The sequence below is a fragment of the Diadema setosum genome, chromosome 6, assembly GCF_964275005.1.
Source record: "Diadema setosum chromosome 6, eeDiaSeto1, whole genome shotgun sequence".
NCBI lineage: Eukaryota > Metazoa > Echinodermata > Echinoidea > Diadematoida > Diadematidae > Diadema > Diadema setosum.
Genome location: NC_092690.1, coordinates 19,483,931 through 19,535,807, shown reverse-complemented (window position 1 = coordinate 19,535,807; position 51,877 = coordinate 19,483,931). Strand labels below are relative to the sequence as shown.

The 51,877-nt window shown below is 39.9% G+C and overlaps 1 protein-coding gene across 1 annotated transcript; it reads right to left on the bottom strand.

The window, feature by feature from the left end:
* Nucleotides 1-5,511: 5,511 nt before the first annotated feature.
* LOC140229461 (sodium/potassium-transporting ATPase subunit alpha-3-like) lies at nucleotides 5,512-42,796 on the bottom strand. The gene is made up of 20 exons (XM_072309714.1): nucleotides 42,714-42,796; nucleotides 28,304-28,438; nucleotides 25,798-25,857; nucleotides 25,150-25,353; nucleotides 24,186-24,299; nucleotides 23,220-23,354; nucleotides 22,390-22,507; nucleotides 18,245-18,513; nucleotides 17,719-17,917; nucleotides 17,019-17,130; nucleotides 16,299-16,431; nucleotides 15,631-15,817; nucleotides 14,241-14,416; nucleotides 13,413-13,549; nucleotides 11,918-12,237; nucleotides 11,284-11,438; nucleotides 9,936-10,059; nucleotides 9,068-9,213; nucleotides 8,292-8,422; nucleotides 5,512-7,844 (listed from the first exon to the last, which is right to left on the bottom strand). The coding sequence occupies exons 1-20, from the start codon at nucleotides 42,741-42,743 to the stop codon at nucleotides 7,622-7,624; spliced, it is 3,108 nt and encodes a 1,035-aa protein (XP_072165815.1). The 5' UTR covers nucleotides 42,744-42,796; the 3' UTR covers nucleotides 5,512-7,621.
* Between the last annotated feature and the right edge of the window lie 9,081 nt (nucleotides 42,797-51,877).

Sequence of the window (51,877 nt, the reverse complement as noted above, 5' to 3'; positions counted from 1 at the left end):
TGAGCTCTGTACACAAGTGTAGGGGCTATGATGGTGGCATGGTGGCTTCAAAGCGATTGGCCAATGAGATATCCAGATACTTCCCATAGAGATCAGTGGGGGAAAGCTGGTACACCTCATGAAGAGAACCCACCTCCCAGGAATGAAGGCAGCAATATTTTTACCATGGCGGAGAAATGAAAAGAAGAAGAAGAAGAAGAAGAAGAAGAAGAAAAAAAAAGAGAAATATCCCAAATTGCTTTCAACAAATACAGTCATAATGATGTAAATATGCAATTGATTTTATATTGGAGATGTGTCTTGTCCGTGTAATTTTTCCAAAGAGTCCATGAGTGTGAAATGTTAGAAGGCATGAAAAATGTGGTCAAATGCGGTCAGAAATATAATTCTGTGAAGATATTTGGCTGCAACCAAAGGTAAATCATGTAAACAGGCTTTTGAATAACATTACCTCTTGTGCTTATACTTCAAATTTATGCAAGTACCAGGTACTTGCATAAATTTGAAGTATAAGCACACTGTCTCAATTAATTGCCTTTATTCATTTGCAAGTGATTCCATTCAGTATGTTGAACAAATTGTAAGTAGAATATCATATTATCATTTGTATGAGCTTGGCATAAAATGTGCCCTTCTGCTATATCCCCCCCCCCCCTAGTTCCGCTGGCCATGACTACTACCACTACTTTGCGACAATGATGATGACGATGACAACTACTACCACCATTACTACCACTTGGCTGTCATTTCTTCTCTGTAGATTTTCGTCAGCAATATTTCATTTCCCCTCCCCCCCCCCCCCCCCAAAAAAAGTCTTGTTGCCATCATTGTTTGTGTGTGAAAATATGGATGTTTCTGTGCCTTCTTTTATATTTACACGTGAGTTGAACTACTCACCATTGAGAACTGAGAGGTGTATTAGATTGTAAATTGCACAGGTACTTAGACAATGAATTTACAAGAAGATTGAAGTTTATCTAAATTTGTTCATCCAAAAGGGGGAAAATACTTGCCATTTTATGTTGACTTCACATGCATTTTCTATTCGATATGGCATGAAAGACAACCAGGGAACACATAACCTTCTTGCAGACAAGTTGTATATAAAGCAACTTTTTATTAGAAAAGTTAAATGCTGTCAAATAATGTTCTCATATTTTACAAGCTGCAACATGTAATGAATACTGGTATTGAAATAGACTGCAGCAAATGTATTCGTGTTGATTTATGATGTATCATATTTTCAAATTGCATTTTATATTGATGAACCACTGACTTACTTCACAGACAATTTTGTTTTAATGAATTTGATGTAAAGCAGTTTGGTATCTTTCAGATTGCAAAATTGTGTGTACAATGTGAATGGTCAAAGGTCAATGACCAAATGTGACTGGGCATCACAAAACGAACAAAAAGTCGCATGCACCAATTTTAAGGGTTGACCAAATCAATCTTTAGTTTTTTTTTGGATATTTTCTGGTAGAGCAATTCTTCTACACACACCTAGAATTTGAAATCATAAAACAAATGGGAAAGTGTTTTTTTTTTGTTTTGTTTTTTTAGTTTTTCTAGAACAAAGTTTTATGGAATTGTGTGATTAGGTATAACTTACAGGTCACTTTTCATTTTAGAAACCCTTTACACACGCTTCACTTTCAACTTTACTAAGTTTGGAAAGGATGCTTAAATGTTGGTATTAGTCATGATTAAAATGTGCTTCTGGTATTGAGTGTGCGCCAAATTTCAGCTTAAACTGATGATCTCTTCATTGTGGTTGCTGTAGGGTTTTACATCCTGTTCTTTGTTCCATTGGTTGCACAGTGCACAGCTTGGTAAGATTAAGTACTTGAATAGACCATGAACTTCATAGCCTCTTTTCTCAGTAAACCTTTGCCAAAGTGTGTACTCTCTGTCCACTATTTAGATAGAGTCAAAAGGAGCCTGAGCTTTTGATCCTAGCAGAATCTTCATCAGAGGCAAAATGATTACCATGTAGGGAAAACAATCATATGGACTACACACAGCCATCACAGTCTGAGGAGGGCTAGGGACACAGAACAATGAAAACAAAAGGGGTAGGTTAGATCAAAAGCTCAGGCCCCTTCCGAGTTCATTTTAGTGTATTGACTCCTCATTGGATCTTAAAAGCAGTTTTCAGTAGCCCCCCCCCCCCCCCACTACTACTTGGGTGCGTTAGGAAAGTCCGAGTTATACATCATTTTAAAGTTTAGAGTCTGCTCTTTCAGAATCTGCCTTACCTAAAAATCAATGTCTGGTGACTTTTTGGTGGTTTTGTGATGCAGGGTCGAATCACAAATACTGAAGTCGCAGTTAGACAGAATGTCTACAGGACTGTTTGCTATCTTTTCCAGTGATGACTTGTCCCATAAAGAAACCAGGGGTCTATTTTGTGGAAGTCTTATGTGAGACTTTTTGCTCATAAGACACACTTATGGGGGACTTCATGAAATGGATTTGAAAATCTCTCATAGCTACCACATACAGGTGTATGGGCAACTTGCCATTCTGAGACCTATGTAAAGACTTTTATGAGACGACTTCATGAAACGAACCCCAGGAAATGATGCTGAAGGAAGTGCCTTGCCTAGGGGCACTACGACTACACCAAGGGACTTGAACCCGGAACATTGTGATTAAATACTGGTATAGAAATGACGCACAGGTCTGAGTGCGTCAGTTGGAATTGTGTGCATAAGGTAACTATGGAATGCTTAACCCACGAGGCGAAGCCAAGTGGGTTTAGGCTAAATTCCATAGTTACCGCATGCACACTATATTCCGACTGACGCACGAAAAGACATGTGCGTCATCTGTTTTATAGAATGGGTAATTTTCTTGCCAAAACCCCATTTTTCTATCATGTTACCCGATGACAAATTTACTGGATGTATTTCCTTTTGGCTTGCCATAGACGAGAGCCCGAAAACCATGCATCAGTTTTTACTGGACGCATGGTTAACCGTGCATCAGTAAAAACTGATGCATGGTTGTTTTAGCTAATAGGCGTCTCGTACTGAGTGCGGGGAACGCTTGCTTAATGCGTGAAAAACTGATGCATGGTTGTTTTAGCCAATAGGCGTCTCGTACTGAGTGCGCGAACGCTTGCTTAATGCGCGAATCTTTGTTACAAGTGCGCATACTCTTGCTACAAATGCGCGATAACATGTTTACCACTGTGACTCAGCGTGCGGCCAGTATAAATAAACTCATAGCTCTCGACCAATGAGATCACAGGATTCTCGCTACCCATTCTATAATAGTGTATAGTGTTTTCGACTGAGCCACAATAGCTCCTCAACCCGTTGAGGACGAGTCCTGAGAATACTCGGGCAAGTGTCTATGGGAAATGCGTTGTAGCAAAATCAAACCGTCTTCAATGGGGTAAGTACCGGTAGTAATAGTAGACTAATCATGATGCTCTATAGAGCGTTGAGCTATTGCCATGTAGTAAAAAAAGATGGATGCCACGTGAAATTCAAATATTAATTGTCAGTATTAGGAATGTGATTTACTGTATAAGCTGTTATTTTCATTGGGCCAGCTACGTATGAGGAGGTCACAGACATTTTTCGCGAGATGTCGTTTTTGCAAATTTAAACCGAGGCAATCGCAAGTGCACTATATACCTTAAGTGCATGGTGGCATTTTTGTGTGTTATCCAACAGTACCCCGCAAAATTCACGACAATCAAATCCTTGCAAAATTAACAGCTCATACAGTAATCTGTCTCTCAGGAAAAATGAAAATTAGGCATGATTGACTCTTTGTGATACTTAGGGCTTGTAAAAATGCCATTATGGAGAGTAGGTAATTAAAAGGGCATTCCTTACGTTTTGTGCTGCATTTTTCTTTATCAATCTGTCCACTCAATTACTATTGTGATGTTCCCGCCGAGCAATGGACATGAAGTGTACAAATTTTGCCTTTGTAGGCAATTAATGACTCGTGGATAGCTTGTGTATCACATTGCTCCCAAGGGTGAACTACATGCTCAACATGTAATTTTTACCAGTGAAGGTTTGAGTTCTCCAGGGATTCAGTTTCTATCTCGCCACATTTCATACTACTGAAGGGTTTTGAATGCAATGTACTTGAAAGTGATAAAGTGATTGTGATACATTCATGTATATATTTGCCAGTGATCATAACAAGTGCCAAGATGGATAGAAAAATAGGCAGGGCCTTCTATTTTCTATTGTGTATCATCCCCAAGTGAACATATCTGCTTATTACATTACAGATGTGTCTGGGGCAGCGCAATGAAATTTGCAAAATATGAAGAGTTTGTTTGCAAAAACCGATAAGTCCATATTTGTCAAATGGAGATACTTGCGATTAAAGGTCAAGAAAAATAAAGGGAATAATAGAAAATTTTTGCTTCTTTTGACCATAACTTCAAAAATAATATACCTTTGTAGTGACCAATATATCATTTAAAAGGTATTATTTTGTACTTTATGACAGAGACCGTATTTCAAAATCTTCAAAAATGGACTTATCGGTTTTTGCAAACATACTCCTCATATTTTGCAAATTTCATTGCCATGAACTGCACACCTGAACTAAGACTGATGGTTGGTAGATATCCACGCTGTGCAAATTAGTTATTGTCTTTGTGTGTGTGCACTTGAAATACATGTATGTGTACATTATCATTGACCGTCATGTTTTGATAGCAGATAATCACAGTTGAACTGTGGCATGTGTGTGTATTAAATTGAATAAACGAGTCACAGATATTTAATATCACTTACTGCACTTTTAAATGAAGCACATTTGTGTCAAGTAGCTTTTTATGATGGGCCTACTGACCTTTACAATTATGTGTTTGTACATGATATGTGTGTCTGTAAGAATGCATGCATACTACAGTGTGTGTACATTGTATGCATTTCTGAGAGAATATGCCTGTGTGTGTGTGTATATGAATCTACTTCTACTGTGTGTGTACAAAATGTGTACCAATAAAGATAAAGATGTACACATACATGTACATAATGTAGGTATGTGTTTGTGTGTGCATGTTGTGCATACTACCAGTATGCTGGTCAGTGATATGTCGCAACCTGGGGGAACTCTCAATATGACTTGTCTGCCTTTTGACTTTCTAGACAGGAAGTGAAAAATTATGAACACTTTGAAGCACAGGACATGCTCTGGAGTGACCTCTGCTTACCTCATATTCACCACAAGTCCAAATATTGTAAAACCAGAAACATTCGCGGTATAAAACTTTTGCGAATCAGAGCTTTTTAAGCATTGTGAATCTTTCGCAAATCACCACTGGCATTCAATACATTGTGTAGGCAAACACGTGTGTGTGTGCATTTTGAATACTTTTGCAAATCTTGGCTCCTCACGAAAGTCGCAAAAGTTTCATGCACGCAAACATTTCTGGTTTCACAGTAATCTCTGTTTACATCATATTCACTGCAAATCCCAGTGAAGAAATCCACAGAACAAGCAAGTGAGCAAGGACAAGAAAAGATATTCAGGGGAATGATTAAAACAATTTATTTGCATAGAGAGGACAACCAAAACACAAGTATACATCATTACTTTTTTTTTCTTTTCAAATACGTGAATGAACATTTAAGTTAAGACTGATGGAGAAAGCATCCACTAAGCCATAGGACCAACGTGCAGTACTTGTCTCCACAGCGCAAACCAAAGTGCTCACAAATTAAAAATCTCATGGGGTCCGTTTCACACGCAACATCGATTTGTACTCTAAATTTAGATTTGTACGAATTGTTAATGATACTTTGAGCCTGCCATCTAATTGATATTAATGTGAAGTTTACATCTGGGTGTGTCTACAGCCTCGACTATGCATACAGTAAGCTGCAACATACTACACAACCAGTAAGATATGTGATTCTAGTTTACTTTTGTCTACTGTCAAATTTACAGGAATAACTAGTGTAAAAGAAAGGTAGAATCCTGTCACACAAGTTGTCTTATTCAGTACTAAGATCAATGAGATCTAGTGCATAGCACACTCAAGTTCGTTTGTTGTTTGTTTTTAGTTGTTGAGGAGTACAACTGTATCAGATAAAGTCTTGCATTTTCACAATTTCACACAGTTCATAAAGAACCTAATTAAGACTACACATTACTGGCAGTGTGGCTCATACAGATTAAAACTCGCCTTGTAAGATTGAATGATTGATTGATATATGCGTAACGACACTATCAACACGTTTAGTGTTATTGAAGTGTCGAACAGTTCAGCTTAATCTAAGTTCATACACAGTTCCATTGCATGACACTTTGTTTTGTAATCATTGGAATTTCGCAGGATAATGACTACATAGATACCCAATGCCTCTGCCACATTAGACCGCTCGGTGTGCGGCTTTTGTGCACTTGTTTCACACAAAGAAATGATGCAATGTGAAACAAGTGAACACATGCACACACACAAAAAAAAGAAAAAAAAAAAGAATATAGGCGTGAAAAAAAAAAGGAGCCTGTGGTACAAGTTTTGATAAAATCCTTCATGAGACACAAAAACCATACATTTTGTTTATTCTTTTCCTGTACTTCAATTTACTTATTTATTCATTTTTTCACTGCACAAGAATGATTCTTGTTGAAGGAAGGATTACATATTTTGGCAGAAATTCCAACGTTGAATACCATATTTGCCAAAGAAAAGTTATAAAACTTTCAAATGCTCAAAAGTGTACTCACTAAGCAGCATTATGGCAAGAAGTCCAAAAAACGATTTTTATTCTTTTCCTCACGTCGGCATGTGGACCTAACTGAAGCACAAATTACGAAAAATCATTTTTCTATTCCTGCATGCATACGATGAATTTCTTCCAAGGTAAACCCTGTATTTGAGTAACATACCTCCCAAACATCCCCCCTCCAGAAGCAGCATTCCAAGCACATTTAAGGTCTAGTCATGCAGCACTAGAGAGGAGACTGCATGCAGGCTTCATTGTCGCTGATGCTCATAAGCTGAAACCAGGACATTTCCTTTTAATTGCGGCACTCATTCCTATTTCATTAGAGATAAATACGAGGACTGTTCTAATATCATATTAAGGTGGTGTTGATAAAAATTTTCTTTCCTAAATAGTAGCAATAAAAAGTGTAAGTAGTACAGCTCTGAAATATATGGGTAAATTGAAGATACATCTCATATCCTGACAAAAGATGGATAACGTAAAAAGAGCAGAGTTCCATGAAGGATTCTAGCAAACGTCTTCCTCGGGCAATGCTTGGTCTGCCTGCATTGCTTCTCAAGGAATCGAAGCACCAGTGCCTCCGCTGCAGGCATCTGGTACCGCTCCTCCTTTGTGGGACCGGGAGGAGCGTCTGGCTTGGGGAGCAGCAGCTCCGGTGGTGGGAGAGAGCTGAGAACAGCGGTGCTGATGGCGTCAGGGGGAGCCTGGCGCTGGCTGGTTCGCATGAACAGCCGCTGTCTCGAGGTGTAGGGGCGGAAGGTCTGCCCGCTGTGAGCCTGTCCCAGCGCGCTGGGTCTGGCTCCACTGCTTGCCGTCGGTGGGCGGGAGGCCGCAGAGTTGAGCGGACAGGTAGGATGGGCTTTATGGTCATTCTGAGGGCAGGGGCATTGGGCTCGAGGAAGTCAGTAGTAGGTCTCGCGTTCCACCCAGCCGCCCGGGTTGTGGCGGAGAATGAAGCGGCGACATTCGTCGTACACGAAGATGAGCAGGGAGAAGGGGAAGGCGGTGAACCACCAGCCGATGCGGATGGGGTACATGCGCAGACCGTTCTCAAGACCGGGGCAGTAGGACAGGAAGGCAGCCAGGGCTGTCTCAAAGAAGAGCCCAAAGTTGAGCACCCAGTTGCTGTAAGATAAAAAGAACAGAGTATGGCAAAGATAAATACTACCCTGCTACACAGCTTTGCACATCTTGATAATCTTTCACTATAGGAACACAGTAAAAAGAACAATCAGTATACCTTCAGCCAGTAGACACTCAACACAAAGTTTAACCTTCAGCATGGAATTCAATATATAATCCTATTTTGTTGCTTTGGAGACTCTTGTACCACATTTGTTGAATATCTGACATCTTCACCTTAAATGCCTTAGTGAGACAGATAACACTGATACGTTCAGCTGGTGTGGTTGTCTGAGCTTTTCCCCCCAAGAACATTCACAGTTCAATCCCCGCCATGGCATTTCTGCTCTTACATTGATAATCATGTCACTCGCTCGCTCGCTCGCTCGCGAACGAACGAACAAATTCACATTTGATTTCTTCTGCACAGTATCACAGATTTTCACTCACGTCATTCCCTGGTGGATGATGGAGTTACGTCGAGTCTTGCAGATGATCAGATCAGCCCACTGCACGATGACAATGGAGACGAAGAAAGCTGTGTGGCAGGTGTACTCCAGCTGCTTGCGCTGGTTGTATCCCTATGGGGCGGGACAGGACAGAGAGAAGGGAGTCAGTTGTGTTGAGGAGAGGCAAGTCATCGGTATAGCGGCCAGATGCTAGGCCTGTCAAACATTCAGGTATCAAACTCGAGGGGAAGGAGTGCAACAGAGCACACGGGCAAGATACCTCCATTTCAACAGATTAACACAATTCCCCCATCACCAATCAGAGAGGCTTTTTATCTGATCTCGCACAAGCAGCAAGACCTGGCAGCTCTGTGCGATGGTTAGGAATAAAATGGTTCGACTTCAGAATATCAGTTTTCTTCATTTTCTCTCCTTTTTATCGTGATTTCTTTGGCAGTTTGTACTCGGATGAAGTATAAACACAATGACAGTCTCATTTATAAAATCCATTACTCGAATTCAATCATATACTTTTAAAGCTTCGGTTGCCTAAATGTAAAACCACACACACTGCAGTTCTATTGGTTTGATTTTCTCCTAAAGCCAGGCTGACACATACGGGATGGAGATGATAAAATTACACAAGAAAGAACCCAAAGGAGGGGAGAAGGGGTGTTGCCGAATTGGCCATATTGGCAAATGGGAGATATAGCCCTCTTGTGGTACTGCCCTGGAAGCAAGGACTGGATCAAGGAATGAGTTCATCTGACCACTCACCCACTGCTGACCATAGGAGTCTTCCACGTTCAAAACGGCCTTGTCATCCCACTTGCTGCGAAGCATGATAAGGTCGTTAGGAAGGAAACCATTCTCTCCCATGATCACGAAGTAGGTGAAGAATCCAGCCGAAGCCTGCATCATACCTGCAAGAGAAAAACGAATCAACATTCATTATTACTGTATACGGCACATATTTAGCCAATCTAATTTTTCCCACAACGGGACTTTCTGGCAATCTTCAAGTGGTGAAATTTGCGATCTTGTGGGAGTATGGTTGAAATGAGAAATGTATGCGTGCATGTCACATTCATGTCAGGATCAGAGTCAAAATTATTTGCACGTTGTTCCAATTCACAAATATCAAAATTTGTGAGTATAAAAACAGCATTGTACAAATTATTCCTAACACTGGATGGTCTTACTTTCTTTGATCAGAATTACGTCCATAGTCAGGGCAGCGCATTTCACTTGTCCCATGTCTTCTGGAAAATGTAATCGGACAGTGTGCAGTATTTTCTGATATCCTTTTCACTGCCCATCCCATTACGTTGCAATTTGTGCTACTCCCAAGGTGAATGAAAGGCTTCAACATCGAGAAAAGTCTTTGAGAATAATTAGTTTCAGATCTTGAGAATTTAAGAAAAAGTTAAAGTTTGAGGGAGCTTCTTCCATGTGATAACAGCATAATGCTTTAGAGGAATTTAACAATTTTTTTAATACATAATTTATTACACGATTTTGATTGACTTGATTTAGGTGACGGATGGAAAAGTGGTCACTTCTTTCAAACTAATAAATTCTGGAGTCGAGTTGTTTTCATTGCAACTGATTGACAAGAGTGGTCAGTTCTTGCTCAGACACTCACCGATCTGACCGTAGGACACACTGATCAGGCGCTCGTTGACAAGCTTGTCGTTCTGTGGGTCACGAGGACGACGCTTCATGATGTCAGACTCGGACTCCTCGTAGGCCAGGGAGATAGCGGGCACCTGGGACAAAATTTACAGAAACATCATGAGCTGCCCGGTCTCTCCTAGCACTGCAGCTAAAAACGTCTTTCATCAACAGTCGAATGCATAATTAAACATGTTGGATTATTACAGAAATTAATTTGAAGGAAGCCGAGCCTTAAAGGTAGGGGATACCATTTACAGACCTCCCAAAATGCAGCAAAACATTAAATATGAACCTCAGGGGACTTGTTTAGGCCACTGCTGAGAAATTTGGAAGTCAACAGTTATCTACAATTTGAATAATGCACAAAACTCAACTACTCAGTAGTTCTGTGTGTCAGCCACACTTAAGCCTTTTTGTTGCAGTCTGCTGTATCTTTTTTTTTTTAATCTATAAACACAAATCTAAAAGTATAAGAGCTGATGTAATAACATATAGAGTGTGTGGCAAGAATGTATATAGAAATGTTTGTAAGTTTTGATGAACTTTCTTCACAAAATATACATGATGGACATACATTCAGTGCATGGGTCTGCAAAGGTAGCCTAGTAATGTACTGGAATTTATGGTGAGCCCCGAAAAAAAGTTCAATTCAAAATCTAACGGTCAATAAAAATGTACTAAATGTTACCTTCCACTTTATATACTTTAAGGGAGTTTCTAAAATGATACTCTCTTCAACATACCACTGTATTTATACAACTCTTCATTTCAGGCATGCAAATGGGATTCCATACCTTTAAGCTCCTTATAGACTATTTTCTTTACTATATGAATGAGGCTTGTTTCCACTCATGAACTTTGCAAAAAAGAAAACAATCACACGATACAGCGTTTTATACAGTATGTATATTTTGTTGTTGTTGTTTTTTCTTTTTACTCCTCCCACATCTTCTTTCCATGACCAGAAGTCCCATCCATATTCATTTCAAAGATCTGTTAGATCACATAAACGGCTCCTAGAATTCATCATTCAAAATCACAGATGCTGCAAGGAGGGGATATAGGGTAAATACTTGTGTGTAACATGCATTTCAATATGCTAGGATAGTTCCCAACTCAAGATTCTTACAATCTCTTGTCAAGTCATCAAGAGAGAATTGAAGTTTATAGGGAGCCTTCTACAGAGGGGAAACTTGGCATAGCTCAGCACACGACACAAATGGGATGCCATAAATCAAGAACTATTGTGCAAGTGGGTGTCAGAGACGCTGGCAATTACTAAAGTGGAGTCTCTGCTAGTGGGGCGGACTACCCACCAGATCGGTTCCCAGATCGATGCAGAGGATAGTAACAACACCGAGAGGCAGGGGAACGGAGGCCAGGATGAAGATCAGGAAGGGACTGATCTCGGGGATGTTACTGGTCAGGGTGTAGGCGATGGACTTCTTCAAGTTGTCGAAGATCAGACGACCTGGCATGGAGTAAAAATTGTATAGAAAAATATCAGTTAGCAACACTAGGCTAAAAAACACAAAACCAAACATGCCTTGGGTACCTTGCGTACCTATTCCAAACTCAGAGAGGATAATAATCTGAGCAGGTCATTACTATGGAACACAAAAAGAGACTACTGCTCACAGTCTGGTAGGCCCATAACAAGGAGTACACAGGGGACCTTGGAACCGTTTTTGTCAATATGGACATGCCCCTCTCACCAGTTTAACTATTGTAAAACAAGACATTTTTGTGCACATGAAATTTAAAATTAAAATATTCACAAAAGTACGCTGCTTGCCTACAAGATGCATTGAATGTTAGTGGTACCTGTACTTCGCAAAATTTCATGCCGTGAAAAAAGGCCATCAGCTCCTATTCACGAAAATTTCGCGGCGTGAATATCTATGGTTTTATGGTATCACTGCACAGTCACTTGCTTTACAGGACACTCACCTTCCTCAACACCGGTCACAATGGAGGCAAAGTTGTCGTCCAGCAAGATCATGTCTGCTGCCTGTTTGCTGACGTCGCTACCAGCGATGCCCATGGCAACACCGATGTCGGCCTTCTTCAGGGCGGGAGAATCGTTGACACCGTCACCGGTCACGGCCACAATGGCGCCGGCCCGCTGGCAACCTTCCACAATGATCAGCTTCTGCTGGGGTGAGGTACGGGCAAAGACGATCTCGGGGTGGTCGCGGAGGATCGCATCGAGGTCCTCCCGTGGCATATCCTTCAGCTCGGAGCCGTGCACGACGATGGCCTTAGCCTCCCTGCATACAGAAGCCACATAACCATCAGTCCCACATATCCTATTTTCTGTACATCTTTAACAGAATAAAGAATCAGTTCTTTTTTTATCCTCCTTCAACTTTTGGTGTGGCCCTTAGGTCAACAGCCAACATCATTCACGGACTTGAAATAAATGCACAAATGGAACTTTGTTTGGCATATGTATGCTTATCTATGTGCCATGGCTGTATAAACTACTTATACAAAGTGAGTAACACAGTTGAGAGAGAAGTTCATAAATTGCTTCTAGCCCACCCCCCCCCCCCAAAAAAAAAAAAAAGAAATAAGGAAGAATAAAATAAATACATCCCGCATGAGAGAATTTTGATACTTTTCATAATAAAGAATAACTGAAATAGCAAACAAAGCAAACCCTGATGTACCCTACTCAAAATGCTGTGCATCTGAACAATGCAAGATATGAAAAGCCTCTTTTAACATTCTGCTTGAATTGTAGTCTGTGACTCACTTTACTCATTCAGTGTGAAAAAGTACTCTTTACAAGATTGGAAGACAAATCACCTGCTGAGTGTGGCTAAATGGAAAGAGACCGTATCATTAACATCAATGCACAAGCACGAAAGTTAGTAACATTTCATTTAATGTAGCTGCGAGTAGCTGTGAGTGGGGCTGGGGGAAGCTGGGGGATGCTTGGGGTGGGCGGCCTTGAATTGGCAAAACAATGTATCTACGTCCAACCTCATTTCCAGTAAATCTAGTTTGAAGTTTCGCAAACCTACAGCTCTTTTTCTGTTTTCGTTCAACACTTCATATCTTACCCTATCAACAACACTATCAGCAGCACGCTGTCTATTACTGCGTAAACATTGAGATGGCAAAACAATGTATCGCATGTAGATACACTGTTTTGCCAAGTCCATGCCCATCGTGTGTGCTTACATTGTTTTGCCACCAAAATTTGAACAACTTCCAGTGAGAGGGAGCGCCATATCTCAGTAACGGAATGGGTTCTGATTTCAAGATTTGGTCAAGAGTTAGATTAACTAAAATAAGCTGAAATATGTGACTAAGTCAATTTTCATGAATTTTTGACATGCATTGTTTTGCCAATTCAAGGCCGTGGGGGGAGAGGTCAGAGAGGGAAGGGGAGGCAGAGGGCGAGAGAAAGAGAGAAAGAGAGTAAAAGGAGACTTACTTTGGATTGACCTCAGTCACTGGGATGCCCTTGCGCTGGGCGATGTCGTCTCGTGTCTCGTTGCCCTCGGAGATGATGCCGACGCCCTTGGCGATGGCCTTGGCTGTGATGGGATGGTCACCGGTAACCATGATGACCTGGTCAGAAGAGTGGACATTCGAAAAGTTTACTTCAGCGGTACTGTTAATTTTTGAGCAAGTAATCTTTTGCTGAGTACGATGAATTAGGTGAGATTTTATATTTAATGGAATCACGACATTACATAGTGGTACATAGAACAAGCAATCTTATTCATGTGCTTTCATTTTCGTGCATTTCTGGGAGCGTGAAAACTTCCACACTACAAAAAAAATGTCCACCTTTACAGTACTTTTCAAAAGTACTGCTCGTTTCATGTGGCCACTAATGCATGTCATAAAACAGGGCAAAAGAATAATACAGCTAATATCTATAAAAGTTACCAGGTCCAAGTACAGTAAAACCAGACACATACATGGCATAAAACTTTCATAATGAAGCATTCATATGCATTGTGTAGTAGCATTCAGTTGCATTCATATGCATAGTGAAGACAAACACTTTTGCAAATCTTGGCTTTCTGCACAATTTGTGAAGGTTTTATGCACGTGAAAATTTCTGGTTTTACTGTAGATGCATGTAGAATGAATTGACTGTCGAAAGACTCGCACCCTGAAATGTCAGGATTTTGTATTTTCAGCCACACATGTGTAAGTGGATACTTGTTCACAATCAACATACTCGGTACATGAGACACACAGCTCAAACTATGCAGCCGAGGTTGATCAGGGACATAGAGAATGGTCTCACCTTGATACCGGCGGATCGGCATTTGCCGACAGCGTCAGGGACAGCAGCACGGGGCGGGTCAATCATGGACATGAGTCCAACGAAGCAGAGCTTCTCCAGGGGGAAATTGACATCGTCGGCGTCAAAGGCGAAGCCCTTGGGGAACTGGTCAGCGGGCAGGAAGTAGTGACAGAATCCTGCGAGAGATAGGACAAGGCATGTTAGAATTGGATGGCCAGACATCTCAGCCCAGCTGACAGTGCTTGATTTAATCTCATACAATTATAGTCAACTACGTGATTACATTCGGTCAGCGATGCATGCACAAATGTGAACGTGGCCATGTTTGGTATCACACTGTATCCTGAGAAATTAATGTAAAAAAAATCAGAAGAGTACAGTCTGTACTATGACCAGGGATGCAGGCAACAAGGGGTGTTATTGTCCCGAATACCGTCTCGTCACAGTCGCATATTTTGTGCATATATCAGTATTGCACACCCTCCCAAATCCCTAGTAAACAGTGAATGCACAGCAAGAATGGAAACTGAATTCACTACTCATGTTTGATGAATGCAGAGAACTTACTAGTATATTGTGCATATTTTGATGTGTTCCCCCCAAAACTTCATGTTTTTACATTCCTACTTTTGCAGAGCATGAAATTCATGAACATTTCCACCAAAGTTATTTCAGCAGAACAGCATGCAAATGTCAAATGTTCTCTGTACCATTGTACAGATTTTAAATGATCTCGATTTCTGGAAACATTGAAACCCTCCTTACCAGCCTTTCTTTGATCCCCAACTTCCCCTCCTCCTCCTCCTTCCCTCCCCCCCCCCTATTTTGATGTGTTCCCCCCAAAACTTCATGTTTTTACATTCCTACTTTTGCAGAGCATGAAATTCATGAACATTTCCACCAAAGTTATTTCAGCAGAACAGCATGCAAATGTCAAATGTTCTCTGTACCATTGTACAGATTTTAAATGATCTCGATTTCTGGAAACATTGAAACCCTCCTTACCAGCCTTTCTTTGATCCCCAACTTCCCCTCCTCCTCCTCCTTCCCTCCCCCCCCCCCCCCCCTTCAAAGAAAAAGGCAGGGAAAAGTCATTGTAAAAAGGTTTTATTAGACTGCTCCTGAGGGGACCCTCAAAATACTGTACAGCGGCAAATATTTTGCGAGGTTTTTATTTTTTGCGAATTTCGCGAGCCGGGTGCTACACGCAAAATTAAAGACACAAGAAAATTTTGACTCTGATCTCGATATGAATGTGACGCACACGAATACACTTTTCTGTTTAGTACACGACTCCCCGAACGCGAATTTAACCACTTGCGAAATCATCGGGAAGTCCCGATTCGCAAAAATCTAGACTCGCTAAATATGTGGCGTATAAAGTACTCACCGAGCACACGTTCTCCCAGTCCTCCCAGCTCCAGGTAGGCATTGTTAAAGGCAGTCTGCATATCCTCCGTCATGTCCTGCTCCTGCCCCTTGATGAGGATGGAGGTGCAGCGGTCGAGGATGCGCTCGGGGGCGCCCTTCATGACGAGCAGGTAGCGGTCATCGTCTTTGACCTCGTGGATGGACACCTGGGCGAAGAAAGAAACGGGCACAATTTAAAGTTTTGTTTTTATTTCTCCATATTCAACACAGTCCCGAGCACATACATGTATAAAAAAAAAAATAGAAGAAAAGAGATGTCAACATAACTTATCACTACAAGTAAAATACAGTAGTAACAATAAGATATAAAATATAACATAAAAGATTTAAACATAATGATAAAAGTAAATAATCATAACTACAATACCATCATAATTATAATGGAAATAATGAAATCAGTATAAAAAAAAATTATAAAATGACATAAGTTATAGTAATAATTAGTGTAAGACAAAAGTAATTTAATAAGACCAAAGGAAGCATTTTCATTCTGACGTGGCCAACTGACCGTCGGTTACGTAAAGCCTACAGACTCCCCCCACACCACAGCCCTGCACAAGACTCCTCTACAAAATGGTTACATTGATGAATCGTAAGTTTTGGAAGTACAAATGAAATCTTGCTCACCTGATACTTGTTGGTAGAGTTGAAGGGGATCTCGCACACCTTCTTGTGCTTGCTACGGTACTCAGTCACGCTGAACATTGAGAGCTCGACACACTTGACAAGAGCAGACTCCGAGGCGTCACCAGTCGTCTCCCTGTAGGTGGCCAATAAAGCTTATCATCTCTGAAACTTTGGTAGATTTGGTAGATTTACACACTGCGTGGCCAGCTTTCAACAACTGTTTGCATTTACACTTGTGAGGCACGACGTAGGATGAAGTCATTTGCTGACTGTTACTACTCAGGTGACTGCTTGTGAGTGTATATGTGTGTGTGTGTGTGATGGGGGGAATTATACAGCAATTGCCCACCTCTCTTTCTGTAGAAAGTATGCTGGGGTCTTCCAAACAAATAAGTAGCAACACTCTGATGGAGTGCCGCCACGGTATGTAATATTGGAGGGATGGTGTAGCTTTACCTCTTACTAGACATGACCTCAACTCAGCTGGCCTCCAACAAGAACCTCTTGCTTTGACATGAAAATATAAGCCCACTGATCATTCAAACTCATACTGTACATGTGGAATATTTCAGTGTATGAAAAGCATTGCCCCATGGTCAGTAAGAACCAAATGCCCACGGGAACGACAGAACACTGACATTTATATAAATATGGACACAATCGCGTCTTCTTCCACAAAAGTTTTCACTCTCTAGGTATTGGTTTTCAAACAGGCTTTACCTCTTCAGGATGGGGACGTTCTCCTGGCCAGCCTTGAACTCGGAGCGGTTGCAGAGACAGGCGATGCGAGCAAGGGACATCCAGGTGGGAGAGGACTTGTCAAATTGACCACCTGTGAGTCAAGAAGGTATGCAGAACGAATCAGCACCACAGCCATCAAGGACTCGGAGGGTTTCCACAGCTGACAACTTGTCTGTGTACAATCTACTTATATTTCCAGTCCATATTACTAATTGTAGGTTATTTTGCATAGAGGCACACATTACAGTTATTAAAAAAAAAAAAAATGCTGAATGCAGAATTTTACAAGGCCAAGGCCAAAACGGTAGTATAATGCCGAAATTACTAGAAATTACTCAATTTACTAATAGTTGGTGGCCATAGGTTTCCATACCTCATGAGACCACTCTTCCGAAATTCTTCCAAAATAAAGAAATTAGCCAACATTGCACACTTCACCAACAAATCTTGCAAACTTGAACAAGCATATTAAATGAGATAGAAGCATTTACAAGCTCCTACAGACAAACATAAGCTTTTCTCTTGTTGATTACAGTGGAGGAGATTAGGATCCAGACATAGCAATATCAAGAACAAACACAAAATCTGAAAATCACCAAAGTAAGCCTAAATGCACTGTGCAAATAGAAATAAAAAAGTATATCCCATCTATTGGAAGTAAAAAATAACTTTCACTTACCGCTCTGATCCTCAGTGGTGTCAGCCTCAACGATGGTATTGTCGAACCACATGTGAGCGACGGTCATCCTGTTTTGGGTGAGGGTTCCTGTCTTATCTGAGCAGATGGTGGAGGTACTGCCCAGAGTCTCCACAGCTTCCAGGTTCTTGACCAGGCAGTTCTTGCTGGCCATACGCTTGGCGGTCAGCGTCAGACACACCTAGTGGATGGGAGCGAGAGTTAAGTTAGCAAAGTTGCCAGATTACGACAATACAGCACTGAAAGTGACATTTTTTTCTATGCTAACATAATCACAGATTCCACTTTTGCTTTTCACCATTTCCTTGACTTCACATAATTCGCAGTTATCAGTTTCACAAGTTTCTTATGGACTACATCACGATCATATTGAATGGAAGAGAGAGAATTTAGGTTTCCTAAGGGTGGACTGTGGACAGGTGCCAAAGAAGTATAAAAAAATATGACTACATGGCACACTCTGATTAGGAATGCTGCCATCAGTGCAAAGCCAGAAACGGCAACTTACGGTCACGGTGGCGAGGAGACCCTCAGGCACGTTGGCCACGATGATACCGATGAGGAACACGCAGGCCTCCAGCCAGCCGTAACCCAGCGGGAAGGACAGGATGAAGAAGGAGACTCCCAAGAACACGGCCACCGAGGTAATGATGTGGATGAAATGCTCGATCTCCTTGGCGATGGGGGTGTCGCCGACGTCCAGACCAGAGGCCAGATTGGCAATGCGGCCCATGACGGTGGAGTCTCCACAGTTGATGACAATTCCGCGAGCAGTTCCTGAGAAGAACCCAGCAGCAAAGGTGTAATTTTTTTTCTTTTCTTTAACCCATCCACGTCTCATCCCACAAAAAACGTGGGAAGCATTATTTATGACCAAAAGAGGGCGTCCTCAGACCTCAGGCTTGGCCAGGAGCTGTAGAATAATTTTAGCCAATCACAGAGATCCTTACTGGGACTCAGAAAAATAATTTATGCAAAGAAACCTATTTTAGAATGTCTCTTATTGGCCAAAACACCTGCCAGGGGTTCGAGCCTGCTGAGAAACTAATCAATATTCATGTTTACAGCGCGCATGCATCTTTGTTGCCCCAGCAACTGCAGTGATTCCTTACGCGCGGTATCGTGATATCGATCTCCTCATAGAGTGCTTGACGATATCTGATTACACGAGCTCTTGATCCTTGTGTGTACGGTGTGTGTACGTACGTGTGTGTGTGTTGAATTCCATTTACGTTAGCGTTAGTGAGTGTGGGTAACTTCTCAAGATTTCCCGTCCATTTCTCTCTCTTTTCTCTCTTTTGCTTTCGTATCATTCTATATCTTTTATTCTCAGAGTACAATCGTACTTCTGAGAGTGTTTTGTTCACTTTTCTCAGTGACTATCTCGTTTGCAACAATTTAGAGGTGAGTTTTTGTCCTAGTGTTTGTTGAGTTTTTGGATTGAACACGATGTAGCTTATCTACGTGTGTGAGAGAACATCGTAGTTTGTGTGGTACCCACTCGTTTGTTTCCGTGTAAGCATTTTTACCGTAAAGTGTCTTCATCGTTCGTCTTCCAAGCATCGTGTTTTCACCCTAGTTTTCCTCATCGTAGTTTTTTACCTCGATTTTTTTTTGCGGTGCAAGATATTCTGTGTATTTTTTCTACGGTAAAATGCCATCGTTGATGATCTTCGTGTATTCATTACTAGTTTTTCACCTCCGTTTCATTTTTATGTCTAACGTAGCGTAGTTACAACTATGTTTAGAGCTAGTTAGCTAGGTCTGCGATGTCTGTATCGTTTGCTGATGTGTTTTGTGAGCTGAGAGTGACTATGATGGGAGTGATATTCACGGTTTTGCTGTGGTGGAGGTGATGGAAAGATGCAATTTATTTCGTGTAACCATGCATGACGTTGATGATGGCGAGTAAAACTACGACACGAGTAGCCTAGCCTAGGCCAATGACGAGAGCGACACTGAAGTCAAGAAACGGGGCTGATGCTCGCTCGTGCACGGGAGTGGTCTAGAGACCTGCATTATTTATATTTTTTTTTTTCTTATTCACTCGGGCATCTAGTGCTACGAACCCAAAATTCGTGTCTCTGAAGAAACTCAACCAAAAGCTTGACAACAAGTTTGCATCAGGTCTATTCTGTAGTAAATATTAGATCTAGATTCTGGGCCTAAATGGCGATGCTAATTTAGTTTTCATTTAGAACTCGACGAAATCCATTTTCTTTGCTCATTTTTCAACTGATAAATTATTTAGAACTGTACTAAAATTCTGATGTACTGCATTCACCATTGTAATAAAGAACCTGCTGATCAGGTGTTTTATTCTATCCTTTTCATTTCCTCCCTATCCTTTTGGTTTCCTTCCTGTCACTTTCTTCATTGACCCTGGATGGAAAAAAAAAAATCCCATCTTGCCATGTAAAGACAGAACACATACCATCATGAAATATCATGACATTGAAATAATAATGAAAAATATATAAGTGACCAAAATACTTGTTTGTGAAAATAAATAACAAATGAAAGGTGATTTCTTATGGAGCAGTTCTTTCAAATGTCAAACAGCTTCGATAATGAAGCAAGTGAAATCTGAAAACTATCCTGGCAACAAGTTGATATTGATAGGGAATTCTAACGAAAACTGTCACACCATTTGATGTTTGAATTTGTCTTTTTTATTGGATGAGGTTATAAAACTATAAATGCCACCGATAAGATAACAATCCTCTCAATTTGAACAAGAGCAGTAGGGTGGTACACTGGTACGATTCCGTAAACAACTGATTATATATGCATCGTATCCATGGGCAACTGCGGGATAACTGCAAGAAGGCGCAGGAAATTAGACTTGAGTCAAGAACGATTATTTGTAATTATTTTTTTATTCAAACTATTAATTTTTTTTCTTGGACTGGAAAAAAGGCAAAATATTTCATATTACGCTCCTAAAATATATATGAATATCTGAAGTCTTTTTATCGTGATTTTATGAAGAATTAGAATTATTTTAAAAAATATAAATACTAGACGGGCTGAACAAGGAAGTCTAATTTCACCCCAAGAATTTGCAGCACACCGCATCTCGGGTGCATTCCTAGTGTTCTTGCCGCACTCTCACCTAGCTAGCTGCCATGTGCAAGCCAGTCACAGTGCGTGTTCACCGCGCACAGTACACACGTTGTAGCCAGTTCACCGATCTCATTCCTGATCTCGTGCGTGTAGAAAATTCTCCCAAAACTAAGCCAGACATGATTTTGGAACATACATTACAGTGTCAAGACCTTTTCAGTGGACTTTGAATTCGCTATTTGTCTGTTTTAGCTCTTGAATGTACGACTTCGAACGTCCGATTTGTTTTTTACCATACCACGTGGAGCTAGCTGCGTGTTTTTTCAGCCCCATGCTTCTCCACACACGTCATGCATCACATACACACAAGCCATCGCGATCGAAGTTTGAGCGATAGCGATAACATGTGCGGAGCAGACATGCGGATTTCAGCACAGGGTAAATGAGTAGTTGAACGTATCACGATTGTAAAACAAATCTTTTTCTATGTCTCTGCAAATTTGAATTAGGTTATCTCAGCATAGATAGATTATGATACATTACAAAATAGATTAGCCATAGCAAGAACTTGCGTGCGTACATGAGCGTTATTAGATAACGTTGCAAAATAAAAACCCCGTCATTGAATGGAATGTTCCAGAGCTATCTCTGGGGGCTCGAGGACACTATGGACACGTCTATTCGCAAGTGGGTAAGATGTGATTACAGATGGCTTGAAATGAAGAGGATTTATGAATGAAATACACAGAAACAATATTTTTTTCATAATTCCTGCACAGTTTATTATTTCTTTTCATAAAATCCACATAAACTAGTGCTGCATTGAGTCAAGTAAGTGCATATTAGCACGAGTGTACACGCATCATCCCTCCTGCCTAGTGGGAATGACACAGGCAGTTTTTCAATGACGTATGAATGCTCTTCGCGTGTAGATCGCGCCGTAGGGAAGATCGCGCCCAAGTTCATGGCCAACTTACTAGGCAGGCACGATTTTACAGATTACACAGAGGCCCGTACGTGGATGGGTTAAAAAAGAGACTACTCGAGTACCTCTATTTTCCTGAGATTCTGGAAAAGTTTTTTAACCTCCGAGTGCATCTCTTTGAATTACCAACTTGAAATAAAAATTTGTGTCTAAGGCTGAGATATTCAGATCTTTGACATGCCACGCAAACACAGATAATCGCAGTAACAAACACAGCAATATCTTGGATTCTAAACTAACTCTGGGACACGGACAGTACAGAAACTCTGTCAGGACCATCAACCTACATCCTGCCGACTTCAAACATACAATTGACAAGCATGTTACTGATCGGACTAAAGGAGTTGAATGGAAAAGCTGCAACTGTATTTTGTTTGTTTGTTTGTTTGTTTTTTTACACCAACGCATGTGCTTTATCAGCATGCATCTCCTTGCATGCATATCCAGAAGCCAAAGTTGGCACTTATAGAACCAGAACAGTTCTGCGACTCCATTGATTCGATAGTCTCTGTTGTCGAGAGGTATGGGAAAGCAGTCATGAACTCATCTTTCGGAATATACTGCATTCTCAAAGCTTCTTTGCTCATGGTCATAAGACTTACCTTCGACAGCGTTTGTGGAGAAGAAAGCAATGTTCCTGGTCTCAAGAGGATTATCACTGGTGAACTCTGAGCTACGGGACTGGGGCTCCGACTCTCCGGTCAGGGAAGAGTTATCTACCTGTAAACCAGCAGAATGAAATCACTATAGTTAGACTCACAAAGTCTTTGCATGGGTCTAATTCATTTAATCTCTTTCCATCAGTACCTGTACGGCACTAAGTTATCATTCATGCTATGTTTGTCTCACACACATTCTGTCTCTTCAGAACACAAAGAATCCTCATATTGACATAAACTGAATGACATCACATTCTTTTTCTTCCTCTCTTTCTTCCTTCTTTCTGCAGTATCTTCAGATTATGTGTAATTTACGTATAGCATTCTTGAGGAAATATTGTACACGGCAAATATTTCACGAGGTTTTTATTTACGCAAATTTGGCGAGTCAGGTGCTATTCATGAGTTTAAAAACATGCCACTATATTAACTCTATTCCCGACATGAATGTGACGTGCACGCATACATTTCGAAGTTCAAACTGTACTTCACAATCGCGAATTTAGCCACTTGCGAAATATTCTGGAAGTCCCAATTTCAAAAAATGTGACTCGCAAAGTAAATGCCATGTATGGTACTGGGTAGTTTACATACTAAAACACCAAGACAAGGTATATTACTTTCATTGATTGGGATCAAGAAGGCATGTTTTTCGAACACTACCCATAGCTTTCTCTCCGCCTGTACTTAATACATTCATAAAACATTACATCAATATTTTATGATTTCATTCATGCTATCAATTCATATGCATCAATATACTACTGACTTACTTTGAACGACTTGGAGTCAACCACCCTGATGTCGGCCGGGATACGATCACCACCCTTGACTTCCACGATGTCGCCGACGACTACGCCCTCGGCATTGATGGAGTGCCATTCACCGCCACGAAGCACCAAGGCTTCCTAGAAGACAGGAAAGAAAACGCAGCAGACTCGGTAAATTTCAAGTTGTGTTTGTATCTGGACTGTATCAAGCCGAACAATAAGAATAATCTTCCATAATACTGCACTGACATGATGAAATCGGGTATTACATCAAAGAAAATCAATGGTTGCCATAACATATTTCAATACCTCAGTATAGTTTTGGTGACAAATCCATGAAAATTCGTTTCCATGAAAAATGAGCACAGAAAATGGGATTCCATAAGGATGGAGTCTTATTTTTCTTTGCTCATTTTTTATTTATATCTTTCTGGTCAGTTTCTCTCTATTTGCATTTATTATATTTCAATTTCAATGGGATTATACAAAGGTCTTCGTTCCACACACAGTTTTTGAACTATAATACCAAACATTTTTGCACTATGCAGATATTTTAATTTTGCAAATTTTGCGAGAGCCCAGATTCACGAAATTGTAATCTAAACTAAAGTTCTTGTCTATACTATATCCATTGAATGACAGTGACAATTTGTGAAAATTTCACGTCACAAAAAAGGTTGTCGGCTCCAATTTGCGAAATTTTATGCCGTGAAAATTTCTTGCTTTAGAGCACTTAATATTTGCTCTGATGGATTCTTGATACCACATCAGGGTCCGTTTCATAAAACTGGTTATCAATATAAAGTTAGGATAGTTGCTTTAAGCTACTAAAATCCTTGCATCTGACTAGCTGAGAGCAAATCTGCCATAGAAATGTGGCAGTTGTTATTGATAACAAATTTTTAAGAATGGGACCCATGACTAGAAGCATGGCCCCTTTCATATCAAATAGATTGTTGCAGTACTAACCTGTGGGACCATGTTCTTGAAGGATTCCATAATCTTTGAGCTCTTTGCTTCCTGGTAGTAGGAGAAGCAGCCGGTGATGATCACGACACCTGCCAGCACAATTCCAAGGTATAACTGCAAAGAGACAATGCACATTATAGCCTTTAACAACCTTAGAATGACATACAAACCTTCCTCAAATTTGAAGGCTACAGTCAACAGAAAGTAATGCATGGGACTGAGCATCCTTCCGTTCATCAGAGCACACACTCTTTATTAGAAAAATTAGGAACAGCATTGGGGAGAGTTATTCCAAGCTTCTTAGCCCACTGAGGATGAGCTGAATTTCCCACAGACACCTGCCTGACTATACTCGGGACTAAGTCTTCAACAGGTTCATAAATAGCAACGAGAAGTTGGGCAGATGGACAGAAAACCCTAAAACATAAAACTTTGGCATTCTCTGAAATGGAGGCATAACAACAAGATTTGTATGTGCTGAGCAATGTTCAAAATTGGGAGGAATGTAAGTAAGAATTTTCAATTAAGGAAGTACCAGGTATGCATTGGAAATGGCAATCCCATTTCTCGACAAAAGAGAGCAGAATTACAAATGGGTTTTTTTTTCTACTTCTTTTGTGCTGAGCAATATTCAAAATTGGGAAAAAATTTGTGGAGGCAAGGTTCATATTGCAGGCAATAAAGCAAGGCAGGGCTTAGTATTAGCAGTGGCCTGGTGGTCCCGGGCCACCAAATTTCGGAAAAGGCTATCATTTGGTGGCCCAATCGGACACTAAAGATTAAAATTTAATAATGTTTTGGTCTATAATGGGCCACTATGTTTCTTTTTTGGGACACCAAAAGTTCGGTTTTGGAGATTTCAGTGCCCGAAATGGGCCATCAGAGAAAAAAAGTTAGCGTCGGGCCCTGAATAAGATTTCAAATATGTTATAGAGAAAACAAAAAGATGAGAAGTGATTCTCACGTTGTCACTGCTGGGCTCATCCTTTGTGGCCGCCTCGATACCGTAGGCAAGGAAACAGAGGATTGACCCGATCCAGAGCAAGGTGGAGAAACCGCCAAAGAGCTGCTGGCAGAACTTCACCCACTCCGGTGTCTTCGGCGGGGGAGTCAGGGCGTTGGGGCCATCGCGGGCCAGCACCTCGGCAGCCTGGGCTTGGGTCAGACCCTGTGAGGGATAACGAAAGAGAGAGATAAGAGCCAAGAAGTTAACGCGGGTGGGAATATGTTTGGAGGCCAACTTCAGGGTAGTCCACAACATGAAATTTGAGCATGTCGAGAGCTGTGAATGTAAGAATATTGCAGAAATACTTAGCAAACCATAGGTCTCCAGTGAATGAAAAGAGATCAGAGAGAGAGAAGGGGGGGGGGGGGGCACAGCAGGGAGAGCAGAACAAAGAGGAGACTTAGATACAATATGAGAAATATCATCTGAAATATCATCTATATGATACACCAAATGGCCGAAAATTATTATGACAAATATTAGATATAATCATGGTCATAAAATCCATCTTCTCCAAGTAAGTGATTTATTGATTGATTGATTTATTTTTCAAACATTTCATTCACACATTAAAAGACAAAGAGTGAGATGGCGATGGGTACTCACACTGTTGAGGTTGGAGTTCAGGCGAGCCACCAGAGCTTCCATTGGAATCTTGTGGTCATCCTGATAGGGGAAGAGATTAAGATTACAATCAATCAGAGAGAGAAACTGCATTTCTCCTAAAATAAAACAAAACACAACAAAGAGCAAAAACAACTGAGCACAGGCCTCTTGTTCCTGCTCTTTTTGGACCTACTTGGTACACATGCTACATGTAGTCTGTACACAAAAATATGCATTGAAACTGAACAAATTTTGAGACATGTCACAAAGGTGTTTCTGTCAACATCTAAACATGTTACATGAGCATAGTCATACGATATCTCAATACTGGATCATAATATGATATAATTGAGAATGATCATTTCAAAAATGACTTTTTTTCAAAAATACCACACACAGAATGATCACTACTTTTAATCCAAGAATATTGCATTCGGAATATCAGCTCTACAAAAAATCAGTGGCAACTTCAATGGAACTTTCCCCTCATATGATTAGGTAATGTGCATTCATAAGATGACTAAGACAGGTCATCAGATTGAATGCAAAAGAAATATAAAACAACAAATGAAACAGGAACACATTTCAATTGGGGAAACCATGATAATTTTCATACTTCCCCTGCAACAAAGCTCAGGTAAAGGAGCTTTAAGGCAAAGGCATGCAATCTAATTCATGAAGGGGAAAAATTGTGAAAGAACTTGTTTGTTTTTTGTTGCTTTTTTTTCTGTATCATTCTATAAATGATAAACCTCATTTATCACTTGAATCGAGCATTAGACTACAGAAAAATGAAAAAATATCAACCGCAAGAAAATGAAATTAGGCATACAATGTAGCTGTAGTACCTTGTATCTGCTACAAATGTATTTCTTCTTCTCAGAAGTCACATATATATCTGAAGTATAATACCATGAAATCAACCTAAAATGTTATACATGCACAATAATTGTAGTCAGGAAATGGAAAATAGCCAAATAACAAGATTAGTATTGGAACTAACTAATTCCAATATGGGGACAAAAATCCCTTTCCCAAATGGCTTGGATTAAGGCTGGTAACAATAAATTCAACACAACTTGACCAGCAGACAACTAAATAATCCAATTTTCACAATCTCTTACCATCTCTGCTTCCTTCTTTAATTCATCAAGGCTGGCTCTTTTCTTAGGATGCTTCATAGAAATACAATTTTTTTTTCTTTCAGTGTGAACATGACTGACAAGATTATAAATCATATATTTTGTTGCTATAATACTTCTGTTATAATTTGTAGCTATCAATAACTCAACAAGTCATATAAAATTACAAACTTTAAAGGGAAGATAAACCCCAAGAACAATGTGGATTGAGTGAAAGCAGCAACATTAGTAGAACACATCAGTGAAAGTTTGAAGAAAATCGGACAATCGATGCAAAAGTTATGAATTTTTAAAGTTTTGGTGTTGGAACCGCTGGATGAGGAGACTACTAGAGGTTATGACGTATGAGTGGACTACAATATCAAGAAAATATAAAGAAAATACTACAAAAATCCATTTTTCATGAAAATTACAAATTCCATCAACTTGATATTGACATATGTTAAGGGTAGCAATTATTCCCCCTGCTTTCTGAAAGCGGTTGGTCTACTGCTCTTTCATAATTCTAGAAAAGTGAATTTTTGTTGAATATCCTTTATATTTTCTTTGTATTGTTGTCCACTCGTACGTCATATCCTCTAGTAGTCTCCTCATCCAGCGGTTCCAACACCAAAACTTTAAAAATTCATAACTTTTGCATCGATTGTCCGATTTTTCTCAAACTTTCACTGATGTGTTCTACTAATGTTGCTGCTTTCACTCAATCCACATTGCTCTTTGGGTTTACCTTCCCTTTAAATGAATGGTGAGCCCTCTCTTGTGCACCTTCCAGTATCAACAACTGATTGCCCAAGTTACGAGCACTTTACACATCTTGTATGACACCAAGAGAAACCTCAATTTTAACACTATGCAGATATCTTCGGAGTATTCAGTATGAACTTTTAAGATCTACAGCTGTATATTTCATATAAAAAAAGTTCTTATTCCCAATACAATACACAGAAACATGGCACAGAAATGGACGGCAAAAAACGCAAGTGCAATGATTTTCGTGTATGATAATTTCAGTGACTCGGAGAACGATTCAAGTGCATAGAATTCCAGGAACATCACCCCGGAGAAAGACGCGAATGCTCGCGAGACCCATACACCCTGTCAGTGTGTGTGTGTAACACGCACCTTGCGGGCATTTGCATTGTTTTCTTGGGCACACCTTCCTTGAAATATTTGCACTCGGGTTGTTCTCCCGGGCACACAAAGATTTTATGTTTTATTTAGCAAAAATTCAAAGACTACTTTCTGAGGCTATCTGCATTTTTCTGGCATTTCCACTAGACTCTGGCTAAATGTCCAGTGATGCAATCCCACTAGTTCCTATGGTCACGAAACTATGTTGGTACTAACTGCCTTATGCAACTTACAAATTCCATTTCTTTCTTCAGCTCATCCAGATCCTTTTTCTTCTGCTTCTTGCCCTTCTTGGGCTTTCCGGATGCATTGCGGCCATCGTCGGGAACCTCCGTCTGGACGGCCACGCGATAACTTTCGCCGCGGCCCTGCAGAGACAAGCAAGACACAAATGGTGAGTTCACATTGCAACAAATGCACTTAACACTGAACAAAGTAAAGATTTGATCAAGAAAAAGCACAATGCAGCCCCCCCCCCCCCCCCTTTTCTGATCCATCAATAAGGACCTCACTTCGAGAACTGGGCTCAATGTTTATTCTGTGGTGATTTTTCTGAACGAATTTTCTGTGAATGACCTCTTGTGTAGGTACAGCTGTACATTATCCATTACAAACCCATACCTTAAAAATGATTTGTGATCTACAAAAGGACATTTTTGTTTGTTTGTTTTTATCGAGTAAAATAATTTTTTCCTTAATAGTGGATACATACAACTTGTATCATGGAACAACTTATATGCTGTAATTAAAACTCCACAAAAAACAAATGAACAAACAAACAATATAATGACAAGAATCTCGTGTTCCTTAACCCTTTAATCATCCATGCACTGGATTGAAAAGGAATCACCAAAACATAAGTAACACTATTTACTACATGAAACACAAACAACAAACACACACCCTTCAATATGCACGCACCATCAAAGATTGGTTAAAGTTTGCAAATGGGAGTAAATTTGTAGGTATAGAAAATATTATTTACAAGGTAAACCATTCTTTGTTTATAATCCTTCCATGGACCACTGTGCAGAGTAGAAATAATTTTTCTGTAGAATTTTCCAGGAAACAAGCGGATTATAAATACCAGTGGAAAAAAAAAATGCCAGGAATTCATACTTCAATGCATACAAATCAACACACAGACTTTACATTTGTACCTGTACACATACAGTATTTGCCTCTCTTCCTCCACTCCCAAAATAATGTTGATCATGAATGTTGATCATGAGTTGTGTGCATGTACTTCATTGTGCAAGGCACATGACCTCAGTCATGATTGGGGTGCTATTCTACTATAAAGTGAGCTTTCAGAGATTGGGGGGGGGGGTGGGGATGAGAGTTGAATGCATCCTAAAAGACCTGTGAATGGTTTTCTAATTTGTGTTTTTGATTTCCCCCATAAGATGTAGATCATCTTTTTTTGTGTGCGTTTTTTTCTCCTTTCCATTGTGAAACAACTACAAACATTGTAGCCTTATTTTCAAGCTTGTTTCTTGTAGCCATAGAATGGTACAGTTTACAACCCAATAAACTACTTTGAGCTCACCTAAACATACGAACAGAAGATACAACATGAACTGTAAAACCAGAAATGTTCACAGGTATTTTTTGCAAATTTTGCAAGGGCCAAGATTTGCAAAATTAAAATGAACACAAAAACTCCTGACTACACTATACAGTGTATGTACTGAATGCCACAGGCAATTTGCGAAAATCACATGCTGCAAACAAGGCAGTCAGCTAAAATTTGTGAAAATTTCATGGCATGAAAATGTCTTGCTTTTATACATTATTTTTTAGTCTTCCAGATACCAAAATGATTGTGATTGAAGCCATGGTTCGGAAACACAAGGGCTTGATCAAGACAATAAAAGCCTAAAAGCATGTTTGCTTGATAATTCCCTAATGCCTTTCACCTGCTTGCCACATGACAATATCTTTCCTGAACTATGCATTACCATTACCACTGCCAACTTTTTTTTTTTTTTTTTTTTAAATGCAAACTTTAATAGCGCTTTGTGGTACTGTAAAATATCACAAACATTCGGTGCATGAATCTTTTGTGAATTGAAACCAACGGCCTCTTTCATGAATGAAACTTTCCCGAATTGATACTGGCATTCAATGCATGGAGCAGACAAAAACTTCTGCTGCATTTTACTTTCATATACCTTGGCTCCTTGCAATCACACCAACATTTCTGGCTTCATTTTTTTTTTTTTTTTTTTTGGGGGGGGGGGGGGTGGCAGGGTGAGTCCTTAACCTTTTTGCAAATTGAACCATCTAGCCTCATACACCTGTAGCTCTGGATACACAGGGCAGTGAAACAAACCTATCTCCTAACTTTAAACAGTGATAAACCTTATCACCTTCCAGGTACATGTGTGTCTTCAGTGCTCATACACAATAAGCAACCTATGGACTCTCCCCATTACCCACTTCACCCAATGAGATGTCCCCTCCTTCGTACTGAGTTTAACAATGCATGAACTTTGCACACTGCAAGATAAGAAGGAATCAACCCCTAAACCTCCTCACACTCCTATGGTTCACCTATTAAAAGGAATTTGGTCTTTTCAGGTTTACTTGTTTGTCTTAGTGCCTTGGCAGAACACACTGCATTGCTTGAATTGGTCTCTATTCTTCTATTATACCTCTGCCAACAAAAGGGTCACGCTTCAATAGCACGATAGGTATTAGGTCAGACTTAGAGGCGGATCCCGTGTGAGGGAATAAACCCATGTGCCACACTTTTTTTGTGGGTCTCTACGTAGATAAGAATGGAGTGTATGCTTTAACCAGTGTATACCAAAGATGTGCAATGTACATGTACATACTGCACCTTGACTGCAGATAGGCATTTTAGGTTTCACCAGCTTTTGTCCAAAAAAAAAAAAAAAATGATAAAAAATGACTTGAAAGTCATGTGGTGAATACCAACTTTCAAGGAAAGACAAATGCTGAAATTAGCAGAGACTGAGCAAAGCATGAATAACAATAACTAAATCATTGACATGTGGTGCTGTTAAAGAGCTACATGTATACCTAGACTTCTTCATATTGAAACTTTGGTCATTAGAGCACATGTCTTTATGACCTAGCCATCTTTTTTGATGCAACTTCATTATGAAACAAGATAATTAAGCAACATTCTTGCTCATCATGATATTCTTGCTCAAACAGATGGGCAAAACTACATCATTATATTACAGCTTGCTCACTATCGCCTACACTAGCTACAATGTAACTCACACTTACATGTTTCAGGGCAGTGAATATCTCATTTGTTCACTCACTTGCTATCAGAAGATATTTTGCAAGTATCTGGACATTCACTTATCTATTTTTCTTACCTACAAAACGTACTGAAGAAAACCCCAACATGCATAGAAAATGGCCGTTGGGCCATGAAAATTATATCTTCCTCCCAATCACACCATCAGTTTCACAACTGAGGAAAGTTAAATCATGCGAAAATATCCTCCTGATTCCTTACACTTTCACTTCCAAATAATGTCCCATACCGACGAGAAATTATGCTATAATCTTATCTACGTCAGGTAAAAAACACTTACTTTCTCCTTGCCCATTTTGCAGCAATGCCCTTATAAGTCAACGCAAAGAAAAGCCGACGCCCAAAGACACATGCAACGACACACGACCTGGCACCTCCTCCGACGCTGCACAAAGTGAATTTTTCATTCCCCCTTCCCAAAAAGTCCTGACTAACTAGCGTGGAAAATGCCGGTTGGGTCCCGAAAATTGGAACTTCCTTTGAATTCTGCCACCTGATTGGTTAAAGTGAGGCGCAGTTGTCGTGAAAGGAAGCACAGGGCACTTGAGTCACAGAGTCAATGACAGGTCATACTAGCCTTATACTGAAGGAAGAGAAGGGGGGAGGGGGCAGGTTATCAGCGCCAACTATTTCAAGAATATTAGTCACGAGCAAAGACAAAAGAACAGTTTGAGCCACGTGATAGGTACCCCAGAGATGAAGAATACTACCGGTATACATGAACACGAGTGCCACTTGCCCAGGGCAACAGGGGCATACCGGGCTAGTAGCATGAATGTACACTTGCTTGTTGAAAGCATACCATACAAGGCAAAGTACATCCTATTGTAGACCAATGCGGGCAAGAAGAAGTGTCTTCTGTAGTGCCTACCCCTGAATAGAAATACTGTAAAAATCATGACTTTTCATGTGCACGAAACCTATACAAAGCAGTTTATGTACATGAAGAGCCAAGATTTGCAAAATTAAAAAATCCCCCCCCCCCCACACACACACACAATGCACTGAATGCCAGGGGCAAAGTGTGAAAGTTTCATGCTAACGAAAAAAAAGAAAGAAAGAAAGAAAGAGCAGACTCAATTAGCAAACATTTCACACACAGTATTGTGTTTCTGGTTTTACAGTAGAATTGAAAGCTTCTCAACTTGAGGTCCCTTTGAAGTAGTCTTCATGCCTCAGATACACATGTTCTGCTTGATTCTACTTCATGGCAGATTGCTAGAGACGTGCCCCATGACAGAATAAGCTCTCCTTGTCCTACTCCTGGTGATTGCAAATTAAATCAATTCTTGCTGACAACTGAATGAGACTTTCTTTTCTACTTGGAGGGTTTCCCATTGTTTTTCATCCCCTGCTTCTTGCTTATTCAACATAAACCTACATGTACATGCAGTCTTCAATCAAACCTAGTGAACTAGTACATGTACCCATCCCTGAGTAATTATGCTTTTCCTTTTCTTCAAACAACTCCAAGTGCACTGCTGCACATAGACATGCCCATACAAAATCAATGTTCGTTGGTTTACAACACAAATGTGGTCAGAGGACCTTCTGGGTAATATGGATTAAGGGCATTACTGGCTTGTGGTGTACATGCAATCTCTGGCTAACTTTAGAAGATCCCTTTTTCATTGCAACAATAGAAAGCCAATCAGGGTCCCACAGCAAAGTGGCTAAACTGGACTCTGGTGCAATGTTTCTGAAAAGCTCAATTGGCTACAATACAAGGAGGAAAGTCTGAACCACTGGACACAGAGCTCAATGCTCTGGTAACTTACGACACAAAAGAGGCCTAGAAGAATGCATTTCAGCCAACAGTATCATATAAGTTATCACCATCCAAGAAGCAGGCAAGCCAAACTGGCAACAAATTAATCCCCTATCTGTATCAAGCTTCTCTGCATCAACCATATGATGTATCCCAGCAATTCACCATTTCATCTGAACAGTAAAAAAAAAAACCACTCAATAATGGTTATCCATAGCAAGTAGAGTTTTAAAGTCTTATGTGTGCCAGGTTTTAAAACATTAATATCGACTTCTCAGAATGTCCACCCTGACTATTGCACACAAATGCAACTCGATATGTGCAAATGTGAAAGTTGTTTCTATTGTGCAGCTTCATATCTAATATCTCTCATTACACTATATCAGTTTAGATACTGCATTACACATCATTTATACTTCGAAATCATATACAAAGTCACAACATGAAAACTAACGTGTACCAAAAATAGCAATGAAGAGCTTTTTGATCACAAGGAACAAAATCTACCAAGGTGGAGTCATCTTTTGGTAAAGGAAGAATGATAACACTATTGCTACATCATGTACTTATTGCACATATTCAAAGTGGAAAGATAACACAAAAGAGGAAGAGGATATCACCCATACATGTAAGTTATCTCATTGTGGTAGGCACGTGAGAGAGCAAAGGAAATCCCGGAGTGAGTGGCAGGAAAGAAGTCGCAGATCAATGAGCATCCGTACTCATTCTACCACGTTTACTGAAGCCTCAATTACACAGCACAATTCTGAATGTGTAACCAGTCATTTTCTGAATTTTTTTCTGATACTGTAAATTTGTTTCTGGTGTGATATCGCACTGTTTTCACTTTTGAGGCTGATCTGAATTCTCTGTGAATGATTCTTGACACAAACATGTGTAGTGTTTTGGTTTGCAAAATGCTTCAAATCCCTCCTCTTACCCACATTTGTTTTTGGTGTGATATCGCACATATCGCACATACAATACTGTGTTGCACACAGCACCTACACTGTAGCCTACATGTACCTTTTCAATGCCATAATCTCATGTGCACGCCTCTACATACATTTTGTACCTCTTGTACACACAGCTAAATGAGTCATTCTTGTTTCCCTAATAATTTTTGTATCTCACTTTCTGTTCTGAAAAGCTCTACACTCATTTTACTGATTAATACATGTATGTAGTGCTGATTGTTACGGTTGTACACTAACGTAAATTACCCATTACATATCACAGGCTGACAGCTTATCACAGGATGGCAGAATCTGTAATCAATAAAAATACATAATATGCACACAATTCCATCCCACCTTTTCCTTTTCTCTCTACTGTAGCTCTTCAAACTTACATGTATCTTTACCTCTATGATCTCTATTTTTACTTCTTTCTCTTTCCTTTTTTAATATGTACTTGTATTGATACACTTTTAGTATGAACTCTAGCCTTTGAGAGCACCATGCACGTAGGCCTATACAGGGGTCAGCCTTATGTACATGTACATTATGCAATTGATTTTACAGTGCAACCAGAGCATCCGATCGCAACGCGCACCATTATATGAGATGGAAGATGCCCACCTCCCTGTAACAGTGCGCATCATCCAATTCAGCCCTGTACACACCAACGGCTACAAACTAGCAAGCCGGCTACACACTAATGGGTATCCCACTGCATGAAGAACCGACTGCTGTCAAAGCTATTGCAAAGAGCAGGGGGTACTGTTAAATGTCAACCTATGCTAATGGCAGCGAGGCAGGAAAGCAGTAATGCAGGCATTGGGCGCCATAGCGAGCTCCTCTTATTTGGAGAGAGTGGTATTGATGCGCTATGCACCATGATACACACACACACACACACACACACACACACAAACGATGAGATCAGCGCATACTGTCTGCTAGTGGCACCATGGTAAAGAATGCACACTCTTATCGTATTGGCCTGCATATTGGCTGGCGATGAAATACATGTACGTACTGTACATATGCATTGTATACTCCTCAAACACTGAATAGTGAAGGGTACTTGATTAGAATGGTGAGAAAATGCAGCTGTTCTCTAGAATTTGTATCGCTCCATGACTATCAGATGTTTATTTTAACATAATCAGAAATAAAATGCACATTGTTTATGCAGGACTTGACATTAAAGATCCAGTTTACCTTTGGGAGCAGTGATTTCAAAAATGTGCAATATATCACATTTGATGCATATGTGTAGGTCTGTTGTATCACAAAACATCCTACCATATAAAATTTTTGTAATAAAGCCTAAAATATGAGGAGATATCAGCATTTTTCTCAATAAACCATAACTGTATACGGTTTAGTCTGGAAGCATTCTTATTATAACTATTGTTCACATTTTGTGTATTTAACAATAACATTGATTATATGGATTCACATTTTTACAGTGGTTGTTTCTATCCCTAACTCACATTTCAGAACTATTTTAAAGCACTAATGTTGGGTTTTTGTTTCATCTGCAAATGGTAAATTATGCCTTTAACTTTTTTGTAATGTCTCGTGTACCATGGTATTCAATTCAATTCAATTCGATTCAATTAAAATTTAAGCGGCCCATTTGGGCCACTAAAATTTGAAAGTCTTAAATTTTGGTGGTCCAAAACAGATAGGCAGTGGCCCGAAATAAAAACAGATGAAACAATTCTTTTGAATATAGTGGCCTCTGGGTCATCTCTTACAGTGTATGTCGAGCCCTGAATTATACAGCTTGTACTGAAACTGAAAGGGAACAAAATTAAGTGCCTATACAACTGTACATAACCTATAAATAATACTACACCTAATCAATATGTGTAAAATACAAATTCAAAAGCAAGAAGTAGCAAGTGTTACATTTGATATTCACTGAAACTTTATCCTAAATCCCATCTTGCTGAAAATTCATTGAAACCTGGAAAGGTGCAAAGAGAGGTTTACTCTGAATTTCTTTTAGTTTTGTTTTCACCACCACACAAATGCTGAGAGAATTTTAATATTAAGCAGTGACTTCCTACAGCTTTTGTGCCTTCGTACATTTGTACACCTTGTAGATGTGTGGATACATGTATTGATGTCCACATACTGTATACATTATTTGTAATTTGTATTCTTTTACTTTGTACTTCAGCGAGCAGGGTTGACTCTGACAGAGCTCTACTTCAAGTATTATGAGTACGAGAGGCATTTGTCGCAAACTCCAGAACAATTCTCACGTTGGATATCAAGAGCACACGCAGCTCGCACAATTTCCGATGTGCCCCTACTGTATCTAAAGTGGAATGCCGGCCGGCTTTTCCGCTGCCTCGTAATCCCTGATCTGTTCAGTCATACTTTTCAGAACCCTGGATTTCAGGAACATAACTAGACTTCTTCGAGTCACTTCTTCATTAACAGGATGTCTGGAATTAGGAGCATAAAAAGTTTACAACCTCTTGCAAGGTTCAAGGATGTGAACTAGTGACTGCCAGACTAACAATATCCCTCATGTACCCCCTTTCTGAATCCCTACGCCCTCCCCCCCCCCCCATGAAATTGAAATTGAAAACATGCCAAATTCATTTTGCCTGACTATTTAAAGCACAAAAAGTTGCTTGCACGAAAATGTTCCCTTTCACATATAGCTGTGTTCTTGGTCAAGTGTGAACACGGCCAGACATCACCACTGGAAGAAGCTACACTGTATGCTTCTCACTTCACACTTTTGTGTTTGACCGCACTTTGCATGCAACACAATTCAGGTGTTTGTGGCCCACTACAAGTGGATTTACCATACAGCTGTGTACTGTAAAACGAGGAATCTTCATGTGCATTTTAGCATTATGTGACTTTCGTCATTGCAAAAATTTTGCGAATTAAAATGCATGCGAAAGTTCTCGTCTACACTATATGCATTAAATGTTGGCAGCAACTTGCGAAAATTCCATGCCGCAAAAAAGGGTGTCGGCTCAAATTCGCAAAAATTTCATGCCATGAAAATATGTTTTACAGTACTTGCCCAGTTGGTGCTCTTTGGGGGTCAACCGCTATACCACAAGACTCAACTTAAGAAGCGACTTCACCTAGCGTTGTACATGTTGGCCTAAATGATCAAATACACGAACATAAGTGTACATGTACTGATTATCAACTGCAAACTGTACAGCTATACAGCAGCAAATTTCTATACAGGTTTGCAGTGACTAATTTTCGAGGATATTTAACATTTAAGAGCAGGGGGGTGTTTCATCAACGAGTTCGTCCGAGGTTTTCACCGACAAATTTGCTATCAGCCAATCAGACGCAAGGATTTCAGTAGCTTTTAACAGTTGTCAGTGTAAATCACTGACAAAAAGTTTCATGAAACGGTCCCCAAACTGTGGGAAAGTGGGAGAGTGACAAGTGTCCCATTATCTCATCGGAAGGTTACATGTTTGGGTTAAACCATGCCCTGCACCAAAAACAAATGCCTGGGTAGAGATAACGTTGTGCTCTTCCTGTCTACAGTACTTCAAATTCGGTCTTTACTCCATCAGCAGTTTACTGGTACACTTAGGCTGCGTTTATCTAACTTGAGAGAGAGAATCACGTTTCAAAACGCGTTTGGAACGGTGTTTGCAAACGTGGTTTGAAACGCGATTCTCGGGGAGCCGCGTTTATCTAACCATCATACAATCGCGATTCGAGTGGTGTCACTGCGCAGCTGCTTTGTGCTGTTTGACCCGAGAAGTAAAGGTCAACTGTATACCATCAAACGTGCCTCCTCAGTCACGCACAAATAATGGGTAGACAGCACAACCGGAAACAGCTGGGATTTGACCTTGAGATATAAACGCGTTACAAAACGGCATTGCGTTTATCTATTCACAGGACGGCGATCGTGGTTTCAAATGTGTTTCAAAACGGCGTTTCTAAACGCGTTTGAAAACACGGCTGCGTTTATCTAACCCCTGAAAATGCCTCAAACGCGTTTAGGATCGTGATTCTGCCTCAGAAAGTTTTTAGATAAACGCAGCCCTAGATTGCACATAGATCTCTCATTACCACCAGTATACAATTGTAGGTCCTTGAAAGTAGTGGTCAAGAGTGGGCTAGCATTAGAAGGGAGCCGATCTTAAGACACCTGAAGCAGGCCCTTGCCCACATGGGCATTTGGGCACGGGCCCCACACTTTTAGACAGGTGGTATACTGATGCATTTCTATCAGTGACTATTTGAAGAAAGTTGTGGGCCATGGGGTCAAAGGGTAATGGTCAAAAGTCAAGTGAAATTGCTCAAATTCGGTAAATATTTGATCTATGGAACCTTGTTCAAGGAATATAGGCCTACAATAAATACTCAACACATTCATGGTTGTATTGTCAGACTTGAAGCATGTCATTTTAATTTTATTTTTTTATTCTATTTTTATTTTTTGCCAATCATGTGGAACTGTTATCTCACTTTGTCGAGAGTACTGTGACCTACTGGAAGATGCAATATGGCAGAGGCATACCAGTCACCACAGCAACATTTCTAGACTATTTAGTCCATTTGTGTGTGTGTATACATGTGTATATTTAACCATGGAGCTACTAACGTTAGTAGCTCCATGGTATAACAGTGTGTGACATCTGATGGACAACCGCCGTTTTGTAAAAACAGGAAATTAGTGTTCCAGACCCGGGGAGACTCTTTTCTTTTTCTTTTCTATCTTTTTTTTCATGGAGACAAGTGAGAATCTTTAGCACTTAGCACAGGAAATGAATCACCGTCTTGCTAATTGATGTTATGTAGTGGGAGATTTGATCAGAGCTCATTGCACACTGGTCAAAAATCCTCATCTCGCCGCTTCACCCCCCTCCCCAACCTCCCAACCACTGACTCGAAGTTCCTGATCACGAAACTTGTGTGTCTTGGTGCACTTGTTTTGCCCACATGGTCCAAACTTGTCGGAAAATTACTAGTAATCATCATCAATTGGGCATTTACAGTATTTCACTTCCACGAGAGAAGCATTGCTAGTGTGCTGAAGCTGCAGAAGTCAGTTTTTGTAGTTTCATCAATGTTTGAAGTACAACAAAACTTTTCATGGTAGTTACTTTTTAATTAGGGGAGGGGAAATTCTAATTATTTGGACATCTACTGGTAATTCTTTTTTTCTCAACTTAAAGTATGTTGACATCTACACCATTTTTTTTAGACATGAACAAAATTGTACTGTATGTCTCATTCCACTAGCCTTACAAGGCAATGAACTATGCAGATTAGCCACAATCAAATTCAGATATTTCAATACACCTGAAATATGATGCAATCAATCATAAATTACAAAGTCGGTACTTACCCACTACAGGCAAACTTTGATTAACCATGCAGCCTTGCAAACTTTGCTGTACTTTTTGGCAGATTTTTATCTTTATTTTGGTTTAAATCGGAAATAACAGCATGTACATGTACATGCATGCACACATCTTTTCAGAATTAGATCAATGCTTTAAGAAAAATAAATAAGATAATAATATAATATGGACTGGCCTTGAGGGGGATACAACATTTATTGCCTGAACTAGAATTGTATACAATTCTAGTGAGGGCAATTAATGTCGTATCCCCCGAAAGTAGGCAGTCCATATCATTATTATTACCCATTTCAGGCATCTTGAGCAGCAAAATAAATTATCACAATGTAAATTTAACAATTTTCCACTCGACGCCAGCTCGAGCTCTACACCACACTGCGCGCCGCATCCCTATAGGCCTTTACACAGCTCAGGTACGCGGTGCGCGTATAACAGCTAACTCACACAGGCGCAGGGATCATCCCCTATTTTTACGTGTTAACCTTACTATGGGAATTTGCCATCTGTCGCGAAACTCGGGTATGCGGCGCGCCTAGAAACAGCAAGGCTCACACAGTAGCAGCGATCGTCGTTTAGTTTTATGTGTTAACCTATGGGAATTTGCCCTTCGTCCCGAAACTACTCCGCGAGAGACTGTCATCAACAGCAAATTTTCCTCACTAGGAGCTTAAGTGCCCGGATGCTATATTCCCCTCGTTTTTAACACGCAAATCCCACAGACGTTTGTCAAAGCAGGGAATATAAGGAAAATTTGCTCCTCAACTCCCTGCTGGTGTGTAACCTCGCGCGTAAGACAAGGGGGAAAACAATTTCGAAGAACCACAGCTCAGATGCCTGATACGGGTAATAATCGCCTATATTCACTATCGAGTGAAACAAACACCACGTTTGTAAAATTTGTTTTTCTCTTTTCCTCGGCCAAGTCTTGCATTCTAAAGCGGATGTACATGTAGCTTCAAAGCGGTTGAGAGTGTGCGAGAGTGTGTGCTGCCACTTACATGTTTCTCTTTCTTTTCTGTCTTTTTTTTTCTTTCATTTTCACGTAGAATCTATACCTAAATTTCCCTTTCTTTCCTATCAATCACTTCTTTGTGGTTTTCCTTAAGTGTCTAACTTTCTCAAGTTTCTATTTAACTGTACTTTTTGTTTATTCTTTGTTTCCTGCATGGATTGTTTTTCCCTCCAACTACAAGGGTTTTTCCTTTCTATCCTCTCAAATATCTTTTTCTTATGTGTCATTCTAATGAATACTTTTCTTCATTTCCTTTTCAAGCTGTATTCTTTCTTTCCTACCTAATCATATTTGCTTTCATTCAGTTTTGATTCATCTCTCATTCTATTTCTCTACCTAGTGCTTTTCTGTTTTTATATTTTTCTCTTTGCTTTCCTCTTTTCTTTCCAAACATCCATCTCTCCCTTGCTTTCCTTTGGTACGCAAGTTTCTTTTCTTTCTTTCCATCCATTATCTTTAAGTGAACTCTCTATTTTGTAAAACTTCTGTTTCTTTTTTTCCAGGTTTTTTTTGTTTCTTTCATTTTCTCTTCCTCCTTTGCCTAGCCTTTTTAAAGGTTTTATATTCTTTTACTCTTGTCTTATAAGTACATTTTTTCACAATCTGCTTTCATGCACATACACACGCACACGCACACACACACACACACACACACACAACACAATCCCCAATCAATCACTACTTCGAACTCCGTACAAGCCAAGAGAAAGCCGGAAACAGTATTATCGTCTTAACGATACCATCAGACCATATCGAGAACTTGCTCTGATCACTATGAGATAACTAAGATCAATTGTGTGGCACTCGCTGCTGTGAGCATGTTTTGTACACCAATCTGCACTGTCTCCTGTGCAACGCAGTTATTGCAGAGCAAACTCGTACTCGTACATAATGTAGCTGCAATCAACATATTCCGACAAGTGTTAAAGTGTCAAAACGGTAAAAAATTCCTTTCCTACTGCACTTGAATCTCACTCAGATGCAAATAATCGAGGCTCTTGGATATTAAATTAGAGTGACTAGATTTCTACAGTGAGTTTGTGCATGTTTGGAGATCATATGACAAACGGGTGAAAGAAAAGTAAGGTCAGGCCTATGTAAGGCTACACTCGCACCCAAAAATTACTGGGGCTGAATACTTTCCTCCACCTAAAAAAAGTTGTCTAACGTTTGCAAGACTCTAACACACTGGGCTCTGATTAGTTGAGTTGTGAATTCAGCCCCATCACTTTAGGCCTAGCCGCCTACCATTTTTGTTGTAGTAAATGTGCATGCAGTTCTTGTAATACACATTGCATAGGATATATTCTAGGACCTTTAGGGCCTATGATCTCATTACGCAAAGATGCAACAATATGCCTGTACAATGATCTAGACATGTGACATGTCCAGATGCAGAGGTAGGGCCTACACTGTATGGTAGCCCTACTACATATCGACCACCCTTATTGAAACAGACCGCGCATAATTCGCGCACTGAACACTTAGTACGCACTTCTCTGCGCGCAAAGCACATAAAAATGGATTGGCTTTGAATGTAGATTAGGATGGTGTGGGAAAACGTGATAATTCACTGTTTATTAATGGTTTTAATCAAGGACAAAATTTCGAATGAATATTTTCACCGAATCGTAATGACAGCACAATGTAATGTCTATGGAAGTTTCTAAAAGGCTTCTAAAAAGCTTCGTACAACACGGTGTTCAATACAACTCGGTTTACGTGCATTGTCAATGCAAAATCAGCGGTCGATCCTAAAAACGCGATTTACCGCGGGGAGCTGAAACGAGGCCACGCAAGTTCGTCGGCGATATTTTTGCACTGAAACTTCGAATCGAAAAGGGAACAACGGCAGTTCAGTGTTAAATATTCTTATCAAGCAAACAAACATTAGGCGGTCGATTAGTAGTAGGTCCAACCCTACATATTGTATTTTTATGTGATGTAGGAATGACAGCAGACAGATCGCATATTTACTACACACACACGTTTTCTCCAGCCAAGTACTAAAAGTACATGTACAACAGTGTACAACCACAGACACACTGGCACTCTGTCGAATCTCATCACCCTGCAAAACCTCATGTCATACCGGCTTATTGAAATATCAGAAAATAAACGCCTTCATACCACATGAAAAGGTAGATATCACAACCGCACTACCTTGCTTCACATATACATCATACTCTGAGTGTGAACAATAAACGGAAAATAGTGATATCAAAGAAAGGAAAAATTACCTCGCCGCTCTTTTCCACACGTGCAGCCATTTCTCAACTTGAAAGCGGAGAAAATGTGCGTAATCGATGTGTTATACGTACACGTACACTAGCACTGTGTACTTGTGCGATGTGTAACAGCGTGTGTGTGCCAGCTAGCTACAGTATATTCGCGCGCTCATGATCCATGAATGGATTTGTGGATAGCAGTGGATCGGACCGCGCATGCGACTCAACCAAAGAGGTTCCTAATAATAGAGTGTAATTCAGTGCGAACAGGCGATAACAGTTGCGCGCACGCACGAAAGAGGTCTATAGGGTACCGCATACCGTTTCATGGAAGTTGTCAGCCAGGCTGACAAGTTGTCAGTCTCTGACAATCCCCATGGTAACAGTCAGTGACCAGAGCATCTAAGCCAATCAAAACCAAGGATTTTGCTGAAATTGTCAGAGACTGACGACTTGTCAGCGCTGACTAAATTGATGAAACACCCCCAGGTGCCCTGAAACACCTCCACAGGTTTACCATATAAAACCTATATAATGCAGTATTTTCGGTAACGAAATCATGTCGATCTTTATTGGTAAAAAAAACAAAAACAAACAAAGAACATTACATGTTAGCATACGTCCGTGGTCCTATTCTAGACACATGCCAGATTTAACAACACATTTACAAATACAAACGGTGATTATAATCTCATGTACAACAAAGTTTGGTGATTAACAAAACTACAGTATACAGACAAAAGTCTGATATTAAAGGGACTGTACAGTATGAGTATACTGGTCGAGGTGGAGATTCAAATTTTGAACAATCCTAAGTGAGATAATAGGAAACCTCTTATGAAATGTGAAAGAGCATGTAAACATACAATAAGGATTCAACGTTTATTTGATGAAAATTGATTTTCAAGTGGACGAGATATCCAAAAAAGTGATAATAATAAAAGACTACAGGCCACGCCTTTTATTAGGATTTCTTTGTTTAACCTTGTTTTTGGATATCTCAGCCATTTCAAAACCGATTTTCATCAAATAAACTTTTGATACCCCTAGAATTGCATGATCTTTGACATTTCATAGAGTGGTTTCTGAATTTCTCGCAAAACGTTAAAAGCTAAATCCTCATCTCGACCAGATCTGTACAAACCCTTTAATCAGCATTTTCCCAGTAAAAGACCGCTACTCAGTATTTTAGGTCCTACATATTCAATTCTAACTGTAGGTAAAGTGTCAATCAAACTATGTTAATTCGTGTACTTATCCAGGATATACGTTACATAACTGCATGGTTTTAAGTGTCAATAACTATTTTGTCAGAATACGATTTTCTAATTAATGTGAAGTGCCAGTCATGAAAAAAAAAAATCATTAAATAAAGACCAGCTTCGGCGAAGACGGGGTCGGATGGGAAAATCATTTTAATTTATAGGAAATGAATATTTGTCCATATGCAGCAAGATTTTATCAAAGAAATACATATACTATAGATGTCAATGTATTTTGTTGAAAAAAAAAAAGGCTTGCTCTCTAAAGGCGCCGCTATACTAGGAGTCTTAACGCCATGAAGCAAAAAAAAAAAAAACAACAAAACTTTTATACTTTTTAAACTTTATACATGTACTTGTATGCGTAAATGGGCTAGTGAATTGTAAGCTTGAAGTCACAATAAACCATCAGCATACTGGTGGCGAGAGGTGCATGGGTGACATCGCTACTTTTAATTTACTGCAGGAGTGCATCGATGAAACGCAAATTGTACACTGCACTTTCGCCATCTTTCAGCTCTTTTTTGTTTTAGAGCGATGCGACATGTCTTTGTTCGTACATGTGGGCCTCATGATTTGACTCTGAAGTAAGGCCAAGGGTTAATAGGGGAAGAGGAACCTTAGACCAACACGACTTCCCTCAGATGGTTGGAGTACCTTTAAAGGGACTGTACAGTACTGGTTGAGGTGGGGATTCATGTTTTGAACATTCCTAAGTGAGATAATGAAAAGCCTCTTATAAACTATGAAAGAGCATGTAATTTTAAGAAGGATTCAACGTTTATTTGATGAAAATTGGTTTTCAAATGGCTGATAACCAAAAAAGTGCTAATAATAAAAGGCGACATGCCACAACTTTATTAGGATCTCTTTGTTTCACCTTGTTTTTGGATATCTCAGCCATTTCAAAAGCGATTTTCATCGAATAAACTTTTGATACCCCTAAGAACTGCATGCTCTTTGACATCTTATAGAGTGGTTTCTGAATATCTCGCAAAACGTTAAAAGCTAAATCCTCACCTCGACCAGAACTGTACACTGATACAAATAGAGTGAAAATCTTATTTTTTCAATGAAATCTGAATTGCCCCCCCCCCCCCCTGTGTTTTAGCAGCCAAATCAAAAGCAGCCACATCATCGATTCATTTTTGGGTTCTATACAACGGGCAGCAGGTACAGTCTTCATTATATACATGCTTGTGTAGTACAGCGTTAATTGGCTCTTTTCGACCTCTTTGCCAATGTAAATGGCGTGGTCTTTCAAATGGATCGGCTTTTACATGCGTGTGCGTCCTCTATGGGTATATAATCTCTTTGGTACAGAGCGCGAGCGTACGTACGTACGCACAGGGATGCTATAAAAAGTGTTACGGTCATCGGAAGTACTGCGTGGATGGAAAAGTACAAGTCCGTAGTAGGAGCCAACCACACGGCGTTGTCGCAGCCTTGCTGCGGTCTTGTGGTGCTGCTAGTAAAGTTCTACAAATTACCGTACTTTTCCGTGCTTCTACGGTACGTACACCAGGGAGGAGCACCTCCCTAGGCCCTGGGTACACAGTCGGGTGCTTGTTTTACCAATTACCAGGGAGATGGGAAGAAACCACTCCCTGGTTTTATACTGTACGCACCGTCGCCGTGCGCCCAATATGTTTAATTTGGTAGTTTTGATGTTACCATTTTAGAGGGTGCTGAATCTGAATACGGGTTGAGACAACGATTCAATGGGATTGCAACCATGAGGGGTTTGAGATTCTAACAGAATGACTGTGAAAATGGAAAATTCCTCAAAATAGGCCTTTTCCCAATCGGCCGCTATAAACAGAGTAATAATAATAATAATAAACCTATCAGAGTTCCGACCTAAATCAAGGGTCCCAACTAACACAGACATGCGGGGGCCACGTGGGTAAAAGGTGCGCGTTAGGGCTACTCGAGGGTCCCTTGTTGGCCATAGCCAAGGCCCGTTGCATAAAAGTTACTATTATGGTAACTGTGCCATCCAATGGTAACTACCATGTGGCAACAATACTCAACAGCCAATCCAGAAGCGGATCTAGGGGGGGGGGGGGGGTGGGGGGGTTGCAACCCCCCCCCCCCAAAAAAAAAAAAAAAAAAATCCGGGGACCATTTTTCAGGTGATCCGAGTATCCTCTCGGATCACCTTCTGTATCTGTACCGATTCTTTATTCTTCTTTCTTTATTTCTTTATTTCTCCGCAAAAGTTGTGCAAGAGTTAGCTCAGAAAGTGCATTGCCTATCAATGTCAAACTTATACCATATATGTATCATGTCGCAAAGACGACAGCGCAAGTAAAATCATAGTGATCAGTCGACCGTGACGTCACTATGACGTCATTATATGAAAACACATTTTCATGCATATCTCATTAATGGAATGGAATTTTTCAATGAAATTTACGTCACATATGATTCAAGTTAAGCGGGTTCTACTCATATTCTCAAAATTCATTTTTCTCTCAAAACGCGCGCGTACGCGCGCGTTGAAATATTTGTATGCTCAAATCGAGCTCAAAATTTTTTTGCACACGTTTCAGATCATTTGAAGCATTTTTTGAAAAATTGAAAAAATTGGACGGACGCGTACGCGCGCGCACATATTCGCACGCACAGCTAGTATGCAATAAAAATTTTCAGTTTTTTCACATGGATCGGATATCCAAAATGTCAAGGAATATTTCTACCAAGTTTCAAGTCAATCCGACTCAATATGACGTCATACGGGCCCGTCAAACTCAAAATTCCGCGCGTGCGTCAATGGGGATACACAGTGCAACTATGCCAAAAAACCGTCAATTTTAAATCGGATTTTACTCGTCAGGATGAACGGTGACCCCCCTTTTTCTTGGCATATTCTGAAAGCTGATGAGTTGTACATGTCAATTCATGGGTTTGCTATGCTGACAAAATGATTAAAAGATATCAAATTTCTTAATAAAGAAAAAAAAGTAAATTTTCAAAATGACGTCATCAAATTTCAAGTTTACTCGAGCGTATCTCACTTATCCTTTGCCAATTTTCACCCAAATTTCACTATGTTGTAGCTTATTTAATCATCTTTCATTCATATAATAACATAATTTTGATTGAATGACGACATCACCTCGTAAAAATGGATTGAAGGTAACCTTGTCAAATTTGGCCAGTTTACGTGTAATCTCTATGGGAGTGCAATTTTTATGGAAATGAAAATTGACATGACTATCTTTATCGAGCACTAGCTCACTTATGCTTCGGTGAATTTCTCCAAGATTTTAATATGTTGTAACTGAGACTTTGGGCTATCGTGAATGTGCCCTTCGTTTTTTCATACCATGTCGGGATCACGTCAAAAAACTTGCTTGAAATTAAAGCTTATCTTCGATGTATTGAAATATTTCTTTCTTTCTGCAACTTTCTGTGCAATAACTCAAGAAAAACATACCCTATCACCACCAAATTGTGCACATGATTAGTTCATGTCACGAACATTATTTCATAAAATAACAACTACTTGATCAGACGCCATCTTAGGTATGTAAATTAGGGTCAAAGTCATAAATGTTTCATTTTGTATCTTGGTAAATACATGTCTTTTCTTTCCCATATTTTGCACACGTAAAGACCGTGTTACAAGGATCATTTCACAAAATAACTACTTATTGCTCAGATGCCATCTTGGGTGTGCAAAGTGGGGTCAAAGGTCATATGTACTTCTTTCTCTATCTTCGCTATTACGTGTTATCTCTATGGGAGGGAATTTTTCTAGATGTGAAAATTGACATGACTATCTTTATCAAGCACTAGCTCACTTATGCTTGAGTGATTTTCTCACAGATTTTAATATGATGTAGCTGAGACTTTGTGCTATCGTTTATGTGCCCTATTTTTTTTTCACACGATGTCGGTATCACGTCAAAATACTTGGTTGAAATTAAAGCTCCTCAACGATGTATTGAAATATTTCTTTCTTTGTGCAACCTTCTTTGCAATAACTCAAGAAAAACATGCCCTATCACCACCATATTTTGCACATGTTTAGTTCATGTCACCTACATTATTTGATCAGACGCCATCATGGGTATGTAAATTAGGGTCAAAGGTCATAAATGTTTCATCCTGTATCTTGGTGAATACCTGTACTATCTTTCCCATATTTTGCACACGTAAAAACCATGTTACAAGGATCATTTCACAAAATAACCACTAATTGCCCAGATGCCATCTTGGGTGTGCAAAGTGGGGTCAAAGGTCATATGTACTTGTTGCTGTTTCTTCGTTATAGTGTATACAGAATTTGGTACCAAAGATGGCAGATGACTCCCTTTTCTAAATGAGAATCCAAACATCACACGGCCAATGTCTCTAAACTCAGATGAAACCTGTATGGCCATGCCTATTGCGATCAGGACTCAAATCATTGATTAAAAAAAAAATCGGATCACCTTAATTTGTCAGTAATGACAAATTACAATCTCTAGTTTTTTATCTTATCTTTTTTTTTTTAAACTTGTAATTTTATTTTTTTTCTATTTATGGCAATGACCTCTAGAGTCTATACCAAAAATAGTGGTGTTTTAGCTGCAAGAAAACGCCATTTTCACACACAGATTTTCAAAAATTCTCTCTACTGTGGGAGGGGGGACACCCCCCTCCCACACCCTCCCCACCCCCCCCCCCCCCCCGCTCGCTCCGCTCGCTCGGGCTAGGTCGCTACGCTCCCTCGCAAACCGCCCCCAACCCCCTCCTTTATAAAAAGCTAGATCCGCCCCTGCAATCAAAATCAAGAATTCCATGGAAGTTACCATTGGTTGGCAAAGTTACCAAATAGTAACTTTTATGCAACGGGCCCCTGGGTCGAGAGGAACATAGTGGGTAAGAACAAATTGTTCATGGACCAAGGAAGTTTAGTAAGTTGGGCAGGAATCGAACCTGGGAGTCGGGAGTATTCTGCTGAGACGGGAAGAATGCAAGGCCGGACATCATTCTGTGTATAAATTGAAAGTAATGGGTATTGCGATTTTCCGCGATTTTTTTTTTTTTTTTTTTTTTTAAATAGAACCAAAAGTGTGTGTGTGTGTGTGGGGGGGGGGGGGGGCTGCAGACCACCCCTTCCCCTTCTGCTATCCCTGCAGATGCGTGAAGATTTATCATGCATCTGTAGACCTCATGAACGATTTACATTTGCCATTATGTCATGAAAAACCGAAAACAAGTTGTGCAAACAAGCAAGAAAAAAAAAACAAACAAAAAACAAGGTGGGGGCATTACGAAGTCAAGACATGATGAAAAGAAGTGTGAGTGATGGTGCGTGAGTTTTTGAGAGGTATTCAGAATGCTAACAGTGTTTATTTTTACTGGAATCTCCCAATATTTTTCATGGATTCAAAACAATAAATTACATAAAACTATATTATGTCACAGAGATGATAATAGACCTGTAAGGTAGACAGTGGTAATGATAAAATCTCCTCAGTCCTGTCTACTATAATGGTCTGGCGTGGGCTTTAATAGGCCTCTACCTGTCTCTGGTGTAGTTCACTGGCCAGTTCGCCATTTTGATTAAAGAAAAAAAAAACTGACTCGTGTTTTATAGGCTGTATTATATACCTAGATTGTGGATTCTCTTCCAGTTCGTAATAATTTGTAAATACGAAGATTGTAACAGCAGAGCAGCCGCTGGAAGCGGCCCGCTGTGCACTGCTTGCAGTTTGTATGTAATATGCCGATAGATGGCGCCCTTAAATAACATTGTTTTTCAGACGGCTTGGGGAATTATTTTCTTCCCCTCTTCTCCTGCACCAGTCCTGCAAGGAGAGGTTTCTACTCAGTTTTCTTCTCCCAACTCCAGTCATTTTTTTTTTTTTTCATGTAGAGTACTTTTCTCCCTCCTGTATCACTTTTTCTTCTTTCCTTCTGTTGTTTGATTATCCTTCCCAGACATTGTTGGTTTCTACCTTCAGGTGCAGGATGCAATGAACATTTAATCTATAATTATATATAGTCATACAGAAGGGAACTGAAAAAAAGTGCAATTTCTGTCCTCGAGAGTTACGATTATACTAAAAATATCTGTTACACTGCTGAAATTTATTTGTAAGTATCACATATTGTAATTTCGAAGGTGTTTCTTTACTTTAGTACGGTAGTATACGCAATTTCATGTAGGCCTATAATATACCCCGTATACTGGAGAGAGAAGTTCACTCACCAGTTAGACAGAGTATATACGATAATACTGTAATAATAATAATAAGGTCTCCTAATTATCCAGGGTAGCCTCTTCAGTGTTGCCAGTGCTCTACCAGAGGGCCCTGCCATTATTATTACCCCAGCGTTGCCAGGTACCCATTTATACACCTGGGTCGAGAGGGACATGGAGGGTAAAATATTTTTGTCCAAGGACGTAAGCGCTGGGCGGGATTTGAACTCGGGTCCTGCGAAGCTCTGCGAGCGGGAGTCGGGAGTCTTATCCACTATGCCACAGCGCCCCCACAGCGCCCCCACGATATTGTGTTCTACGGAATGATTCTATACATGATTACAAACTTAACTGTGCGTTCCCTTCTTTGTAAACACTTTGAACGCTATCTGTAGGGCCTAAGTTAGCATTTTATAGATCGGGTGTAGATTGGTAGTTCCCTTTTAATCAATAGGTTATGTCACGACGGAGAAGTCATGGGTTATCAATGACCCACCCCCATAAAAGGGAAGTGACTCGGAATGAGTTTCATGTGGTAGTAGACCACAATCATTTATCCTGATAAAATATTCAAATTTCAATCTTATAATTTAAAGGAATGATACAGTATTGGTGGAGATGAGAATTGGGCTTTTAACTTTTTGCGAGATACCAAGAAAACACTTCTGATATAGTACAGAGCATACCATTTTAAGAGGAATTCAAAGTTTATTATACGAAAATCGGGTTTGGAATGACTGAAACGTCCAAAAACAAAGTAAAACAAAGCGATCGTACTAAAAGTGTGGGTCCCACACTTTATTAGAATTGCTCTTTTTTGGATATCTCAGCCACTTCAAAACCAATTTTCATCAAATAAACATTGAATTCCTCATAGAATTACATGCTCTTTCATAATATTTCATAAGAGGTTTCTCATTATCTCACCAAAAATGTTAGAAACCTGAAATTAGGTCTCAACCAAAACTAATAAGACGATCCCTTTAAAGGTAAATCCATCTTGATATTGAGTTGCTTTGTATGAAAACAGTAGTCCGAAAAAGGAATTAAAGTCAGTGAACATTTTATGGAAAATAGTCACACAAAAAAAGTTAATCAAGAACTGTTAAAAACAATGAATTGGCAACCATGACACATAAAATAATGCTGATTCGATATGAAGCTCTCTTTATTCCGTTTGTACACTGGGCCCGAATTCACGAAGGTGGTACAAACAAAACCATGGTCTAAACCATGGACAAAAACCATAGAGCGCCAAGTGTCAAACAGAATATTTCGTTACGAAATTGGTCATTTCGTCGACAAAATGACTGTTTCGTTAACGAAATTATCATTTCGTTGTCATTAACAACAGATCAAATAGACCAGGTGGTGGAGTAGCTATATATGTTCCCCGAATATATGATTACGCTATAAAGGAAGAACTGAAATATATGAATGATGTAATAGAATCATTATTTATTGAAATTTCAGTCTATAAGGGCAAAAACATTCTGCTTGGAGTTATATACAGACCTCCTCAATCTAATTATGATGATTTTATGAATATTATGAACGATATTTGTCGAAACGGTGCATTCCACAACAAGGATTGCATCATCATGGGTGATTTCAATATAAATCTTTTGTCAAGCAGTAATGCTGCCTGTGATAACTTCCTTGATAACATTTTACAAGCCTCATTTCTGCCTCTTATTTCTAAACCAACAAGAATT

What these genes read in the sequence shown, in the direction of transcription:
- LOC140229461 (XM_072309714.1), bottom strand. Translation starts at nt 42,743, where the DNA reads ATGGCTGCACGTGTGGAAAAGAGCGGCGAG. An exon ending in GTGTGGAAAAGAGCGGCGAG is followed by an intron (nt 28,439 to 42,713) that starts GTAATTTTTCCT and finishes TTGTCTCTGCAG; the next exon opens with GGCCGCGGCGAAAGTTATCG. An exon ending in GTCTCCTCGCCACCGTGACC is followed by an intron (nt 17,918 to 18,244) that starts GTAAGTTGCCGT and finishes CCCATCCACTAG; the next exon opens with GTGTGTCTGACGCTGACCGC.